Raw genomic sequence first — 69,948 nt, forward strand, 5'->3', positions numbered from 1 at the left:
TTCACTCCCTAGTTGAAGTTATTTTAGACATAGGGTCTCCACTCCCTAGTTGAAGTTATTTTAGACATAGGGTCTTCACTCCCTAGTCTCCTTTCCAACATAGGGTCTCCACTCCCTAGTTGATGATTTTCCAACATAGGGTCTCCATTCCCTAGTTAATGATATTTTAGACATAGGGTCTCCACTCCCTAGTCTCTTTTTATTTTAGACATAGGGTCTCCACTCCATAATATCTTTCTATTTTAGACATAAGGTCTCCACTCCCTAGTCTCTTTTCCAACATAGGGTCTCCACTCCCTAGTTGATGTTTTTAGACATAGGGTCTCCACTCTCTAGTCTGCTTTTCTTACATAGGGTCTCCACTCCCTAGTTGATATTTTTAGACATAGGGTCTCCACTCCCTAGTATGCTTTTCCAACATAGGGTCTCCACTCCCTAGTTGATGATTATTTTAGACATAGGGTCTCCACTCCCTAGTCGCTTTTCCAACATAAGGTCTCCACACCCTAGTTGATTATTATTTTAGACATAGGGTCTCCACTCCCTAGTCGTTTTTTCAACATAGGGTCTCCATTCCCTAGTTGATATTTTTAGACATAGGGTCTCCACTCCCTAGTCTGCTTTTCCAACATATGGTCTTCACTCCCTAGTTGATTTTATTATAGACATAGGGTCTCCACTCCCTAGTCTCGTTTCCAACATAGGGTCTCCACTCCCTAGTTAATTTTTATTTTTTTAGACATAGTGTCTCCACTCCCTAGTCACTTTTCCAACATAGGGTCTCCACTCCCTAGTTAATTTTATTTTAGACATAGGGTCTCCACTCCCTAGTCGCCTTTTCCAACATAGGGTCTGCACTCCCTAGTTAATTTTATTTTAGACATATGGCATCCACTCCCTAGTCTCTTTTCCAATATAGAGTCTCTACTCCCTAGTTGATTTTATTTCAGACATAGGGTCTCTACTCCCTAGTTTCTTTCCCAACATAGGGTCTCCACTCCCTAGTTGATGTTTCCAACATAAGGTCTCCACTCCCTAGTTGATTTTATTTTAGACATAGGGTCTCCACTTCCTAGTCTCTTTTCCAACATAGGGTCTCCACTCCCTAGTCTATTTTTCCAACATAGGGTCTCTACTCCCTAGTTGATTTGATCTTAAATGCAGGGTACACCACTCCCCGATATCTTTGCCAATATTTGGTATCCCATTCCCTGGCCATATGTTTCCAACATAAGGTACATCAGTCCTTAGTTGGGACATCCTTTTGACAATAAAAAAATAACATCCCAAAAAAACATGACTTTTTCAGGGTACACCACTCCCGACCTTTTATTGCTTTCAATAAAGAAGTAGTTTAGAATTTTGTTACAATAACTCACGAAATTGTCCTAGTGCAAATTGGGGCAAAAACAATTCGTTCGTTTGTTTGTTTTGGTGTCTGAGTAGGTTTTACCTCGAGGCACAGGGTTCGAGATGACCAAAAGAAGAAGTCTCAATTCAGAATAAAATAAAATAAAAAATAAGTGAATCCAAAATGCAAAAGCAATTGAAAAGATGTGGAATGCTCAAGACATGACTGAAGCCACGAGCATTGGAGTCCCGTTTTGATTAGAAGAAGCTATAGAATAATGAACTAGAATCTACAGCTAGCGAGCATCAAGGTTTAGATCAGAGTCTGCATGAAAAACCAGTCAAGACTGAAGATCAAGTTTCTGAAGATTCATAGATAAGAATCTTGTAACTCATAACTGATAGGCTTGTTTAGTTTCTTTTTTATTTTGATACAATAGTAAGACAGCGGACCGGAGCCTCGACGGAACCTCACCCGACTCCTCAACTCATCATTCCATTATTCTCCTTGAACTACACGCGACCTGATTCCCCTATAACCCGGGATATGTAGGGTGTCCAAAACCAGGACTCGGTTGCACCCTATCTTTTATTTCTTTTCCTTTTGAATAATGGTTTGGTAAAAATTAGTCACATGGCACACCTAGTATTTGCCTAAAAACTCTACATGTTTCCAAGCAAAGAGGGGCAGTTGTGAGCACCTAATTTTTGACTATATTTGAATTTTTATCACCTTCTACTATGTAAATATTTTCAGAAATTTAATATATATATTTTTTAGCTTTGTTACATTTTCTTATATAGGGTAAAAATTAATAATAATTTAAAATATCAATTATTACTATTAGTATTATTTTTATTTTTATCTTTATCTTTATTTTTAAATAAAATAAATTAAAAAACCGAAAATAAATAAAACATTAATTATTATTATTTTATTTTTTTAAAATTGTGGATGGGAATTGAAAAAATAGTGAAAGTAGAAATATAAAATTAAAAAGTAAAAGTAGGTAGAAATTGTTTAATAAAAAAAAGGAAAAGAAAGTGAAAAATTAAAAACATAAAAGTAAAAGAATGTGAAAATTTTAAAAAAATGAAAAGTAAAATAAATTTAGAATTAAAAAATAAAAGTAAAGGTACCTGAATTTTTTAAATAAAAGTAAAAGTAAGTGGAAATTTTTTTAAAAAAAAGTAAAATAAGTGGAAAATAAAAAAAGAAAAGTAAAAAAAGTGAGATTTTAAATATATTAAAAGTTTAAAAAAAAGTGAGAAATTAAAAAATAAAAGTAAAGGAAAGTAGGGAATTATTGTTTTTAAAAAATAAGATAAATGGGAAGTGGAAATTCTTTTTAATTAAAAAATAATAAAAAATAAAAAATAAAAATCTGAAAATTCCGAATTTTTTTCTATAAATAGAAGAAAAATGTGAGGGAAAAAAGAGGGGAGAGAGGGGGAAAAATTAGGAGAGAATTGAGAGAAATTTATTTTCTTCTTTTAGGATAAGGAAATTTCTACTTGTGTCATTCTTTTTTCATCTTTCTTTCGAAAAAACCAGCAGCTTCACCACCCAAAAATAACCTTTAAACCTCCATAGAAAAGCCTTTTTAATACCATAAACTACCATCCAAACCCAGTCGAAACAGTGAGATTTTTAGTTGAGGCCGTCGGCGAGTTTCGATGCTCCGTTTAAGGTCTTGCGTGCGGTCTGAGTGAGTTTAAGATTCAAAGTTGTAAAACCGTAAAGTTTCAGATTCAACTTTTGAGGTCCACTTCTTATCTTGTTTTGATTAATGATATGAGTTGCTTTTTTTTCTTTTGGTGTTCTTTTATATCTTGAATGAATGAAATTATTCTCTGTTAAACATGCCAATTTTTTAGCTTCCTCTTTGTATATTTATTTAGTTCATTAGCATGTTCTTTTAAAAAGGGGTCCATCCATGAATGGTTTAATGAAATTTTCTAATTGATAAGTGAGTTGTGATTGTTTATAATAAAAATAATAATTTCTTATTGAAATGGAAGCTCAAGCAATGTTATGTCTCTATTTGGTTATTTAGTCATTCATGTGTTAATAAATGAGCTTTAGCAGTTCCATCTTTGTTTTAAATTAAGCTGTCAATTGTCTAAAGTATATAGTTAAGTTGTTAAATAAGTTTAATTAGAATTATATCACTGGTGAAGATCTAATGTTTGGGCCTAGACACATGGGTTGTTGAAGGAAGTGGAGTTGTGAGGTTACTATAAGCTAATGAAGAAAGTTATTTTATTTTTGGGCCAAAACTTGAAATCTGCTAGGCCCATTAATCTCATACAATGGCCCCCTTTAGTAATTCTTGAATAATTAATTTAATCTATTTCATACTTTTCTACAATGACATACTCTTATGGCTTTACAAATCTCAAATTAGTTTAAGACAAATAATTCATAAACTTCGTAGCTTGCTTTAGGCGCGATTAATAAATTATCGTGGTCATGGGTACGGTTCCCGTAGCCATGGTCACGATACGTAAATTCCAATTCGAGTGCGCGTTTCACGCGACTTGACCATAACTTCAACTAATAATAATAAACATGTTGTAAATCGCAGGTGCGTTTCACGTGGCGCGGTTTGCAATGTGTACCAAACGACAAGTGTACGACATCGTAACTTGTTCAAGAAATAACTCCATAAATACTAAAAATCGATTTAAATACATAATTAAAAACGGTCAAAGGTAAAATGCACAATAGGTTTAAAACATGTAATAAAGCAGATAATTAAAAGGTAAAAAAAAAATATTAAAAAAATCAGATAATTAAGCCAAGTATTAATTGTTAAGCGACCGTGCTAAAACCACGAAACTCAGGAGTGCCTCACACCTTCTCCCGGGTTAACAGAATTTTTTACCCGATCTTCTGTGTTCGCGGACCATAAATAGAGTCAATTTTCTTGATTTGGGATTTTAAAACAAATCGGTGACTTGGGACACCATAAATTATTCCAAGTGGCGACTCTGAATAAATAAATAATCTCATTTCGAATAATGTCACTTAAATTGGAAAAACTCCCTGCCCCTACCCCCTCGGAAAAAAGGAGGTGTGACAGTAGTGGTGGTTGTGATTGATGAAGGTAATGATGGGTGGTGGTAATTTATAATGGTAGACGGTGACGGCTATGGTTATTGATGGTGATGAGATGGTTAGTTGTGGTAGTTGAGGTGGGTGCATGTGTGGTTATGATTGATGATGATGTTGGTGGGGGTAGTGGATGGTGGAGGTGGTTGCGGCTATGGTTGAGGATAGTGGTGGTGAAGATAGTTGATAATGGTAGGCGAAGACGACGGTTAATTAGAAATTTTTGTGGATGATAGCATCTTAATCAAATTAAGTCTTAGTTATAGATCTTAATCAAACATATCTATTCAGACTCATTAAGTGGTTGTGAAGTAAATAAAAATAAATATATTTAATGATTAAGATTTAAATGTTTAAAATTCAGACTTTAAAATCAAATATACTTAGTGTCTAAGATATGAATGATTAAAATTCAAACTTTCATCGAAAACAAACGAGGCCTAAGACTTTCTGCGACACAAAATTAGTCTACTTGTTTCCTAATCTACTGTAGTTTATTATAAATCATATCACTGCTACAATAAGATTGACAACAAAGAAGTGTCCAAAACAAACGAAAACAAAGTAATTAATATTCCCTCAATTTCAAATTATATGAGGTACTTTCTTATTTATTTTGTTCTAAAATAAATGACATATTTTTAAATTTAAAAATAATTTAACTTTAAACTCTTCATTTTACTCATCTTATCCTCAATGAGAAGTTTTGATAACCACACAAATGTCATGGTTTACCCATTAAGCTTTTAAAACCACAAATTTTAAAAGTTTTTTTTTTTAAATTAAATTTCGTGCCAAGTCAAACTATTGAAATCGGAGGAAATACTATTTTAATGTAAAGATTTGGTGATAGTCGGGTGTACTTGTCTTTTTGCTTGACGTACAAATGTGATATCAGCGTAGAATAAGTGGGGGCCTAAAAGAGAGGCAAAAAGGTTAATAAAGCAGATAACCTTTTTTTCTGCGATTATTAATAATTTAATATCACAAGTCATTGTCCGTTCCTTAAAGTGGCTGATTAAGTACTCCAATTGCCTTATCTTCAAGTATAGGAATTTTCTTAAACTATAGTACTTTCCAATAATTAAGTATTTTTAATTACTAATATACCATCTTCATAGTACTTTGTTTAATATTAGTATTATATTCGTTAATTAAACCATGAGATACTCTCCTCCACTTTTTAATCTTATCCTTTGTTGTGGATGACATGTGTCATCTTTTCTGGACTGCCATTTAACAGTCTGAAGATCATCATATCATATTATATATGCCTATATGGACAAGACACCAAATCTAAATAAGATACCTTTACCCTTTTTGATTTAGTTGAGGTCTTATTATAGACGAAAGTGGTTATAAGTTCGGAATAGAATTATGTCACGAGTTCGAACTGTAAAATCAATTATTGATGTTTATATTGGAGTAAGTTGCTTATATTACATCTTTTAGAATGCGATCCTTTTCCGGACTTTGCGTGAACGCAGAATACTTGGTAAACTAGACTGACTCTTTTTATACTTCTCACACATGCACATATATAGAGTTCGAGTCCAAAGTCCTTTTACTTTGTGTAGTTTTAATTTGTATTGATATTGAATAAACATATCAAACAAATGTGAGGAGTTTAAGTCCTTTTCCGGCTTAGAAAAAATAGCAAACTTTAGAAGCTAAGACTTTGTTCATAAGTAGACACAAATACTATATGTTCTCAACAAAAATTCGTTGGAGAGATTGAACGACAATAAGATAATAAATCGAGGATCAATCTAAGATAACATTGAGCGTTGATTGAGAATAGGGACTCACGGAGTTTAAGTTGGAGAAGTACAAAAAGGGAATTAATAAAATTTTGGATACATTTTAATTCCATTAAAGCGTGGCATTGTTGATTATGCAAAAGACGTGAAAACAAGTGAACTTCTAGAATTGCTTATATATTAAAATGCTTTACAATTTTATGAGAACAAATTCTGAAACTAATAACATTAATATATAAGATCATATGCTAAAATAAACTTAAAAATAATTCGAAATTTAGAGGAAGAAATAGTAAAGATTTTATCAAAAGAACTTGGTAAAGATATTCTTAATTAGAGGCACAAACAGATCTATAGCAAATTCGATGAATTTAACCGACTCTATTACTTTCAGCTCTGACATATGTGTGTATATATATATATATATATATATATATATATATATATATATATATATAGTTCATAAAGTAGTCTATAGTGTCATTTATTAGAGAATCATATAGCAATCATATTTTAAATTACAATATTAAGATTTCGAATTCAAATGACAACTATTTGTAAAAATAGCACGGGATAGGCAGTTTTCGGATTGATAATTCAAAAATAGTTATCGTTTGCAAAGTCATTGAAAAATAGCACTATTTTATTACAATACGGACCGGTCCAGCATAATATACTGGAGATTGGTGCACCTGTGTATGAACTTCTAGCATATTATGCTGGAACTCCAACACGCGGAAAGTTCCAGCATAATATACTGGAGATTGAAGCACCTGTGTATGAACTTCCAGCATATTATGCTGGACCGGTATATTATACTGGAACTCCAGTATATTATGCTGGAATATTTTCCGAATTTTGAATAGTGTTTTTGTTCAGATTTATCTTTACATGAAAAATGGCTAAATTTCGATTACTTTTAAAATTGTAGCTATTTTTTAATTATAACTTGTAAATCTAACTATTTTTGAATTTCTTCCAATTTTTCCGTCTTTACCTTATTTTTTAAATGATCCAACTAAACAGCGGTCCTATATTAACTAATCCTATGTGAAAAAAATCATAAGGGGAAGTACGCTAATTCCAATTAGGGTTAATTAAACAATTTGCTTTAGGTCACACATGTTTGGTCTAACGATTTTCACTGGGATTTCCGTGTCGTTAACTATTACTTCTACTTAATAGTAGTATTATTCGATGTATCAGAAACAACCTCCCCAAAAAAACCCTTTCTTTCTTTTTGTTTTTCGCTTGGTGTCTTGGTATGTTTGGGTGTCGAATTATTAAAAAACAAAATGATTTCTATCAAGAATTTTGGACTTCTTTTAAGTTTTTCGTATATTTATCTTTATATATTTTGACACCTTTTAATAAAAATCCTAACTCCGCCACAATTCTTGATGATCTCTCTAAGGATATCTAGACTTTACCTACCGTTTTATTCCTCATCACAAACTCTAAATTACATTTCAAAATTCCTAATTAACTTGTTTTCTAATCAATAATGTACAATATATATCTTTTTTGTTTCTTCTCCAGGCAAGATATAATATAGAAAGGAAAGGAGAGTTTGGGTAGGATTAAAATACAACTAAAAGAAAAATTGTTGGCGAGAAAATAAACGAATATCAAACTTTTAAATAAAATAATTATACTAGAACACTAATTGCGACATGCAATAGTTCCTTCATCAACAACAATAACAACAACAAGGTTATTGTAATACCACAAAGTAAAACAATATATAGTAATAAGATTTTGCATATAAGAAAGTATGAGATTAATACTAATGACAAGAAAAAAAAGACACGCTCGATACCTACTAACCTTCTACTATAATTCTTGACATCCACACCCTCCTATCAAGGATTATGTCTTCGCTAAGCTGAAGCAAAACTTTAACTCTTCCTAGTACTTCTTACGCCTACATCTACCTCTTCTCAGACCCACCATGACAAACCGCTCGCACCTCCTTATTCAGGGGCGAAGCTACACTCTTGTAAGGGTGGTCAATTATCATCATTCGTTGAAAAATTACATTGTATATATAGGTATAATATTAGATTTTACGAATATATAATATATATTAAATACTTTTGTTAAAAATTTTTTTAATATCTTTCAAGTTTGAATATATTTAGAGAAATTTCTGACTTTGTCAATGTGTAAAGTGTGCATCTCTTGTGAGAAAAAAGTTTGAATAAGCACTATAACAAAAGAAAGAAATTCATATATATCCTTAAACGTAAATAAAAAGAGAGTAGGGGCCAAACTTTTCCTTTCAGGACCAACATCACACCCCTCCCCGAGGGTCCCACCTACTCCTTCTCTCTCCTGCACTTTTTGACAGCTCACTATATTTAATTATTATCAGCAACTCCACAATTCTCACAGAATACAACACCAAAAACACTTCAAAAACACAAAACTGTAGAGAGAAAGAGAGAGAGAGAGGAAAGGTCTGAACTTTTCTATGTTTTTAGGGTTTTGAGGTGTACCTTTGGTAGCTGCAAACTAAAAAGAGGTTATCTGTACTTTGTTTTCTCGTGTACTGTGTAAATTCTTTTTCTGTCAACTTCACAGTTATTTTAGGTAAAAAGTTAGTTACTTTCTTCATTTTCTTTTACCTTGAAATGGGGTTGCTTTGTTTCTGTTCTTTGATCTGTTTGTGTATTCCTCAAAGTTTGGAACTCCCTCAGCATATAACTGTTCGTTTCAGAATTTTGCTGTTTATCAGTTATTTTGTCCATATTTTTCTATATGTAGGTGTTTTAGTTCTGTTTTTTGTGTAATTTCTTTATTTTCTTAACTTGCTGAAAATATTTTTTTTTTGCTTGAAGTAAAATTTAAGTGATTTCTAGTTGTTTTGGTTAATGTTGAATTTTGTTTAGTTCCAAAATACTTACTAATGATGGATTTATGGATGTCTTGAAAAGAAAAAAAATGGTTTTTGTTGTAGATAATGATGCTAAAAAAAATAGAGCAGTGGCTCTGTGAAAAATTCTCAACTTTTTGTTTGGATTCTTGATTCCCAATTTGTTTGGAGCACCTTTTCCCTTCACTGATTGAAATGGCATCTTTTATCCCTTGCCTTTTCTTTTTTAACTGCTACTGTGTACTGTTTCAGAATAGAATTTGGTTTTACCAAGATCTTAGTTTGGCCTCTTGAATTAAGTGAGAATTTTTTTTATTGTTTGTTTGGATTAGGCATCTCAAGAAATGAAGGATAGACTTGTATTCTTTTTGCATTTGCTTCTCTTTTTTAGTGTCACCTTTAATGATGCAGATTCTTTTTCCTTGTAACAGCTAGTAGCACAAATTCATTTCTGCTCGAGGGTAAGCAATTTCTATTGCTCAAAAGTTTTTAACTTTATCAAAAAGTTATCAACTTTGTGCTGGAGACTTGAAGATTTGTACAGTACTTTTATTTCATCTAAGAAATAACTTATAACTAGTGGAGAAAAGAAGGTGATGGGTTATACATGTGAATTTTGCGGGGAGCAACGATCAATTGTTTATTGCCGGTCAGATGCAGCTTGCTTGTGTTTATCGTGTGATCGACATGTCCATTCTGCAAATGCCCTGTCGCAGCGTCATTCTCGGACACTTGTATGTGAAAGATGTAATTCCCAACCAGCTATTTTTAGATGTGATGAAGACAGGATTTCTCTATGCCAAAATTGTGATTGGATAGGTCATGCTAATTCTAGTTCAGGTTCAACACATAAGAGACAAGCACTTAGTTGTTATACAGGGTGTCCTTCCGCGGTAGAGCTCTCTGTTATTTGGTCATTTCTTCTAGATAACCCTTCAGTAGGAGACTCGACTTGTGAGCAGGGGATGAGTTCAATGAGCATTACTGATTGCCGACCTGGAGATAGCCGAGGTTCTCAAGCAAAGGACAAATCTCAAGATATGTCTGTTGCAGTTGAAGCAAATGATTTGATGGGATCATTGATGCTTAGTCTTGATAGCAAGCTACATAATGTGGAACCGCCTGTTGGATCCACAAATTTAACTTGGTCTAAGGTATTCTAAGTTCTCAGAGATGAATTTTGTTCTGAAGTAAAGAAACTTAGGTTTCCAATTTTACTCACCAAACTGCATTACTATCATGTCCTTTGGTTGTATAGCACTGAATATCAATGATTAAGTTAGTCGCTGTTCTTCTTACTGTTTTGTTGCTGGCTCTGAAGCTAAGGCTTTGCTCCTCACTATTCCGTATAATGCACCAAGAAACTAGTTTTTGGGTTTGCCAGTGCTATATTCCCCTTTTCTCATGCTAAACAGGAGATTAGCGGAGTTCTAAGAGGTTCAAATACCAAAGAGTGAAGATAAAATTAATATTCGATATTTTTATCTGTCTTCAGACAATGATTCCGCATTCTTCATGTTGCATTCAAATGTTCTAGCATGTTGCATTCCCATAAATTGGCGAAGGATGATTTCGTTCTTCTATGAAATCACTAGTTTTGAACTCTCTATTTTTAACTCTCTATTTCTTGTCTATTTCCAACAAAGTAAAAAGGTGCAGTTTCAAAGAAATTTTCATCTCAAATTTAGTGTATTCCTTTCCTTGAGGACTTGCATTCCTCTCTATCATTGGTTATTTGCAATCTAGGACTATTCCTACCGATGATCACTTCTTTTATTGGAATAGTCCCATCTAGGATTATTCTTAACGATGATCACTTCTCTCTTTTTTTCACCTCGGTACATTATTTTTCCAGATCAAGCAACTTTAGCAGATATTGCTTATGTTTTCGTTTTCCAGGAATAGAAGTAGGGGGAGGGGGGATTATAGAGGTTGACTTCTTCCCAAGACCATAAAGATGTCTTTTATCTACTCGAAGCATGGCCTGTTTCTATTTTCCTTACTTTCTTTAGCTCATATTCTTTGTATACGTTCAGGTGAGCAATTCTGCAACAAAAGGCTCAAATATATTTGATGATGATCGTTTTTATGATGATTTCAATATGGATGAAGTGGACTTGAGTATTGAAACCTATGAAGAGCTATTTGGTGTTTCTCTTGATAATCCTGATCAGCTGTTTAAGAATGAAGACATTGATGGCTTATTTGGGATGAAGGATATGGCAGTTGCTGAGTCCAGTTGCCAGGGTGACACTGCTGTCGAGGTGGTTCATACTTTATAGAATTACTGCATTGTGTAAACATTATCTACTTTCTCTGTACTCATTAACACTAAAATAGACTTATTACGGAACTATATTATTAGTTTTTTGAGTGAGGTAGGCAATCATTTACTGTTAGCTTTACCAAGTACAAGTAAATTTGTCTGTTCTTGATGTTTGGTTTCTCTTTTGTTATGAACAAGATAGTGTATTAAAATTTTTAATTGTTGAAGCATGTTTTTATTTTATTTTTTTGATAAGGCAAAGATGCTCATTAAATGAATATAATGTTCTTCTATGGTATTTTTGTGAAGCATGCCCTCTTCTCTAGATTTGGGCCTAATTTAACATGTTTTGTAAAGTTAATTTCTGGACGTTGTAATTGGTCTTGGATAGTAGATTTTGTACGCAACGACAAACTCCTATAATTTTTTGTAGAACTTTTGCCTCTGCATTCCACCCCCTCCCAAACTGGACTTTATCATGGATAAGAGTCGATAGGACAGACTTGTATAAATATTTTGAGATCATCTTATAACTTGTACGCTGTGATCCTTGTTTATATCCCTGTTTATACATAAGCGCGTCTATATGTATATGTGTGTGTGTTTGTTTGCATGTATATATAAAAATATATACTGACTGGGGTGGGGTGGGTAGAGGTTGGAAGCTAACTTGTCACGAAACAGTGAGATTCACTATTTCCTAAGGGTGCATTGAGAGGATTCATATGCGTAGGAATATCATAAATTGATCAACTTTGAGTCTTTGGTATTTATCAAATCAATTACATCAAATATGATGTTTAATAAGATTGTCTGCTTGCAATGATTATAATAGTTCCGACTTCATGATTGGAGGTTGAACAGACTAAAAAGATGTGCACATGCGACTCTTATGATTTTTTTCTACATAATTGTTTCAAAAAATGGATGAACTTACATATATCTTTATTTACCAGGGGTCAGCACTGGGAAGGGTAAATACAGTGCAGCCAGCTTGTAGCAATGCAGCGTCCGCAGAATCCACGATGAGCTGCAAGACAGAACCTACCCTTTGCTTTGCAAGGCAACAGTCCAACCTCTCAGTTTCAAACCTCACTGGAGAGAGCAGCGCCGGAGATTATCAAGACTATGGAGCCTCCTCAATGCTTCTCATGGGAGAGCCACCTTGGTGTTCTCCATGTCCTGAAAGTTCAATGCCATCAACTAGTCGGAGCGATGCTGTTTTACGCTACAAGGAAAAGAAGAAGACACGCCAGTAAGTTTTCTTTTAATAAGTACATCAAAAGTCTATTTTGGTAATTGTGCACTCCCTGGTTTGACATAAAGCACCAGAATTTCTTTTGGCATATTATTCATCCTCAATTTTTCCTCATTTTATTTCAATTCCTTCTATCCAACACTAAAATCGCAATAAACACTGCCCCACCATTGAAATGTCTTGGCAGTGTAGGTTATGTAGACCATGGTTCAATATGATTTGTTTGGGTTGTAGGCTTTTCACTTGTTCTCTTTTCACCTTTTTTTATAACTTCCTTATTACAGATTTGATAAGCGAGTAAGATATGCTTCTCGCAAGGCAAGAGCAGATGTGAGAAGGCGTGTGAAGGGCCGGTTTGTGAAGGCTGGTGATGCCTATGACTACGATCCACTGAGCGAGACCAGAAGCTATTGATTGTGAAAAATTTTACCAATACATATAAGGAGAAAAATGGACAGTTTAAGTGGGGAAATTTGGTTGAGGTTTCAAGCAAATGGATGTAAGGATGGTGTATTTATTGTACTGCAATGTTTCCAATCAAGGAAGCAGGATCCAGAAAGCAGATTTCTCTGCCGCTGGTCCTCTTAACGTCTAACTTCATCATCCAAAAAAGGTGGATGTGCACTCCTTATGTCAACCAAATTAAGAGTGCTGCAAAGAAAGAGCTTAGTCATTTGTAGACTGCACGATCAGCGTTCTTTCCAGAAACCAATCAAGATTTGCTTTCTCAAATGTATTTATGTTGGCATGTCGACAATACTGGGTTTCGTCTAGCTTGCTTCTGTTCTTACAATTCTAACTAGGTGGATTTAACACAGTTTAAGTCCCACAAGTTTAGCAGTTGTTTTAGGTCTAAGGACTGAGATCCCTTGGCTGTTTGTAACTCTGTCATGTATATTATAGCCAGTGTGTAGAAGATACAGAGAACAATGAGCAACACATTTTAAATCCCCACAAATTCATCTGGCCTTTTAGGTTTAAGGACTGAGATTATTCCTTGGCTATTATGTAATACTGTCATGTATATTATTAGCCAGTGTGTAGAAGATAAGAAGTTACAATGAGGTCCCCATATGATAGATGTATGTACCTTGCTTTGTAATTTTTTTCATTTATTGTCCTATGAAATGTGAAGGGGAGCCTTGGCGTAACTGGTAAAGTTGCCGTCATGTGATCAGGAGGTCACGGGTTCGAGCCGTGGAAACAGCCTCTTGCAGAAATGCAGGGTAAGGCTGTGTACGATCGATCCTTGTGGTCCGGCCCTTCCCCGGACCCCGCGCATAGCGGGAGCTTAGTGCACCGGGCTGCACTGTGCATATAATGGAAACCGTTTTCTGGTCATTATGTAATAATCAGTGTGTATCTCCAACCTTATTCTTTCTTGAATATTGTGATGGATTTGCCACGAAATTTAGCTGGTTAAATGTGGTCTGGATATAAAATGTCATGCTCTCTTATTAGATTCCAAAAATAATAAATGATTTAATTTTTCTTAAAACGTAAAATATCTCAAAACAAAGGCAGTTTGTCAAAATGACTAGTAATGACTAAGACCAGAGAGTGTTTATTTTATTTTGATACACAAGGTTCATTCTTAATGTGGTCAGGGACAGTTTTTCAGCTAAACATGTTTAGGTAAAATGATTTTGCCAACAAAAGATGAGGGAAATTTGACAGAGCAGTAGTATCCCAACTTATAAAAGCTAAACTATATTTGGTTAAACGATTCTTGACAATGCTGCTATGCAAAGTGAGTCCACAGACCACACTCCACAGTGCCAAATCGGCCTAGTCGAACCAGTAGTAGAATAACTACACTTCAGTCGCAAACAAGTTGAGATCGGCTATATAAATCCTAACTTCTTCCATGTAAGCTCAACATGTAGTATCCCAGCTTTTTAAAGGCAATATCTTTGGTTACACGATCTTGAAAAACATAAGACAACAAAACGTTATTCCGCATTGCTAAATCAACCTTGTTGAATACTGGGATATTTTACAGACCAGTTATATCCCCACTAGCAGAAAGAATGGATAACAAATGAAGAGAATTCAGAAATAATATCTTAAAAGTCATATCTTAAAGAGGATTGCATAAGCCAGGATAAAACTTCCTCTTTAATTAATATAAATAAATAGCATCAGCCTAACAACAAGAGGATCTCTGTACAGTCGAAGAAAGTTGCTCCAGCATTAATTTGACTTATCCCTAGGCATCCACTTCCCTGCATTGGAGACCTGATTCTCCGTGTTCGACAACCCAGTAAGCTTGAAGCAGATATAGTTGAACATCAAACTTTCAGTGAACTTATTCATCATCAGATGAATCTGCATCAGCTGGCACCCTCAGGTCGTCTGCGACAGTTGTGTCCTGCATGAACATCAGATGACATTGATCATTAGCAAAGAGGGAGACTGAGGTTATATCTCGGTAAATGCAGAATTTTAGTAATTTATCCTTACCGCATTCTTATCCCAGTCTTTTAACTTGGGGTTAGTCAACATGTAATTATCACGTAGAGGAGCCCACGAGGGACCTTCATCATTCGAAGAATTGGATGCACCGTCCTGCATGAAATTAAGCTACACAATAAGAATGTTCTTTTTTCTTTTATTTTATTTTTTGTTTGGATAAGCACTTGAAAAATATCAACTTCCCCATGTTCAAGTTGTTTCTTCCTTCCGTTCGCAAAATAGTTCAGTTTCCTACTATGAAATAATTGTTTCTGTAGAAGCACCACTAACAAATCACATTAGCCCATGTGTTGTTTCCTATATATGAACTCATCAACTATGAAGCAAATTTAACAAGGGAAAAATGAAAAAGAGAAAAAACAACCAGAGGCAACATGAAAATTCTCTCTTTTCTGATATGAGCCAACATGGCTTGTCTCCTTCCCACCCGACTCCAAAAAAAAAAGCAGTAGCCCAAGACGAGATACTAAATGAAAAGATGTTACAAAATAATTAAAGAAATTTTCCCAAATGATCATAATGCTTAGCTGAGAGAGAGAGAGAGAGAGGGTTGACCTTTGACCCAGCAGCAGCTGTTTGTGATGGTGTCTTGCCCAATTCGGAGAAAAAGACTTCTCTTCGGCGCTTCTTTATTACTACACATCAGAAAAAAGAAGTTATTGTACTGGATGCAAAATAAAGTTCTTAAGGTTAATCTTTTCCAAATTGAATTATCAAGAATTATTTACCAATAGCAATTATAAAGATATAAATGGCAGTTCCCCATCATTAACAAAAGTATTTACCTTATCAGGAAAAAAAACATTTACCTTATCAATCAAAAGAAAAATAAGGCAGTTATTCCATTACAAGCTTCTTACTTCTATCATGTAAACAGTAAAACAGGATGTGCAGAGTACCATCGATACTATGTTTTTCCCATAGTTTTAAAGTACAAATGAGAATCTGTAGCCGGCTATATTCCTTATTGCACGAAAAAGAGATAATATTCTTGATGGTTATGTTTCATTAGTGCATGTGAAAAACAAAAAAAAATTGAATAAATGCGAGGTACAAATTTCACCATTCAATCTTTATTATCATGGCCAGATAGTGAAGGAAAATTTAATTTCACTAAGCTAGTATTTGTTCTTTTCCTATCTGCTCTGTAGTTTAAACACCTTTTCACAAAGTACTATAAACACTCTTCAACTGCGTGAAAACCAAAAACAAGTTGATTGCTATTGTTCATTTATATAACTCAACACAGTCCGGCACGTGTAATCTGATTATAGGATTCAGATGTAGACTTATGAGTGTGAGACTGGGCTTGTCAAAAATCAGTTCGGATACCCGGTGAAAGAATATATCCAACCTAAACCTTAACGTAATAGGTGGAGTGACCCAAGACATTTATAGACTTCTTTGATTGCACCTATATAGGGAATCTGGGACTTAGTGTAACTCAGCGAAAGCAACAGAACAACCCCTTATGATCTCACAATGCAAGTTATTTCACTTGGAAACGAGAATTTGAAAGATCCTATTCAAGAGCAGCATGAGCACCGACAGAAGGAATTTGATATCGAACACTGAATACCATACTATAATTTTTCCAATAGAATCTCCAAGTTTTGCACTAAGATCAGATTACCAGTCCAACATGCAGGATTCTGCGATTGGAAGAAGAAAACGCCATTCATAGCCTTGGGGATTATCCTTAGGTCAAACATGGTTGATGAAAATACAACTAACCGACCTAGCAAGGAAAATTTTAAACTTCTCTAATAGAGGAAGATTGAGAGGATGATTAGAGATCAAAGCACACAAAGACAAATCAAATCCGTCTGAATAACATTTCCCTTCCTCTTACCTTGTAAATTGTAATAGAATTAACAGCAGAGGAACAATAGCAACCACCCAAAAAATTAAAGAACCAATCATATCGTCAATGCCTCAGTATTCTATCCTTACCTTTCTCATCTTTTGACCTTGAGGGATTTAAGCCTTTTTGAGCATGTTGTGCTTTGTTAACCTGTATCACATACGCAGATAAATTTGAGCTAGCTGAAAGTAGCACAAAACTTTTTATAAAACAGAAGTATCAACTTCGAAATGTGTACTGCAACTTACAGCATTGAATAACTTGACCACTGATATTCCCACGATGCCCATAAAATAAATAAAGAACCAAGTAAATTAGAAGGTCTGATAGAAAGCTTACTATAATGCATTTGTAATTCTATTATAAATTCCAAAACAAAAGGATAAAGTTGAGTACCTCCCTTTGTTGCAACTCCTATTAGAAACTTTTCATGGGAATCCAAATAATTTGCAGGTTTCACATGTCCCTTTTCTCCTATCTTTTGCACAGATATCAAAGTTAAGAATACGACCATTAATACATTGAACATGGGAGATTAAGTTATTCAAAAAACTTAACAATTAAACGAAACTAGATATATATACCAAGTGTTTCTCCTTTTTTGCTTCCCCCTTAACCTTTCGTTCTACTTCTTCTTCAGCAAGCTTCTCAGCAACAAGCTTCTTGTGTGCTGATAAGACGGGGCCCTGCAGGTTATTTACCATTAGTTTCTCCAAGCAATTCCTATCCTCAGGTAGTATGAGCTTCAAATGCTTTTTAAGTTTTAACCTATGAGTTCATCAGCATCCGGCTAATTTTCTAGTAATCAACAACAACAACAGCCCAGTGAAATCCCACACTCCCACTTGAGGGTAGTGTGTACGCAGACCTTACCCCTACTCCTACTCCGGAGGAGTAGAGAGCCTGTTTCCGATAGAGTTATTTTCTACTAATTGAATGTTTGTATTAAAAGGCGTAGAAAAAGTCTTTTTCTCTGGAAACAAAATGTTTTATTTTCAGCACAGTTGTTTTGTTTCCTCTTCCAAACACATCCGGTTTTGTCCCTCGACCAAATCCGAACACTCACAAAAAAACTAGTTCCTCTAAAACCACATCCAAACACTCATAATATAAAAACAAACCAATTCTTTATTTTATTTTGAGGCCCGAAAAATAAAGAAGCATAACAACATGATGTACACCAATTATGTTTTCCTCCGAAACATGAAATTATAACAAGGCATATGAACAAAAAACTTATGGACAAAGCAAGTTGCTCACCAATATATCATCAGAAGCTGATTTCTTCAATATCTTCTTGAATGCCAATCTGAATGCTCTACAACCATCTATAAACCTAGTAATCCCCGGCTGAATTTCCCCATCTTCGTCTTCGGATACTTCAATTTCCTCATTACCATCCTCTCCTCCATCATCATCCAACCATTCCTCTTCAAAATCATCCTCTTTTTTACCATATGATGGGCGTTTATCTCGATTTACAGGGGCACGCTCCCGAATATCAACATCAATATCATCATTATCATTCTCATTCTCATCATCCTCATTATCAGAGTTATAATCTCTTGCTCTCTTCTCGAAAAGCTTCTTCATTTTTTTGTCTACTTTTACCCTTTTTTCATTAAATGGTACACCCTTTTGCTTCTTCTTTGCCTTACCCCCTTTCGTGTTGTGCCCCATGTTTCTTTTCCTTAAAAATTTCCCAGCTTCCCTAACTGACTGCAATTCTTCCGCCATAATTTTCAAACTTGTTGTTTACACAGCTTAAGCTGCAGCATCAGATACTTGGGTCAATCTTAAGCACACACAAACACAATCAAACTATAATAAAACATAACTATAACCTAGATAGACATAAACATGAATTACCAAAAATAAGAAATTTACCTGTGAAGTGGGTTATTTGCGTGGAGGAAAAGGAGAAAGTAGGGTTTTAGTTTTGCAGCTGCAAAATTATGGGTTTAACGTTTAGATGGATACCGGATACAGGAGCTGAAAAGGCCCGCCCGTCAGCAATTCGGGCTTGGACTGAAGTTTGAAATACTCAAACTTGCTCCAAACTTTTGTTATAATTACGTACATCCCCCTAAATTCCACCTTTTAAAATGGCATCGTATAGCCGTTCTTAAAATAATAGCTGATATATATATATATATATATATATATATATATATTTATATGTATGTATAAAAAATATACAAATTTTATACATTTTTACGGCTACCGAATATAAATAGTTTCGGTCGTGAGCTAAAAGTGATCTTTGCCATCATTTTTTCTTTCGATTTCCCACTATTGGGTCTTGATTAATAAAATTTATTAAAGGAGAAAATTTACAAAGACTTTTCTGATTCCAATACTCAAACTCGTGACTTCTAATTAAGAGTGAAAGGATCTTGTCCATCTCATCACAATTCTGAATCACCTTTTGCCGTCTAAAAGTTCGGTTAAATACTCTTTTGTCCTAAAATAATAGTTTTTTCGCATTTTGTGACGGTTTGAAATGTATAATCTTTATTATTTTGATATGAGGTGTTTGCATTTTGAAGTATTTTTATGTAATTTGTAAGTTTCAATTTAATAATAAACTGATGTAATTTGAGAGTCTTATGATTGAGTTTATATTACCCTTGATCGACACAAAGTTATTGTATAGTAAATTGAGGGGGGAGGAGTATTTGTACGCTGCCTAATTTATCTTTTCTTTTAGTGTATTATTCTTTGGTTTTCACTTTTATTTTGATGCCAACAACTCCTATCAATTTATTCATTGAAATTCCCATAGTGAAGGTTTCTCTTTTTCTCTTGTGTTGTTTAACCTCTCTCCACATTTGGAAATTATGAGCACCTTTTATTTTAATATTGTAATTTCATTGATTAGAGTTGTTTTCAAAATCCTCTAACGTTGTTTGGTAAAAAAAATGTTATGAATATTTTTTATACAAATGTTGATTGAGTCCTCTAACTTTTAATGTTTCGACTCGAAGTCGATTAAGTGATAATTTCTAGCTAATTCAGCCGTAAAGTGATTGCACTCTAGCTTAATCAATAATGAAATGACAATGGTCAATATATATCGTTGCATAATGTATCGTATCATATTATGTTATACTATGCTATATTATTTAATGATTATAACGTCTGAATAGACTGTATTATTTGTCGTTGTTTCATAATGTCACACACCAGTAATACAAAGAATAAATTTAAAATATTACAAAAAAAAGTAGGGTACATGATAAAATTATTATATAAGAAGGTTTGTTAATGGATAAAATAGGATTTTTTTAATAGTAAGGAAGGACAGATGAAAAAAATATATAATATAACGATGCGATCGCACCAAATCAATTGTTACATAAAGTATCACTTTTCGTCATTAAATAACGATAAATTTAATAATACGATATAATAAAATTTAAATAATTATAGAAATAAATACCTTATTTTAAGTAACGATACAATACAATAGCTGAAAATAATCCAAACGGGCTGGACTGGCCCTTAGGAGAAGAAAATTGTCCGCCTTTATGCATCCAACCCAGCTAAAGACTGTTATTTAAGGGGGGAAATAGGTTAAAAAAAATAGCACGAGTTAGCCAGTTTTCGGACTGGTAATTGAAAAATAGTCAGCGTTTGCAAAGTCATTAAAAAATAGTCACTATTTTGCTGCAACACGGAAAGTTCCAGCATAATATACTGGAGATTGGTGCACCTGTGTATGAACTTCCAGCATATTATGCTGGAACTCCAGCACACGAAAAGTTTTAGCATAATATACTGGAGATTGGAGCACATGTGTATCAACTTCCAGCATATTATGCTGGACCAGTATATTATGCTGGAACTCCAGTATATTATGATGGAGTTCCAATATAACTCCATCATAATATACTGGAGTTCCAGTATAATATACTAAAATTATGCTGGAAGTTCACACGTAAAAAATTCGAACTCCAGTATATTATGCTTGAATTTTTTTCGGATTTTGAACAGTGTTTTCGTTCAGATTTATCTCTATATGAAAAGTGGCTAAATTTCGATTACTTTTGAAACTGTGGCTATTTTTCAATTATCACTTGTAAATCTGGCTATTTTTGAATTTCCTATTCACAAGAAATGGTGAAATTCAAAAATAGCCAGATTTACAAGTGGTAATTGAAAAATAGCCACAATTTCAAAAGTAATCGAAATTTAGCCATTTTTCATGTAAAGATAAATGTGAACGAAAAAACTGTTCAAAATCTAGAAAATATTCCAACAGAATATACTGGAATTCGAATTTTTTACATGTGAACTTCCAACATAATATACTAGAGTTGCAGGATAATATATTGGAGTTCGAGTATAATATACTGGAAGTTCATACACAGGTGCTCCAATCTCCAGTATATTTTGCTGGAACTTTCCGTGTGCTGGAGTTCCAGCATAATATGCTGGAAGTTCATACACAGGTGCACCAATCTCCAGTATATTATGCTGAAACTTTCCGTGTTACAGCAAAATAGTGCTATTTTTCAATGACTTTGCAAACACTAGCTATTTTTCACTGACTATTTGCCAACTAATCATTTCTCTTTTCACTTTTTTTTTTGAAGTTTAATATCTGCACTTTTATCCCGGTAGTTTATCCTAGAGTCCAGAACCTAATTGTGGTTCTTTTTGCCAAGTAGAACGAAAATAAGTGTAAATAAAAGAGTGATTTTTCTATGTATAACACTCTTTTAAAGAGCGATATACATTAACGGACGTTAACGTATAGCGCTCTTTAAAAGAGCGCTATACATGTAACGCCTTTAAGAATCTCATTTTATGGATGTATAGCGCTTTTTATAGAGCGATATACCTGTGTTGTGGGCCCACCAATAAGTCTCCTGCATTTAACTGACATCACAATAATTCAAATGGGTATAGCGCCCTTTAAAAGAGTGTTATACCTAAAAAAAAAAATTCAGCCCCTCGAGCTAGGCATTGCCTTATTTAAAGGCGTTAGAATTTTACAAAAATCCATTCAAAAATATTTCTAACTCCCGTTCAATTTTTTCTTCTTGTTAAATTCTCAAGCATTTTTTCATAATGTCTGAAGAGCGAAAAGTAAGGGTTTTATTATATTGGGGGGGGGGGGGGGGGGGGAAAGTTGTGGTGACGAATAACTCTGTGAGCTATAGTTTATCTCCACAGTGTCATGTTAAGTTGCCACTTACAATGGAGTACGATAGATTGATATCGTTGTTATGTAATAAAATGAGTGTGAGAAAACGTTCGGTGAACCTTAAAGTAATCGGAAGATATCCGTATTCCGTCACTCCGCAAGGGGTTGCTTGTTACGCTGAGTTTAACATTGACGATGATGAAACTTTGAGGACTCCGGATGAATACCGAGAATTTTTGTGATAAAAATGTTGGAAATGTACGTCAAGGTCGAAGACGTTCGCAATAATGAGGTTGAGCATAGTAGGGATAAACCTCAGTCGTCGGGTGGTTCTTCTGGAGCAGTTTTTGCCGGACAGTTTCCGGCTGAAAGAGTTTGGCCTGATTTAAACTTATCACCACGGGCGAATGAGGAGCGAGAAAATAATTTCTTTCCTACTTTACATAATCCACAAGACGAGTGGTAAACTTCAATTTTTCTTAGTGTTATGATGTATATTTTTGTTGTATTGAATTTGTATTAACACTCATATATTCCACATGGGGTACCGGCCAGATATGATTTTTACAAGTTATGAACCCACGCCCAGTTGGAATATGCGTAGTTCTGGTGTGTTGGATCATGGTGGTCCATCCGGGAGTCATCACCAACAAGATAATGTCCATCAATGAATGTCAACGCATTACGACTTGTAAGTGAAGTGATACAGCTATATGGAAAGTTTTTATTAATTTGAGTAGCTTATTATTTTATTGTTTGTGCAGTGAAAACGAGCAAGTTGAACCACCTGTCCTGACTCAATTGCCCGAAGACGACATATTAAATCGGGATCTGGCAGATGCACATAGTGAGGAAGAGAACAGTGATTATGATAACAATGCCGATGATTCCAGAGATGACACACCCTTCCCTCGTGAGGATGGTGATGAGGAGGAAGAGAATGAAGGACCCGATTTGACGAGGGAGTATGCTCCACCCCCCATTAGACCAAGAGTGTACGAGTCCCAAGTGTCGTTTCATTCAAGGAAGATTCCCTACCTTGATCATTTTCCAAGTATGCCGGATGTGGATACTCTCACAAGGGATTTTGATGAAATTCGGACATCAATGCGGGATGATTCTAGACCAACGGTACCGGCAAAGGGCATGTTTTTTCCTGATAAAGCGCACCTAAGCAGGGCGACGAAAATGTACAGTGCAAAAGAGTGTTGTGAGATGACGGTATGGGATTCAAGTCCAGATGTATACAAGGTTGTTTGCCGCAGATGGTTTACGGGTTGTCATTGGATGTTGCGTGCGAGCAAGAAGAACTTAAGTCTGTGGAAAGTAAGTAAATATATTCCCACCCACATATGTGAAATGGACACATTCAATGGGAATCACTACAACTTGGATATTGACTTGATTTCTCTTGTCCTTATTCCACACCTTGAAGCGTCCATAAGGTATAAAATCAAAGAGTGCATTACATCAGTCTACCAGGAATATGACCGTACCATTACCAAAAGAAAGGCATTTTTCGGGCACAAACGTGCGTTTGAAATTATTTATGGTAACTGGGATAAGTCATTTGCAGCTCTACCCAGGTACATGGCCGCACTGCAACACTTTAAACCCGGGACGGTTGTTGAATGGAAGCTTGAGCGGAGTCCGGGAAAACCCGAATATATATTCAATTACGTGTTCTGGGCATTTAAACCAACAATTAATGATTTTTCGCATTGTCAGCTGGTAATATCCATAGACGGCACTCGTGTCTATGGAAAGTATGATATCAAGATGTTGATCGCCATTGCAGTAGATGCTAATGGACAAATATTTCCTCTAGCTTTTACTATTTGTGTCAATGAAAGCCAAGAGACGTGGACACTGTTTTTGAACCATTTGAAAAAGCACGTTGTCAAACAACGTTCCGGTATTTGTCTAATATCTGATCGACATGGTGGTATCTTAAGTTCTATACAGAATTTGCCTGCATGGCAAAAACCTTATGCCTACCACCGTTACTGTGTGAGGCACTTGAAGGCCAATTTCCAGAAGGCACGTCCCAATAAGGATCTGCATGATTTGATGTGGATGGCAGCAACATAACACTAAGAGCATAAATTCCGGAGGCACATGGAATCTATCAAGGCAGGAAGACGAGAGAGCCTATGGTTGGTTGATGCAACATGAGCTTGACAAGTGGACTTTGCATGCGGATGGTGGAAGAAGATGGAGAATTCTAACTACAAATGTGTTAGAGTCTTTCAACGGGTTATTGAAGTCGGCAAGAGGATTGCATGTCACTGCCATGGTGCGCATGTCGTTCAAGCTGATGGCGGAGAGGTTTGTTGAAAGGGCTGCAGCTGCAACGTCATTGATGGAAAGGGGTGTTGAATTTATGCCACTGCCGATGAAGAGATTTGAGAAATACAGGCAGCGAGCACATTGACATTCATTTTTTACAGTATGATCACGACATAAATGTTTTTGAAGTTCGCACTGCTATCCATCAAAACCGGGGGAATAATGTACATACCATAAATGAATCTACAAGGTTATGCTCTTGTGTGAAATGGTCCATCTACCACATGCCGTGCTCACATGCCATCGGGTGCTTTCAACATATTGGTTTAGGGCCAACCAACTACGTTAATAAACAATATAGTGTCGCTGCATACTTAAACACCTATAGTGGGCAGTTGCAGCCAGCGGGTGCTGAACATTATTGGCCACCGGAACCATTTAAAATGGGGTATAACAAGGAGTTTTTGCGTTGAATACAGGTGCAGAAGAGAACGCGTATACAGAACCAAATGGATGTTAGCGATACCATTTATGCGCGCAAATGTGGTATATGCTCGCAAACAGGACATGACCATCGAAAATGTCCTTCGGCTGGTTTGGGTAGCGGTGGTAATCCAGCTCCTGGTGGGAGTTCTTCTAATGTGCCCAACTATCAAGGATACACGTAGTAACTGGGTTTCGTAATATAGTTGTAATAAATGTATATACTTGTTTATGTTGCAAGATGTATCAAATAAAATTATATTTCCATTGTTGTTAAATCTTATTGATAATGGTCAATTTTTTAGTTGAGTAAATTAATGAATTTCTCCCTCCCGTTCATGTAATCAAAAATAGTATTGGATTAAAAAACGAAAATATTTTTAGTAGACCTTCGAATTTTACGCTAAAATTATTATTAGAAAACTACACTGTCAGAGGAGGAAATTTTTTGATAAATATGTGAATATATATAGCGCGGTTAAATACTACGTTATGTGTTAGCATAGCGCGGTTAAATACTATGTTATGTATGTTGTCTTGTCGAACTGAAAAGCTGCCCGCCTGCGAAAAAGCTATTTTGTATCCGAAAGAATCTTTAACACGTGTTAGCATAGCGCGGTTAAATACTACGTTATGTGTGTTGTCTTGTCGAACTGAAAAGCTGCCCGCCTGCGAAAAAGCTATTTTGTATCCGAAAGAATCTTTAACACGCGAAGCATAGCGCGGTTAAATACTACGTTATGTGTTAGCATAATGCGATTAAATACTACGTTATGTGTGTTGTCTTGCCTATAAATAACGGGCGCATTCTAGTTATTTTCTGCGCTTAACAATAACCAATAGCAAAACTCTCCATAAAAGCAGGGTTTTTTTTTCCGCTTTAACAAATGTCTGAACGCCTTTATGTACCAAGGTGCCAGTGCGGAAAAAAATGTATGATGACGGACTGTTGGGATGAGGGTGAAGTTGGACGCCGATACTGGATGTGTGTGAACAAGTTTTATAGGATTATGACGAACCTTTTTTGCAATTTTGAGGTATGGATTGATGAACCCTGTAAGCAGGAATACTACAAAGAAACTTTGCAGTATATTCATGATTTGAACAAAAGATACGAACGTGATAAGGTTATGTATAAATGAGAAATTGCGGCGTTGAAGGAGAAATAAAAAGAGGTGGAAGAAGAAAAAAAATAAGTTGTTGGATCAATTTGAGAGGTTGAAGAAGAGAATAGTTGACTAAACAAACCAATGTATGTGTTGAGTGTTGTATTTTATCTTTATACTTTCCATGTCATATATTTTCATTATGTGTGCCGAATTTAAATTATGTTAAGTTGTTGTGTTTGTGTTTGTGTTGCAGTATTAAAATAACGAAGAACTCGGGAAATATATACATAATGCGCATATAATGAAAACAATAAAAATTGTTGCTATTATTTACATAAAATAATATTTACATCAAATACAAAAAAATAAAAATAAAAAAATCAATGTGTTCCACAACCTGTGTGCTTCAATGCAGCCGTTGGTCTGAGGCGCATCCCATCCCGCCCGGCTACGCTATCAGGATCATCCTCATCACGTCGCCTCTTTATAGCAAGATGCGCTGCAGCATGATCATCAGTAGTGCTGGCAGGATCGGTAGAAGGGGTCATCAGTCCAGTAGTAACCTACAGAAGAATAAGTCAGCTCAGTATAGGAAAAAATATATTAAGTCACAACAATTTAAATTGTCTTACCACGATCTTGTCGGGCTCCTGAATATAATTATCCGTCGCAGCCAGGTCAGCATCACATAAAGCGGCCTCCGTGACGGGCGAGGATGAAGCCTTAATAAGAAAATTAATAAAGTTATTTATGGAAAATAAATGAGAAAAGAAAAAACAAATTTAAAGTAAATACTAATAAAAACATACATGCGCATGTGAAAGATCCCCGGTACCCCTCGATGATGAGCCATAACTCAGCCGGCGCCCACTATCCACATCTCGGGTCGGCCAATCCTCAACAGCGGTTGATGGGACTGGGAAGTATGCATCCCAATCCTCTCCGGTAATGTCCGTGCCCGTGGTCAATAATGGACCCGACGGGGTCACCTGCGAAGTCATTGGAGTGAGCTGCAGCTCAAGGCTGTATGACGACATGCTGTTGGGATACTCGTCCGGCTCATGAAGGTCACCCGGCAGATCAACATCAACATCATCAACAGGGGCCTCAACGCCCCCTTGCTGGGGACCACCTCTTCGTCGCCCACCACGACCCCGTGGGGCAGCCCTGCCTCGTGGGGCACCCCTACCTCGTGGGACACCCTTACCTCACTGGTACTGCTCTGGCGCCACATAAGCAGGGTCGTGCCCTAAGCGCTGATCCTCTCGGGCTCGCTGCAGTGTCCGGGTAGCCACCTCTACAACCTGCCGGCCATAATCGTGTAAAGCGGCCGCTTCCTCGCCGGCATGCTGCTGCATCTGCAATCCCATCTGGTAGACTATATGTAGGCTAATAGCCTGCACAACGTATAAAATATAAACTACAGAACACTATGTTACAGTTATATACGTAATAATACCAGAAAACATACTAGGGCCTCGTGTCGCCTGGCGTATGGAACGTACCGACCGCCAGCTCGATGAATGGGATTCCCGACGAAAAGTCAGGTAACGCGGCGGTACCAGGGCATATACTCATGAATAGTATCCGCCCGGCTCTATGAAGGGGGGCTGAATTAGGTCAGCTCGCCGGTCCCAAGTATCGACCTGCGCTTCTAGCCATGCCACATGTGCGTCGTCTACCCTAGAACGATCATCCCGCTGATAATGTGTGGGCTCCCATGTGGGCCCTCTCGGTACAAGCTGCGGATGGCCAAACTAGCGAAGTACCCGCTCCGTGGCATGGTGCTCTACAATATCGAGGCACATCAGTGGGACGAAAGTGCTCTCAATCAGTTAGCCGGCTGAGCAATAATCGGGCGGGCCACCTATCAGGTCGTCGTTGTATGGCATCTAGATGAACTATTAATAACAACATAAAACGTAAGTATGTGCAACACATGTGAAGCTATACCAAGTAAACTTAGGTATATATTTACGTGTGCGCCCTCCAGCATATCCAACAAATCCCTGCAAAGGTAGAGATTATGTCGAGCCTCGTAGATATGTACGTATCCCCGCCGGAGAACCCACCTCCTAGCTAGAGGGAGAAACGGAGGTGGTACATCCGGAGGTAATGATGGTAGAGGTGGCTGCAACTGCAGGAACCGCTCCCAGGCCCAAACCTAACATACAAAGTTGACGTAAATTTTAAGATTAATTTTTAATAGATATGTTATAGTGAATAGAGTATTCGAATATGTTGTCACCTGTAGCAGCGGCAAAAATCCACATACGTCATGTTGGGTGCCCATGCTTGCCCGGCATATCTGCCTGTACAAGTAGGCAAGAACAGCAACATCCCAGCTGTACTGGGGTAAATCATCTAGCCGCTGAAGATGATGAAGAAATCTCAAGCTGATTAGGTTCCCCGAAGTGTTCGGGAACAAGACCCCTCCAAACATAAGAAACAACAACAGCCTCGTATACCGGTGAATACGCAGATCATCTGTCTCGCCAGTGATGTCGGGGTGCAATATCTCCAAATGCTGTCGAATAGCTGTCAAACTCATGCGACTGGCCCCTGAGTGTGCAGTCTCATCCTGTGGCCTGAAACCAGTGAGCTGCTGCAGCATGTCCAAATACTGCCCACATGTCATCTCTCTTATGGCCTGAGGCAGTGCAACGAGCAGCCCATATAAAACCTCCACGTCCTGCATCGTGATGGTGGCCTCGCTAATGGGCAGGTAGAATGTGTGCGTCTCCGGTTGCCACCGCTCTATCAGGGCCGTGACCAAAGACCAGTCGAGCTGCAGCCGCCCGATCTCTAAAATTCTGTAGAAGCCCGTAACCCATAGGCGCTGGACTACACGAGGATGGAGATCTCTATCCTTCATAAAATCCCACATGTCGTCCACTCTCCTGGCGCGGAGAGTCTGGGCCAGTAACTCTCCCTCCCATACGTGGGCGGACCTATGATCGCCCTGTAACACTAATAGCTCATCGGAGAAAGGCCTGGGATGCATAAGCGGCACGCCCATGTCGTCTACTGTAAATTAAACAACATTAATTGTATGTTTGATCTGTAAATTAAATAATTAATTTTTAAAGTTATACAATATTTAATTGGACAGAGTATATATCTATGGGTTCCAAGCTCGATATTTGAGGCTCAGTAGCACCAAGCTATCCTGAATTCTTGTATGTGTCAATTTTATTATTTTACATGTTAGTTTCATAATTTTGTATGTTTGTTTTGTAAATTAAATAATTATTTTTTATAATTATACAATATTTAATTAGACAAAGTATTCACATATGGGTTCCAAGCTCGATATTTGAGGCCCAGTAGTACCAAGCTATCCTGATTTCTTATGTGTGTCAATTTTATTATTTTACATGTTTGTTTCATAATTTTATATGTTTGTTTATAAATTAAATAATTAATTTTTGTAATTACACAATATTTAATTGGACAGAGTATTAACATATGGGTTCCAGGCTCGATATTTCAGGCCCAGTAGTACCAAGTTATCATGAATTCTTGTATGTGTTAATTTTATTATTTTATATTTTAGTTTCATAATTTTGTATGTTTGTTTTGTAAATTAAATAATTATTTTTTATAATTATACAATATTTAATTGGACGAAGTATTCATATATGGGTTCTGGGCTCGATATTTGAGGCCCAGTAGCACCAAGCTATCATGAATTCTTATGTGTGTCAATTTTATTATTTTACATGTTAGTTTCATAATTTTATATGTTTGTTTGTAAATTAAATAATTAATTTTTGTATATTGGACAGAGTTTGTGTTTGATCTATCGGTATAAGATATACTTAAACAACAGGGATACTACGCTAAAAGGCTCTACATTTTACTAAGCTAAAAGGGCACTATATTACTAGTCTTTAAACAAATAAATAATCTAAACTAGATAAAATCAACAAATACATTTTAATCACAAAACATTCACGAAAATACATATAAAACAGTAAAAGTAATTTATTAACATTTTTATTAACAAATAATAATGATTTCTCAATTTTTACATATTTTTTTAGAATACTAGTATCTTAGTCCAGATAAAAATAACATACCAGTTTAAACGCAAAAACAATACAAAACAATATGGAACACATTCAAAACACCTAATATGCATTATTTATACGAGTTTCGACATAAACTAAATCGGAATATCTCGATTTATTTTTTCGAAAAGTTAAAAAATTGAATATTTGAGTCCGAAACAAGCAAACCACAACAATAGGAATGGATGACTAGGATGTGGGACCAACAATCTTGTCTTTTTATGGGACAGGTGGGGTCCACTCGAATAGTAACGACTGGTTTTAATCGTGGGGAAGAAGGGAAGGGGACCGTTTTTATCTATGTATAGCGCGGTATATAACAGCGCTATACCTATAGCGCTTTTATATACCGCGCTATGCATGGCTGTCTTATAAGCCTAGGCATAACACGGTTCATAAGGGCGTTATATATTTTAACGCTCTTTTAAAGAGCGTTATACTGTAACGTCCAAAACGTCCGTTAAGATATAACCCTCTTTAAAAGAGTATTATACATAGTTAGGTACCTCTTTTTTTTTTACACGTATTTTCATTCTTTTTGTCAAAAAGAACCACAAATGGGTTCTGAACTCGTTTATCCTACAGATCCCCTTTTCCCATTTTCCTTTTCTTCACCTATAAAACCTCACATTCCCATTTCCTTTTCTTCACCTAAAAAACCTCACACTTCTTTTTAAAATTCCTCTTGTTACTTTTTGTAATAGAAATTATTTTATACATAGAACATTACAATTCACCGGCAAAAATGCTGAAATAACAAAAATGAATTGTAAAGTTCCTAAAAGGTCACAGGTTACTCTTATTATTTAGTTTACTATCAAAGCCAATGGTTGGCTAATTAAGAAAGTAAGAATTGTATGGTAAACGCATGTGAATATCAATGTCAAGAACGTGAGACTTTTTGTCTTCCATTGGTTTGTGCATGTGAACATCATAAATGGTAGTAGTATGGTTTTTTTTTTACACAATTAGCTAGTAGTATCCACCAAACTCGGTTCATAGAATTTGGGCCAAGTTTTTGGGCAGGGCTTACGCTTACCTCCTGCTCTTAAGGATAAATTACGAGATGGATTGGTAGGTTAAGCTGAGCGAACTTGACCTGTTTCTTCTTTAGTTTAGGGCTATAGAGTTTACTTGCTTTTCCTTAACGGCAGAATCCTAGGTTTCATCATCCAACTCTAAATCAAATTAAAACTCGGCTATAGGATAACAATCCTTCTTCACTTCGGAAGGGTAGGTTCCTAGTTGATAAAGGGGACAATCGAGACATAGATACAAAATTGATCCAAAGTATCATTTGAAGGGGAGCCTTGGCGTAACTGGTAAAGTTGCTGCCATGTGATCAGGAGGTCACGGGTTCGAGCCGTAAAAACAGCCTCTTACAGAAATTTAGGGTAAGGTTGCGTACGATAGACCCTTGAGGTCCTGATTGGAACCATTAAAGGAAAATTGAAAACAACAGATGTGTGTGGAAGTTTGAGAAAAAGGAAAAAGATAAATTTATGTATGAGCGATAGAGACAGACTAGTATATGTATAGTCAGAGGCGGATTCGTGATTTAAACTCTATGTATTCAACTTATAAGGAATAACACTTTCGGAACAAAATACAACATTATTTTATCTCGTGTTTGATTATGAGTATTAATTAGTCCTGGAAACTATTTTATACTAAAATAATGGGATTAGATACCACATATAGAAGGTGTGATAATTAATCTCATGGGATATCCTATTGGTAACCAAACAACCATTTAGTATTAAACCCATTATATTTTTATCATTATGGGTTCATATCTATTTGTTACTACAATTTTAACAAATTTTCGTACCTACATTTAGGCTCTTTTGTCAAAATTATGGGTCAAATTAAACCCGCCCATATATATCCGTCCTTGTATATAATCTTGTGGTGCATGACAGAAGAAGTATCTCTTGTTCTTGCCAATTGGACAAGACGATGGTGAAAGAGGGGGTGGGGGCATCTTGGTGAAAGATAACCCTAATTAACAGGTTGGAGCAAGAAGATCACGTATACGGATCCGACCGAATGCAGTAATTTATTTAAAATAATATATTTATATTAAAAAATTACTAAATATGTAAAAAAAATAAAAATAAAAATTCAATTAATGACATATGATTTCACTATTTGAATCTAGAATCTATAAAATTCAAATCTTGATTACGGAGCCGCTGGTTAATACTATGTGAAAGTTCCTTTTGCAAGTGGACACGTGTCTGGGTCTTTGCATGAGATCAGTAGGATAAGAGCAAGCTGAGGGTGCCCACGCATTGGGCAACAATGAAACGTTCTACAATTTTAGGTATTCTTCTACCTGGGATATATTGACATGAAAAAACTAAAAGTATAGTTTAAGGTTCTAAATTTTGCCAATGGAAAGACTTTAGTTATTGCAATTAATTAAGCTTAATCAAATCTGGGTTCCGAGCTAAACATATGTTAATCTCATTAATTGTTTTTTTCTGGGGGGTCTCCATTTAATCTCTCTTTGATGGTACGTATTTGTAATTTGTGTTACCATCTGCAAGAAAAATATATATTCAAACTATTGATAATTTCTTATGAAGTAATCTATAAATGATAAGAAGTCCTAAATCTGATGATTTCCTGTTTGGAAAATTCAGTTCAACTTTACTTGTAGCTAGCAGCTAGGTCGAGAACAAAAATTGGGATTCCGTGTATAATTAATTCATATAAGTTCTAAGAAAATTCTGATTTCCTCTTTCTTCTCTTGTTTTTTTTTTCTTCTTTTTTTAAAAAAATAAATAATAATTATGTTTAAAATTCTCGACTGACTGGATAAGCTTATTATATCTTTCTTTCCTTTCATTTGTTCGGATCTTTATGCTATTTTATACTAGTATTACACTGTGAAGTCAAAACCAAATTAAAAAAAAAATCATTCTCATATATCGTCGTTATCATACTGTGCTACTTGAATTACTTTTCTATGCATTTCCTGAATAAAATGAAAAACACAAATAAATAGGGACCTCAAATATTATAAAAAAATTAATAGTACAGAGGAGAAAATCTTCATATTTCTCAAGAGGGAATTAATTATGATGTTGCATATTTTTTCTTTTTCTAATCCTTTAGCTACTACTCCCAAAATCAAGTCTCGTTTTCAATGAGAGGAAAATACGAACTTGTAATTGCAATATCATGTGATAATCCCTTCTTTTATTGGTTCACAAACTTCTTTTTTGGACATATTATAAGGGGTTTGGCCAAGAATTGTATGGTAAAGACACACGTGAATATCATATGAAAAGAACGTGGGATTTTATCTTTCATTCTTTTTGGGCACGTGAATAACATATGGTTGTACTAATCAACTTGCTAAGTTTCAACCAAAACTCAGTTCATACAACTTGGGCGATGTTTTAAGGCAAGGTTTCTATCCAGTTACGTTTTGCTAAAAAAAAAAAAAGGATACACATATGTCAAGAATGATTTTCTCAAATTTTGTGTGCAACTTAATTTTGTATATGACACTGAAAACTTGGAACCTCTAGGAGCTATATAGAGGCGAAGGTGGGGAAACCTCCCTTTATAGAATTTTCTTGTACCAATTTTTTTTTTTTTTTTTTTTTTTTTTCGGTAGAAGAACAACTTTGAACATGTAGGACATGTTTGGTACGAAGGAAAATATTAATTAAGTAATTTTTTTACTTATTTTTTTGTGTTTGATTAGATGGCAGAAAATATTTTTTAAAAAATATATAATTTAGGCAATATTATGAAAGACGAAATAGGTAGGGGCGGGAGAGGGTGGTAGATCGGAGTACTCTAGGGGAGGTGGGTAGGGTAGGGGTGAGGGTGGGGGAGTTGGGGTTGGGTAGGGAATAGGGTGGGGAAAATTAAAAAAGAATTTTGAAAATTAAAAAATGTGAGTTGCTCTAATGGTAAGCGTCCTCCACTTCCAACCTAGAGGTTGTGAGTTCGAGTCACCCCAAGAGAAAGGTGGGAGTTCTTGGAGGGAAGGATGCCGAGGGTCTATTGGAAACAGTCTCTCTACCCCAGAGTAGGGGTAAGGTCTGCGTACACACTACCTCCCCAGACCCCACTAGTGGGATTAGACCCTACTAGTGGGATTATACTCCCAGGGTAGGGGTAAGGTCTGCGTACACACTACCCTCCCCAGACCCCACTAGTGGGATTAGACCCTACTAGTGGGATTATACTGGGTTGTTGTTGTTGTTGTTGTTGTTATTGGTGGTGGTGGTAGCTAGAGAAGTCATTTTCCTATAATTAGAGGAAAATGAATTTATGAGAATATTTTTTTTACAAAAACATTTAAATCAACAAAACATGAAAAAATTTTGAAAATTCATACCAAACGCATCCGTACGGTTTAAATTCTATACCTTGATTGGAGAAATTTTTATACTATCAAATTATCTAAAAAGATAATAAGTAGTTTTTCAGATAAGAAGGGAACGCCATATAATCGATTAAATGACATCAAATAGTGTAAGATTATTTACTGTCACTGCATATAATAAATTTACTTCTTTGAAATTGAGTTTCAATATACTCGCTTGGCTTTTTTAATCAAGATATTTTGTTGGACCACATTCAACACTTAGTTTTTTCCGCTGTACATATTTACTGGGATATTTTTGCTCCCTTAATTTGGGTAACAACACTAATTTTTTAACGTACCTTTTCAGTATTTCTTTTCCTAATTAATTCGTCCAAAAACATATTCATCTAATTGTACTTTATTGTACCACTAAAGTATGTAGCGAGATGAATAAGATTCTATCTTCATTATTAATCAAAAGGGTTTCAAGTTCGAGGTTGGAGAATTCCGATAAAGAATTTTCCTATTAAAAAAGTTCTACACAATACGAATCTTGATTAATCGAGCCAGTTCTTTCACGATATCAGATGATTATAAAAAGTGTCACACCTTCTTTTTCCCCGGGGGAGGGAATAGGGGAGTTTTTTCAATTAAAGTGACAATATTCGAAATGAGATTATTTATTTGATCAGAGTCGCCACTTGGAATAACTTATGGTGTCCCAAGTCACCGATTTATTTTAAATCCCAAATCAAGGAAATTTGACTCTATTTATGGTTCGCAAACAGAAGATCGGGTAAGAAATTCTGTTAACCCGAGAGAAGGTGTGAGGCACTCCCGAGTTCCGTGGTTTTAGCACGGTCGCTTAACAATTAATACTTGGCCTAATTATCTGATTTATTACATGTTTGAAACCTATTGTGCATTTTTTTCTTTTGAACCGCATTTAATATTTATGGAATTATTTCTGGAACAAGTCACGATGTCGTACACTTGTCGTTTTGGTATACATTGCAAACCGCGCAACATGGAATGCACCCGCGATTTATGACATGTTTATTTTATTACTATTTGAAGTTATGGTCGAGTCACGTGAAACGCACACTCGAATTGGGATTTGCGTATCGTGACCATGCCACGGGAACCGTACCATGGCCACGATGATTCATTAATCGTGCCTAAAGCAAACTACGATATTCAAGAGTGAATAATTCTTTCTGAGTTTGAGATGAAATGTAAAGGTTCAAGCGTTATCAATAAAATTATGCTTATTCAACTCTCAATTCCATGAACCTCACTAGCAGATTATATAAGTAATATAACGAGCCATACTTCAGATGATTGCAAATTAAATCTTTAACAACATAAGTTAACATAAAAAAAATGAAATATGGGAACTAATCACAGAAACATATAAGGAAACAAACCTAGTAAGGAAAAAAAATGTTATTGAAGGAACAGAACCAAAATCGTACTTGGGTCTTCAAATCCTAAAAGGAATAGAAATAAGTATTCAATCACATGCACAGGATTATAAGAAAACATCAACTAAATACTACAAGCACCTAAAAATAACAACTAACAGATGACATACTAATTAGTAAGAAAGATTGAAATGATAATAGAGATTAAAAGAAACATAGATTGAACCTTTTGTAGAACCAAAGAGAAGAACTTTTTCCCAATATATTAAAAGGATCCAGAAGCGAGTTTTGTACAGCAGTCATGATGCTTCAGCTAACAATACCAAAACCCAACAACCGGGTCGGAATCGAAAACGCGAACAACCTTGAACCAGAATGGAGCTCGACGGCGGCGACAAACTCGACGGAAGGAACTCAATTTTTGGAGCTGCTGTTTTCACGAGAAGGGGACTGTTTTTAGGTGATTTTTCGCAGCTGGGTTTGGGTGAAGAAAGGGGAACTGTTTGATGGAGCTTTAAGGATGGTTTAATGGAGGTTTTATGGACTAATTTTAATGGTGAAAAAGATGAGGCTTTGGTGGTGGATCCGCTATATTGAGGAAGAAGAATCAATCGAGCAAAAAGGGAGAATTCCCAACCTTGCGTTTTGCTCTCTCCCTTTTTCAAGCTGCTGCGTAGCTTTTTCCTTCTTACTCTCGGCTTCTCCTCTATTGCTCTGTTCATTCTTTTTTTACTCTTCTCTATTTCTATCCCCCAATTTTCTCTAGCTCTCTATGTCTCGTGCTCTCACTATCTATCCCCCTTTTGTGTGTTGGGTGAATGGAAAATATATAGGTATAGGTATAAGATTTAATTGGTGGCCAAGTAAAAGAGTGTGTATGTGTATGTCTAGGGTAGGTATTATTTGTAGGAAATTGCTAGGAAAGTGCATGTAAATTAGTTATGAGATGATGATAAGAGAGAATCTTTTGCCATGTGATAATTTTCCATTGGCTCCCTTTTTTTAATCTTTTTTTTAAGGTGATCTAAAATTTAAATTACTACACTAATATTTTAAACTAGATAAAATATAAGAAACTACTAAGAAAAGTTATAAAATTATTAGTCTTACCAAATTAAAAGAAACATATATTTTTGTAAATTTTCTTTTCTTTTTGCAAATAAAACACAACTAATATCTAAAAATGTGACTCTTTTTGTATGATTTCAATTTTATCAAATAAACCTGCTAAAATAAGTGAAATAAAGGTTAAAATATGTAGATTAAACTTAAAATTATTAAAAACTATAAAGTGTTGAAAAATCTCAAATATAGTCAAAAATTAAGTGTTCACAGCTGCCCCTCTTTGCTTGGAAACACGAAGAGTTTTCAGGCAAAGACAAAGTGAGCCGTGTGACTAATTTTTACCATATCGTTATTCAAAAGAGGAAGAAAATAAAAGGAAAAGGTGCAACCGAGTCCTGGTTTTGGACAGCCTACATATCCCGGATTATAAGGGAATCAAGTCGCGTGTAGTTCAAAAGGTAAATGAAGTGATGGAGTGTGTGGAGAGGATGAGAGAGTCGAGTGAGGTACCGTTCCGTCGAGGTTCCGGTCCGCGGTCCTGTTATTACATCAAAATCAAAAATGAAAAAGACTAACTAAGCCTGTCAGCTATGAGTTACAAGATTCCCATCTATAAGTCTTCTGAAGCTTGATCTTGAGTCTTGAATGGTTCTTCATGTAGACTTTTAATTTGAACCTTGATGCTTGCTAGCGGCAGGTGCAGATTCATCTTCTTCAGCTTCTTTGGATCAAGACCGGACATGCAGTGCTCGTGACTTCAGCCATGTCTTGAGTTGTTCACATCTTTCATCGGCTTCTGTATTTTGGATTCACTTCTTTTCTTTTCTTTTCTTTTATTCTGGATTGAGACTTCTTCCTTTGGTCATCTAGGACTGTCAACTCGCATTCTTGAGGCGAGCTTCTACTACTTCTAAGTTGAATTGAATTCTGAAATGACTTCCCTCGTTCTTCAGGTGGGCGCCTGCAACTGACTTAAAACTGAAATGAATTCTCTCGTTCTCCAGGTGGGCGCCTGATACTGACTTGGACTTGAAATGAATTCCCTCGTTCTCCAGGTGGGCGCCTGATGGCTTAAAACTTGAAATAAATTCCCTCGTTCTCCGGGTGGGTGCCTGATGTTGACTTAACACTTGAAATGAATTCCCTCATTCTCCAGGTGGGTGGTTGATGACTTAAAACTTGAAATAAATTCCCTCGTTCTCCAGGTGGGCGCCTGATGACTTAATACTTGCAATAAATTCCCTCATTCTCCAGGTGGGCGCCTGCTACTACAACAAAACGGAAATAAAAGAAACTTTTTCTGCCCCAGTTTACACTAGGAAGATTTGTGAGTTATTAGCAGAACTATAAATTACCTATGCTATTGATGAAGGATGCAATTATGAGAGTAAAATTGAAGACTCGACTAGGATGTGCGTCTCCTAAAGAAATAAAAATCTTAAAAACCCAAAATAGGAAGTGCGTCTCCTAAATTTGAGATTGAGCTTGCGAAAAACTATAAACTAAGCTTGACTAAACTAAAATCTGACCCTATTCTCCAGGCAGGACCCCTGATTTCAAGAAAACTAAAGATTGATAACTTAAGAAAACTAAAAATTGACCTTTGTTTTTTTTTTCAGACTTCCCTTTTTTTTAAAATTTATTATCCTAGGAGAAAATTCATTAGACTAGGTCCTTTTTTTTTGGTATCTTAGGAGAAGGATTCAACAGACTAAGATTTATATCCTAGGAGAAAGTTCATCAGACTAGGTTTTCTATCTTTGGAGAAAGATTTATCAGACTAAGACGTTTATCCTAGGAGAAAATTCATCAAACTAGGTTTTCTATCTTAGGAGAAAGATTCATCAGATTAAGATTTTGATCCTAGGAGAAAGTTCATCAGACTAGGTCCTTTTTGTTATCTTAGGAGAAAGATTCATCAGACTAACACGTTTATCCTAGGAGAAAATTCATCCGACTAGGTTTTCTATCTTAGGAGAATGATTCATCAGACTAAGACTTCGATCCTAGGAAAAAGTTCATCAGACTAGGTCTTTTTTTTTTTAATCTTAGGAGAAAGATTCATCAGACTAAGATATTTTTATCCTAGGAAAAAGATTCATCAGACTAGGTTGCTTATCCTAGGAGAAAATTCATCAGACTAGGTCTTCTATCTTAGGAGAAAGATTCATCAGACTAAGATTTTGATCCTAAGAGAAAATTCATCAGATTAGGTCCTCTTTTTTTGTTATCTTAGGAGAAAGATTTATTAGACTAAGATTTTGATCCTAGGAGAAAATTCATCTAACTAGTTCTCTTTTTTTTGGTATCTTAGGAGAAAGATTCATCAGACTAAGATTTCTATCCTAGGAGAAAGTTCATCAGACTAAGACGTTAATCCTAGGAGAAAATTCATCAGACTAGGTTTTCTATCTTAGAAGAAAATTTATCAGACTAGGTTTTCTATCTTAGGAGAAAGATTCATGAGACTAAGATTTTGATCGGGAAAAAATCCATCAGACTAGGAATTTTTATCCTAGGAGGAAAAATGTGAAGAGCAATGGCAACATTTATGCACACTAGCAAGACAGATAAAGACAAAGATTTGACAAACTTACCTTTGTCGGCTCTTCTCTTCTTTTTTCTTTTTCTTTCTTTTCTTCTCTTTTTTTTTTTGGAAACCCAAATTCCTTGCACTGCTTTGTTCCTGTTTCAAACAAAGAAAATTTTGTTAGTTTTAAAAGTGGTGGTCAGTTTGCGGCCTTGAGTCTTGGGCAGCTTGGCTTTTGCTCAATCAGCTTGAGTCAGTTTCAAGAGACTTTTTGCTTTACATCAACCCTGATCGTTTCACACCCAGTACCATTTGTATTTGTGGCTCAAACAGCCTTATCCCAACTGGAGATCTTTGCTTAGGTGACATTTTTCTATGTCTTGAATGTCTTTATGCTTTTTGAGCAATTTGTTTTGTCAAAGAGAATCGAGAGTCCATGATTAACCTTGAGGTTATCTTTGCTTGCTTTAGCCAAGTAGGCTGACAAGAGTCTTTTGGGGAGAGCCTTTGCATGAATCCCCAAGCCATGTTGACTGTAAAAACCGAGTGTGCTGGCCAAATTTACTTTGTGCAACTGAAAAGCTGGTAGCAGATTTTGAAATCTTTTCTTGCTTGTTTTGACAAGGACTGACTCAGAGTGAAGGACACAATGATGCAAAGAAACAAGTATTAACAAGAAATGCCCATGTCGGAAGGACAGAAAGTTTTCTTCTTCTTTTTCTTTTTATTTTGCGGTAACTAGCCTTAATGATCATGACATGCATTTTGGACTTGACGGTCTGATCTATCAAACTGACGAAATCTTCCCTTTTACCACTCTTATGACTTTGAAGTCGGGCTTGTTCGTGCCAATCCTTTGCATCAGCTTCACGACTCACTATCGACTAGTGGTGCCCCGATGGGTTTTCACCAACAGGTCTCTCTCATTTATTCATCTCTGCTTACCGTCGTCTTACAGTGCCCGTGAGGGTTTTCACTAGTAAGACTCTCTCATTTTTCTTTTATTTTTCTTTTTCTTTTGCTTTTTTGTGTGAGCAACTTGACAGTGTTCTATGTCGCGTGATAACTTTTGCTCATTGCATGCTTCTCTTGGCATTCTTGAAGGCATATCAGGAGATCTTTTTTGGAAGGATTTTTGGATAGGTTTGGAAAGAAAGGTTGACATGAAGGCTCAAAGTAGACTCAAAATGAGGGGTTGTAGATTTACAACTCTTGGAATCGACTCTTTCAAAAGTGAAATAAAATATTTGCCCCAGTTTCAGATATTGGGGATTTTTTGGATTTTTTTTTTATACTCTTATTTGGTTGGACCGAACCGTGTAAGGCTGCCTACGTATCCCTTTTTTAAGGAATCGGGTCTAACGTAGTTCAGACATCTGACCTAACTATTTTTTTTCATCTTTCTTTCTTTTTCTTTTTCTTTCTTTTTTTCTCATTTTTTCCTTCTTTCTTCTCTTTTTTTTTGTTTTCAAAACAAACTGCCCCAGCTTCTATTTTCTAGGGGCATGAACCTACGAATGTTCTTTTTTCTTTTTCTTTTTCACTTGAACTTTCTAAGAGTTGCCCCAGTTTGTACTTTGGGAGCATGGACTTTTTTTTTTTTTGGCTTTTGACTCTAAACTTGATTCCAAAAGAGGGTGATCAAAGAAAATAACACAGGCTCAAAAGGTGTAACAAAGGGTATAAAGTGTTTGGGTAGCAGAACAAGGGCCTCCTAGCCTCTAGAGTGCTAATCATGGTTTCCTTTCGCGACACAGCATTGATGAACATGTTTGTCTTCTTGGTGTGTCGTGGTCGGAAGACACTTTTTACCCATTAATGTCAAACTTTCCAATAAACTTCAATTGATTCTTCCTCAAACCCGACCTTCACAATGATTTGAAGGTAAAGATCATTAACCTCCACAGGTCATTTTATTCGAGCTTAGTTCCAAAGTGTTTCAACTCTTTATTCATCCTCAAAAGTTCCTTTTTCTCATTTATCCAATTCAAGCTTAAATCAGTTTTCTAAGATCTGGCCAAAAATTCCGCATGCATGTCATATCACTAAAACTAGCGGGAAAAGAACTAAGTATGGAATGACACAAAAGGACAAACTGTATTCATTGAGTAAACAACAAGACAAACAACCTAAAATCCGAGTTAAAACCCTAAAATAACCTGGCTAATGAAAATAGCAACAAAACGGACAGACAAGACTCACACAAACAAAATAGAGGGATAGAAGGGTTTGACTCAGTAAAACAAATAAAATCTGGATCACACCCTGGAATAACCCAGATAATAGAAAAAATATCAAAATAAGCTACCAAGATTCCTTCCTAGTGAGGAGGGAATGACTTTTCAATTGCTGAGCTTGACATTTAGCCACAAATTTGCTCATCAGAATCACCATGGCCTTCTCCAATTTCAGTTGGCAAGTTCCCAAGAGGATTCTCATACTCCATGTCACCACACATCATCCCCACAAAGTGTGCATCATCATGTGCATGTAAAGGATTCTGCGTGATATTCTGGGTGTCATTATCTTGGATCACAATCAGTTTTTCCTGGATCATCCTTTCTATTTCACTTTTCAAATCCCGACAACTTTCAACATTGTGCCTCTGGGCATTGGAATGGTATTCACACCTTTTAGAAGGGTCAAAGCTTCTTGCACGTGGGTCCACATGATTTGGAGGAATAGGTGCAATCATGTCATAATGCTTTAATTTTTCAAACACACTTGCATAGGACTCTCCTATTGGTGTAAAATTATCTTTTAACCTTTGTTCCCCTCTATACCCCTGGCTTGGATGTGGGTTATAGGGCACTTAAAAATTTTGTGAAGGCTGGTGGAGATTTTGCGGTGCTGGTGCTCGCCTTCTGGGGTGTCTTGGTGGCTGGACAACATACTGAAGTGGAGCAATAGAGTATTGTGGGTTCTGAGGTGGATAGTAGTGCTCAGGGGAATCGTCGAAAACCTGATGAGGTTTCTCATACCCTCGAGATGTTCTCCTAGGACCTCTTCTCGACCTTATTGTCATTATGGTTTCTTCATCCTTCTCATTCGTGTCACTAAAATTATCATATTCAATTTGGACAGCCTGAGTTGCAGCTTTGAGAACTGCTTGACTTATAATTTTGCCTCTCTTAAGGCCATTCTCAACCATTTTCCCAATTTTGATTGCTTCCGAGAAGGATTTGCCCACTGCGGACATCATATTTTGAAAATAATCTAGCTCTTAAGCCTGAAGGAAGACAGTGATTAGCTCGTGGTCATCCATGGTTGGCTTAACTCTAGCCGCTTGCTCTCTCCATTTAATGGCACATTCCCTGAAACTTTCAGTTGGTTTCTTCTTCAGGTTTGAAAGGGAATTGCGGTCTGGGGCGATATCGATGTTGTATTGGAACTGTTTGACAAAGGCATGGGCCATATCATCTCAGACATGCCAGTGAGAGGTTTCTTGATCCATAAACCATTCAGAGGCTACCCCTGTCAGGCTTTCCCCAAAATAAGCCATTACTAGTTCTTCTTTTCCCTCCACACCTCTTAGCTGATTGCAATACCTTTTCAGGTGGGCTATGGGGTCTACGTGTCCATCATACTTTTCAAATTTGAGAGTCTTGAAACCAAGTGGAAAACGAACACCGGGGAACATACATAGATCCTTGAAGGCAATACTCTTCTGACCTACCGACCCTTACATGTTTTTCAACTTTTGTTCTAAGCTTTTCACTCTTTGGGTCATTTCTTCTTGTGCCATCTTTTGGGCAGGCTTCTCAATCTTTGAAGAAAGATCAAATAGATACGAGTGGTACTCAGGAGAATGGTATTGTTCTTGCTGGGTAGCAAATTGTGACTCATGAGTTTTCTTTTGTACCATTGTCGGCTGTGGGATGGTGAAGACGGGAATAACATTAGTAGTTGTCTGATTGGTTGTCAATGGCACACTTTGGGAGCGTGCCACAGAAGTTCCAGGTGTAGTCATACAGTTGGGATAAAGACTCAACCCAGGTGGATAAGATTGATCATGCAATGAGACCGGAATAGTAGTAGTCGAAATGGATGTGAACTCTGGGAAACCATGAATAGAAAAAGGCGGTCCTTGGCCATTGGCCCATGCTTGACACATTTCAGTCATTTGCTGCTTCAGTACTCTATTTTCCTCAACCACAGTAGACTCTTGTTGAACCCTCTGACCCTGAGTCTCTTGAGCACTTGTAACAACTTCAATGTTAGTTGTCAATGACATTTTTCCTTTGGATTTTGTGTTGCCAGCTTGCCACAAACCGACCACCTCAAACTTTCTTCTATGATTCAAAATAAAAGACACGTTAGAATGGACTCAGTCGGTCCTTATTATCATCATCATTTTTTATTTTTTATTTTTTTCATTTTTATTTCATTTCATTTTTTCGATCGAACCTGATGTGGGTTACCTACGTATCATGTGGGAACATAAATCAGATCGTGCGTAGTTCGGGAAGATCAGAAATAAAGTAAATAAACTAACTCTTTTTGGATTTTAATTTTTTTTAATTTTCGAAAGAAAGACTTATAAAGAAGAAAGAAAATATTTTTGGAATTTGATTTATTTTTTTTTCTAATTTTTTTCGAAATGACTTCTATATAAGAAAGAAAAATATTTTTTGGCTTTTGATGTTTTTTTCTTTTTTGGATTTTTGGGAGAAAGACTTTATAAAAAAATGTAGAAAATATTTTTTTTTTGGGATTTTGATTTCATTTGTTTTCTTTTTCTAATAAAAGACTCCTACAAATAAAATATTTTTTTGGTTTAAAAATTTTCTTATTTTTTAATATTTATTTGGGATTTTCTAAAAAAAAAAAACAGACTCCTAAAGAAGGAATTAAAGAAAATTTTTTTGGATTTTTAAAAAAATGAGGGCCGGAACCGATTAGGTTTGCCTACGTATCTCACATCCGGTGAGAATCAGACTCGCGTAGTTCTGCAATTTTGATGCACAAAAAAAAATATGATTTGTTTTGAAATGATTCTCTCTTCCTCTTTTTTTTTTAAATTTCGACAGAGTAATGGGATTTTTTGAATGCCAAGATTATCAAAACCGGACATTTTTCTATCCTACCTCACTCTTGGTTTTTCTTTTTTTTTTTGATTTTTTTTTCCTTACTCAAGAAGCCGGTCAACATACAAGCCAAGCAAATTAATGCACAAGTAGCACGTAAAGAATGCATCAGGATGGTCCTTTAATTTTGGGTACACCTGTCCTAGACGGACCCAACCCCTGTGTTGAGTCCCCTAAGACAAATGCACGTGATGCAAGTAAACGTACCTACTAGGGATCTGGCATGAGGCTGTGTTATTCTAAGTTTAAATCCTGGGTGTATTGTTCTAGACCTGGCTTACCCGAGAGGACAACTCGAGCCGAGGGGGGCAGCGTACCGGGAATACAGAAGCTTCATTGGCTTTGCAACTTGTCCGAACCTCGTTCTTAAAATTAGGATATGACTCTAACAGAAAAGAAGCCACGCGAAGCGCACGCTCCCCAGAAGATTTAGAAGACTCAGAGAGAAGGAGGGTTTCGTAGCAGTTTATATACAGTTCAAAAAATATCAAAGCGGTAAAAAGCGGCATTTAGCACATTAGGCTCAAACACGTAAAAATCAGATTATAAACAAAACCAAGTATCACAATTATTCTAAGCTCGAATTCTGAATCCTGAACCAGAGATTCTGGGTTCCTTTCCCTAGTAGAGTCGCCAAAGCTGTCACACCTCCTTTTTTTCGGGGGGGGGGGAGGGGGGGTAGGGGGGTAGGGGAGTTTTTTCAATTAAAGTGACAATATTCGAAATAAAATTATTTATTTGATCAAAGTCGCCACTTGGAATAAATTATGGTGTCCCAAGTCACCGGTTTATTTTAAATTCCAAATCGAGAAAATTTGACTCTATTTATGGTTCGCGAACACAGAAGATCGGGTAAGAAATTTTGTTAATCCGGGAGAAGGTGTGAGCCACTCCCGAGTTCTGTGATTTTAGCACAGTCGCTTAATAATTAATACTTGGCCTAATTGTCTGATTTATTACATGTTTGAAACCTAGTGTGTATTTTTTACTTTTGAACCGCATTTAATATTTATGAAATTATTTCTGGAACAAGTCATGATGTCGTACACTTGTCGTTTTGGTACACATTGCAAACCACACCACTTGAAATGCACCCACGATTTATGACATATTTATTTTATTATTATTTGAAGTTATGGTCGAATCACGTGAAACACATATTCGAATTGGGATTTGCGTATCGTGACCATGCCACGGGAACCATACCCATGGCCACGATGATTCATTAATCGTGCCTAAAGCAAACTATGGTATTCAAGAGTGAATAATTCTTTCTGAGTTTGAGATGAAATGTGAAGGTTAAAGTGTTATCAATAAAATTATGCTTATTCAACTCTCAATTCCATAAACCTCACTAGCAGATTATATAAGTAATATATGAGAGCCATACTTCAGATGATTGCAAATTAAATCTTGAACAACATAAGTTAACATAAAAAAAATGAAACATGGGAACTAATCACAGAAACATATATGGAAACAAACCTAGTAAGGAAAAAAAAATATTATTGAAGGAATAGAACCAAAATCGTACTTGGGTCTTTAAATCCTAAAAGGGATAGAAATAAGTATTCAATCACATGCACAAGATTATAAGAAAACATCAACTAAATACTACAAGCACCTAAAAATAACAACGAACAGATGACATACTAATTAGTAAGAAAGATTGAAATGATAATAGAGATTAAAAGAAACATAGATTGAACCTTTTGTAGAACCAAAGAGAAGAACTTTTTCCCAATATATTAACAGGATTGAGAAGCGAGTTTTATATAGCAGTCATGATGCTTCAGCTAACAATACCAAAACCCAGTAACCGGGCCGGAATCGAAAACGCGAACAACCTTGAACCAGAATGGAGCTCGACGGCGGCGACAAACTCGACGGAAGGAACTCAATTTTTGGAGCTGCTGTTTTCACGAGAAGGGGACTGCTTTTAGGTAATTTTTCACAGCTGGGTTTGGGTGAAGAAAGGGGAACTGTTTGATTGAGCTTAAGGGTGGTTTAATGGAGGTTTTATGGACTGATTTTAATGGTGAAAAAGATGAGGCTTTGGTGGCGGATCCGCTATATTGAGAAAGAAGAATCAATCGAGCAAAAAGGGAGAATTCCCAACCTTGCGTTTTCTCTCTCCCTTTTTCAAGCTGCTGCGCAGCTTTTTCCTTCTTACTCTCGGCTTCTCCTCTATTGCTCTGTTCGTTTTTTTTTACTCTTCTCTATTTCTGTCCCCCCCCCCCCCCAATTTACTCTTGCTCTCTATCTCCCGTGCTCTCCCTATCTATCCCCCTTTTGTGTGTTGGGTGAGTGAAAAATATATAGGTGTAGGTATAGGAATTAATTGGTGGCCAAGCAAAAGAGTGTGTATGTGTATGTCTAGGGTAGGTGTTATTTGTAGGAAATTGCTAGGAAAGTGCATGTGAATTAGTTATGAGATGATGATAAGAGAGAATCTTTTGCCATGTGACAATTTTTCATTGGCTCCCTTTTTTTAATCTTTTTTTAAGGCGATCTAAAATTTAAATTACTACACTAATATTTTAAACTAGATAAAATATAAGAAACTATTAAGAAAAGTTATAAAATTATTAGTCTTACCAAATTAAAAGAAACATATATTTTTGTAAATTTTTTTTTCTTTTTGCAAATAAAACACAACTAATATCTAAAAATGTGACTCTTTTTGTATGATTTCAATTTTATCAAATAAACCTGCTAAAATAAGTGAAATAAAGGTTAAAATACATAGATTTAACTTAAAATTATTAACAACTAAAAAGTGTTGAAAAATCTCAAATATAATCAAAAATTAGGTGCTCACAAAAATGGTTAAGTATGTCTCACTTAAGATGTTTTAATTAGTATAGTACACTTGTACTACTTGACCAATTGTACGAACAATAGGAAAACATCTCATTTAGCTTCTAATTAATGTAACCAAACCGCGTTTTGCTGGCAACAAGTGAGCCAATTATAGCAGATCTTATTGGACAATTAGAACATAAAAATCCAACTTAAAAACAATCGTGTTCATAAAATTGCGAGGCTGTTGATGGATTGACCCTCCAAATTAAGGAACAATCTCAATCCAATAAGACTAGTCATTTAGGTTCAAAATCCAACTTATGTTGTTTAATTTGATGTAAACATTTAATATATAAAGCATTGTTTTTAGATTTGATTTCGCTTTTTCTACTGTACTTATACTTATAGCCACGGGAAAACAATAAAATAGTAGATAAAGTATCATAAACTAAAATTCTCCTAATTACCCTTTTTCTATCAAATAAAGCAAAACTCAAGATAAACTTCTTTTAAGATATTGGACAACTTATATTAAAATAGTCGAACAAGGTATGTACCTAATAAATAATAAGGCAACCAACTTTTTCCAGTCACTAATCAGAGCTTGGTCTTTCTAGTAATATGTTCAGGTACCGATCGGTCTTTCTAGTATTTTTAATGCTGGAAAAGGCCCACCAAAGGGTATATAATATATAAATATACCAGTAAGTTTTTTCAGCGCTCACCATTTGAATTATAAATACTTAGTGGAATGAGCTAGGATTCCCATTTATGTACTGTACACAGCATCTTTTGGAACAAATGAATATAAAACATTTATCTAATTGTATTGCTACACCATCCGTTATACCTTGTTGGACCTCATTCTACTTTTTAGATCTATTTCGATGCATGGTGTGTTTGGTGTCTCGAAACAACAATCAAGTTATTTTCTTGTGTCCTATAAGTTACGGGTTCAAAGCTGTATAATCAGTCACTGATGCTTGAATCAGGGTATGTTGGCTACATCACCTCCTTTGGAAGGTGTCATTTTCCGAACCTTACGTAAATACAATATACTTTGTGCATCGCACTGTCCCTTTTTCTATACATGGCGTGTCATGTGTATCTACCTCTATTTTGTGGTCGCGATTTTCCCCCCTTAGGTCCCAATCCGTCAATACAATGGGGTTAGTGTTTCGTCTTGATTGACTCCACTTCTTCGCAAGGTGACGATACCAATAGTTGTGGAGCTAGCGACTAGGTTTACGGGGCAACATCTTGTCAATGAATTTCGTATAGACAACGGATTATAGCATGTTGTTTATTTCGAAGAATATTTCGTTGTTCCTACATGAGTATAAAATCGGAGCAATCCATGGTGGTTGATCATTTTTGCTCCTAGACGATCTATTGTTCAAACTTAACCTTTCTCCTAGCTAGTTGCTCCATCGTTTTCTATTGATTAACCTCATGTTATCGAGCTTCAATCCCATGTGATTCTGTACTTAATTAAGCCTCATAGTTCAACTTTAATTTTAATCATCGAGTCCATATATATACCAACATATATAAAATCCCGAAAACTGATGAGACATTCAAATACCTATGTATGTATGTGTGAATACACACCACAAGTTTTGAAAGAGGTAGAAGCAATTATTATATCTTGTTGCCACTTGGAACAAAGGATGGTGAAGGGAGTGGACTTTGGGGGGGGGGGGGGGGGGGTTCCTCATCGTCCGGTGAAAAGACATTATGTGAGGGGTGAAGGGTTCCTTGTCAAAGTAGACACGTAGTGTGTTTTTGCATGAGAGTAGTAGTACAAGAGAAAAGACACCATTACTTAAATGCTTATAAGGATATATACTTGGTGAGTAAATGGACGTTCGCAAATATACTTATATTTGTATGTTTGTATATGTCACGTCAAGGGCGGACCTAGAATGCCGGGATCGGATTCGGCCGAACCTAATAGCTTTGATTCGAACCTTATATTTATTTTAAAAAATTCATTAAATATGTATTAATTTAAAATCTAATAACTTAAAATGATTAGAATTCAAATTCATAAGCTTAAAATTTTATCTCCGCCTATTTCAAATTTTGGGTCCACTTTTGGTAGTTGTACTCTAACGCCTGCACACGAAAATAGATGTAGTACATTTTAATCTCTAATTTCAAGGATATGTTATAACGATGGTGAGCGTTGAGGAGATAGGTTTTCGACATCCAGCGCAACAACTGTGTTTTTCTATATCTTCATTGTCACCGAATAATTTAGGGTATCCTCTTTTAGAAGAATTAACTCAAATAATCGACCACTCAACTGCTTAAATTAAAAAAATTAGTAATTGTAGAATATATGCATATATAACTTATGTATTAAATATGTATAATTATATATAATCAATATATAAGTTACGTATATGGCTAAAAAAAGTAAATAGTAAAATATGACCAACTATTTGGGTAAATATCCCGCTAAAATAACCGCTACAGTAAAAAGTTGCATGTATGAATATATTTTTTAATACATTTGTAATATTGAAGTGACAATAGTAAGTTGTATCAATGTATAGGAAAGATCAAAAGAAATTACATGGTGCCAAAATTCTCCTTATAATTTTCCATATTCTGTGTATAGTAAGAACGGAGCTCATCCCCCCCCCCCCCCAAACATTTTCCTCATACTTAAACATTTGTTTGTATAAATAAAATTTGAAACAAAAGTAGGACCAATTAGATAATGCAATGGTAATTTAACAGTTCTATTTTCTTTTTTTTTTGTTTAAGCCAAAAGCAAGGTGAAATTTTCTAGGTAGGAAGATCAATCTAAGCACAATTGGAATGAATAGGGAATACGGACAGATTATTTTGGATCAACTTTTAACAAAAAGTTTGCCTATTGGAACTTCATCCACCAAACTTTAATCAGGTTCTCTATAACTTCCTACACATATAAGTTCCCACAGAAATCATGCACACTGCAGTAAATAAATGACAAAAAAAATTTTACGTGAAAAATTTCCAGCTCAACGGGATTAAAAACCACGACATACCCTTGTAGGATTTCAACTTCACTACTCAACAACTTTCAGATTACAACCTATGTAACCTAGGAATTAACCTCTTAATCGTTCACTAACTTGTAACACTCTATTACAAGCCACTTTTGTAATAACTCTATTACAAAGACTTTACAACTCGACTAACTCTAGCCAAGACACAAACACAAGGGTTTATGATTTACAAAGGGTTTCCTACGCAATGCTTCTAAACAAGCTAAGTAGGAATTACAATTAAAGTGCTTTAACAAAGGTGCAACACAACTAAGGATATGTGATGACTCAATACAGGAAGCTGGTCCTTCTTTATATTGTTCTTTGTTCTTGATGCCCTTGAGAATCACTTGCAAGATTGACACAAACTTGAGAGAATGCTTCTTTTATTCTTGAATGTGCAAGTGTTTTATTTTACCTTTGCTTGATGTTAATAACTCATTTGTGACATCACTTGAATGATGTAAGCAAGTTAGGTAAAGGGCTTTCCCCATAAAGTTGACTGCTACACTGTTTTTGCATTATTGCGTGTGCAGGCAGCAACTTTACAGTTGTGAGAAATTTACTTGTACAGTCACCATGGGAACTGGTGGCCATCTGTTCCCTCTATTGTTCCTTTGACTCTAAAGAGTTGAACCACGTCCCCGAGCTGAGACTTGTTGTTCTTTAAGTACTTGAGGATGTGTAATAGGTTCCTTATCTGGTTCTTATCATTAAGTTTGTTAGATCATCAAAATATTACAAGGTGCATATAACCTATCAATTTTCCCCTTTTTGATGATGAAAAATTATAATTGAAGTTCCCACTAAGAACCAAAATGACATACACATAGCCTGTATCCCCCCTGAATCTGTTCCCCAATTTGTTCCCCCTCAATTATTTTTCCCTTTTTGGCATCGTAAAAAGATCAGTAGCAAGCAATAAGCGAAAATAAGTCTAGCTTGGTTAACTCATGCCACATATGTGCACACAATCATGACTAAAAACAGAGCAAAAGAGCAAGACATACACAGTAAAAGGATGAAACTTCTATTAATTTTTGAAAATTAAGCAAGGAACAGTTCCATTGTTACCAAAACATCCACAAAATAAAAATAGCAAAAACAGAAGTACCAGTCATAAACATCATCAGACCTGAAACAAAGGACAGACACTAGAATTTGATACTAGAAAGGAAACACGTTTTAGGGAGCACTGGAAGGGGAATGCTTAGATGAAGAGGCTAGGGTTTTAAGAAGGATGTACATGCGAGCATTAGCTGACATCTGCTCATTGAGCAGTTTCTCCTTCAGGTCCTCAACCTGTTTCCTAAGGTCGACATTGAGACTTTGAACTTCCTCCTCATACACCTTTGAAGCATCACTTGTGAACAAATGTGTCCACTGTTGAAACTCACAAATTTCAACCAGTTGTCTCATACCATCCTCCTCCAAAATGTCAAGGGCAAATGTGCGGCCCCATAGCACCTTTTGATTCCTCAACTTCTCTTTCCCAACATCTTGGGTATCATCAACCTTGGCCTTCTTAGAAGAACCAGGTTCCTCACCGGCATCACCCTTCCTTTTCACTGATTTGCGAGCACTCTTTCCTTTCTCAGCAGATTTCTCAGATACTGTCTTCTCAGACACCTTTTCAACTGATTCTTCTGTCACTTTTTCTCCAGATTCGTCCACTACTTTTTCACCAGAGTTATTACCTTCAACTTTGTTCAGACTCTCCGCACTCACAGAGGATCCCCTTTTTTGTCTTGGAGATAGTATGCTTCTGTAAGAATTTGCGAGTCAAGGAACCAGGTTACTCATCCACTTCATCATCAACATTGACAACATGCACTACTTTCTCATTCACAATCTTCCCATTCTTTAGAAATCTTCTCCTCTTTTGTTATTCTTGGCTTTTCCTAATAACAGACTTAAGAGACTCTTTCTTTTGCAACCTAGTGGTAGGTCTCTTAGGAGTTGGCACTTGAGTAGTGGCATGTCTACCCTAACCTTGATAAAACTAGCAATAGCCACATTATCATAATCATTTGCACTGTCCTCATTCTCCCTTTCAGATAACGATCTCATTTTACGAACAACCATGGACAAAGGCTCAGCGTAGAAGTGAGGAGAGGGAGCAGGATCAGTACTGACCTGGGGTGCTTGAGAGGAACCATGGTTGGCTCCTCTTGGGTGGAAGGATCAGGTCCCTCAGTTGGTGCCCCAATAGTACTGTCTGGTACTGATGTTTCAACAGGTGAGGACACAATGGGGACGACATTTGGAACATCTTGTGTTTCCTGTTATTCAGACATGGTAGAGTGCAGTGAGTTGAAGAAGAGAGAGTTTGGTTTGAAGAAAGAAAAAGAGAAATTTTGTATTTTTTTTTAGTGTGAACAGTGGTGAAAGTGATTGTGAATGGATGTATTTAAGAGGGGTGAGGGACCAGTTAGGAATGGATGGCAATTTGGGCAGGTCGGGTCGCTACATAACGGGCGAGACATTTGGGTTAACAAATCGGGAAAGAAAAGAAACTGACAGTGTGATGACGTGCCACCGTTTCAACCGTTTAAAGTATTGTGCATGAGAGTACAAAGAAACTACTAACCTATGTCGGAGGAACCAGGTTCCCTGATAGATTGTGCAAATATAAGCCTCGTCCTTTCACCAACGTGCAATGCATTAGCTACTTGTATGCTCTGTAATCGTCATGCGTGTCTACCTGTAACGGTATAGAGGTGAGTTAGACTGCGCTAGAAAACACTTTTTAGCTATTTTACCTTTACATTTCTTTCGTAGCCAATCATCAATGGACCAGGTCCTCATCTTGATTTTATCAATCCTAGTGCCATGTGATTCTTTTCAAAGTGCTCTCTACTCAGTGCTTTGGTGAAGATATCTGCAGTTTGATCTTCTATGCTGCAAAACTTCATGTAGATGAGCCCTTTCTCAATATTGTCTCTGAGGAAATGATGTCGCACGTCAATATGCTTTGTTCTCTTGTTGAACTGGATTTTTTGCCATGTTGAGAGCACTAGTGTTGTCACATAGTAAGGGCACGCCATCAGAAAACACACCGAAATCTTCGAGCTGGTGCTTGATCCACAGCAGTTGAGCACAACAAGAGGCAGCTGCCACATACTCAGCTTCAGTAGTTGAAAGGGCCACTGAGTTTAATTTTCTTGTGCCCCATAAGATTAGACACGAACCTAGAAAACGTGCCATACCAAGAGTGCTTTTCCTATCCACCAGATAGTAGAGAACCAGGTCTGTGTGCCTTTGAGATACCTCAGGATTCTTTTGGCAGCCTTAAGATGAGATTCCTTGGGATTAGACTGAAACCCGGCACACAATCCCACACTGAAAATAATATTTGGTCTGCTTGCTGTGAGATACAAAAGGAACCAGGTTCACCCATGTCCAGGCGAGTGGCTGTGGTAATGAAAGTATCAATGATTTTTTATGCTTCCATGTCAAATCTCTTTAACAGCTCTTTAATGTACTTCGGTTGGCTTATCATTGTGCCCCTAGGAGTTTGCTTGACTTGTAGACCCAAGAAGAAATTCAATTCCCACATCATGCTCATCTCGAACTCACTTCCCATGAGTTTTGCAAATTTCTCACACAATGAATCGTTTGTTGCTTCTAAAGATGATGTCATCAACATAGACTTGCACAATGAGCAGGTTCCTCCCTCGTTTCTTCAGAAATAAGGTGTTGTCAATTTTTCTCTTATAAAGCCATTTTCTAGAAGAAAATTGGACAGTCTTTCATACTATGCACGAGGAGCTTGCTTTAGCCCATATAATGCATTGTCAAGTTTGAAAACATGCTCAGGATATTCATGATTCTCAAATCCAGGAGGTTGCTAAGACTTCTTATTTTTAGAAAGCCATTCAGAAATGCACTTTTGACATCCATTTGGAACAATTAGAATTCCATATGAGACGCAAAGGCAATGAGGAATCTGATTGCCTCAATTTGAGAAACTGGAGCAAATGTTTCATCATAGTCAATCCCTTCTTACTGATTGTACCCTTGAACTACCAGTCTTGCCTTGTTTCTGGTTGTGTTTCCAAATTCATCAAGTTTGTTTCTGAATACCCACCTAGTTCTTATAACAGTTCTGTCAACAAGTCGTGGAACCAGGTTCCATACACTGTTCCTCTCAAATTGATGGAGTTTTTCTTGCATAGATGTAATCTAATCAGGATCTTTTAATTGTTTCCTTGATATTCTTGAGCTCAATTTGAGAGAGAAAAGCTGAGAATACAAGCGCGTTTCTTGCTCTTTAATCTGGTTTGAATTCCTTAATCAAGAGGAGTGATCACATTTTCCAGAGGATGTGAACTTTTGTGTTTCCATTTAGACACTTGAACCTTGTTGTGCAAGGGTCCAGGTATTTTTGAATGTGATTCTCTCCCTCCATGTGGGTTCCCTTGATCTGCATCAGCAACTCTGTTTTCAGCTTTAGTTGTTGTGATTGAGGAACCTGTTTCCTCTATGTCAGCTAGAGATTCAGCCGTGCCATTGTCATTTGAATCCTTGATCTGACTCATCATGTCAGTTTTTCCATTTGCCATGTCAATGACTTTACCAGGGACAATTGACTGTTCTCCCTCTTGATCAATCTTATCATGTGAATCCTTCCCACGTGAGTGGTGAGATTTATCAAAGATCACATGTATACTTTCCTCAACACATTGCATCGCACACCTTGTGATCCTTGAAGCTTGAGTTGGGCAGACCACGAACCAGGTCCTTCTTGACCAACTTGTTCAGCAAGGTGAAACTTGTATGACCCAGCCTTTTGTGCCATAGTTCAGCATCATCGTTAAAAACATTTAGACAACTGAGATCACCACTCTTGTTTCCCTTGTCACAGATTTAGGAGATACTTAACAGGTTGTACTTCAACCTATTTACGTAGTACACATTTTCAATTGAGTGAGAAATAGACTTCCCAATTCTTCCAATTCCCAGAATGTATCCCTTTTTTCCGTTTCCAAAAGATACACTCCCTCCTTGCAGGGCTTTGAGTGAAAGGAAATTATTTGTGCTTCCAGTCATGTGCTTCAAACAACCACTATCCATATACCATTCTTGGCTGCTCCCTTTCACTGCTCCCTGCACAAGGAAATCAAGGGTTAGACTTAGGAACCCAAACAAGTTTGGGTCCCTTGTAACGAGGAAAGGGATGAATCAGGATCTTTTTTTTTCCAAGCATGCATCATGCGTCTTTTATATGAGGGACCAGGTTCTCTAACAGTAGTTACCTTTTTAGAAAAAACTTTATTTTTCTGTTGAGACTGAAACTTGGCCTTATAGGTTTCCTTAAAGTGCCCAGGGTTACCACAGTGAGTGCAAAGCCATTTATCAGGTACAGTAACATACTTGCTATGAGGGTTGTAAGGAGTCTTTTCCCTTTAGAACCCTATCCCTTGCCTGTTTCCCCCATTGTTTTTATACAAGGCAGTGATAGCATCAGAGGACTAGGTCTACTTGAGTGATTTTTCAAGGTCACTCATCACTCTTCCTAGTTCTTCATGAAGTTGTTTATTTTTCTCAAGCTCAGTACACAAACTAGACATCACTGAATTTAATTCACTTTCAAGCTTAATGTGTGCCTCACTTGCAACTTCCTTTCCCTGTTGAGAATTTTCAGGCCTACTCTTCATTCTAGGTTCCCCAATTGTTTCCTTCAAGTCCACTACCACCACTAATAGGTCATCTCTCTCAAGCTCAATGTTAGCAACTCTCTCAGCTAAGACTTATTTTTCCTTTCTTACACACTCAAAGGTCTCTTTTAGGTCTATTACAGCGACCATTAGATCATCTCTTTCATGTTCTATATGTGTACTTTTTTCATCTAAGACATCCTTCTCTTTCTTCAGGTTCTCAATTGTTTCCTTTAAATCAACAACAGTGATTACTAAGTCATCTCTAGTTTGTTCTACTTCTCCTAACTCCACAGTTAAAACATCTTTATTATTTATAAGACTGTGATAAGCATCAATCAACACATTTGCCAAAGACATGAGTTTTTTTAGGAGAATAAGATTTTAGATTTCTCTGAACATCCAGAAAATTTACCTCATCATCGTCGTCATCTTCATCATCATTAGACTGAGCCATCAAGGAAAAGATTGAGTCATACTTAGTTGCTTCACTTTCCACTGCCATCATTGAACTATCACCTTGATAATTTTCTTCTTCAGATTTGCTGGAGGAGTCTCCCCATGCAACAAGAGCTTGTTTTACAACATTGCCAGTGACATTCTTTCTTTTCTTCCAATTTGTCATTGCAGGATTTTTGTTCTTACAATATGGTAACGAGTTTTTTTTTCTTTTGCAGCTTTTGTTCCCAACAACAGATTTGAAACGTCCCTATTTAATGCTTGGTCTTGGAGATATTGTAATTCTCAGTATGACACCCTTTTCTGTTAAAACCCATTGCTTTTTCATGACATGGCTATATAAGTGATTTAATGAAACACTTCATCAAGGAGTGCCCTCTCCTAAAGCAAGATCAGTACAAAAACAACTTTGACAAAGCAGCCAAGAGGAACTCAGTTATAACAGAGGTCATAATTTTTTGGCTTGCTAGAACTTCCTCTTTTTGGAATGCCTCCATTCTTGCGAACCATCTTCTGGAATCTTCTTCTCAAGTAAGCCATATCACCATCCTCACCGCTTGAATCATTGTTGTCTGTATTGAGGACCAGGTTCTTCTCCCTTTTGGGTTCTCTTCTTTCATTGTCCTTCTTCTTCTTCTTCTTCTTCTTCTTCTTCTTCTTCTTCTTCTTCTTCTTCTTCTTCTTTATTTCATATGTTTTCAGATTGCCAACAAGTTCATCTATGGTCAGTGTCTGCAAGTCCTTCGCCTCTGTAATGGCGTTCACTTTGCTTTCCCAAGAACTGGGCAGTACACTAAGGATTTTCCTAACAAGCTTGTTTCTTGGAATAGTTTCACCAAGAGAGTGAAGCTCATTAATGATGGAGGTGAACCGAGTATGCATATCTTGGATGGATTCATCATCTTTCATCCTAAAGAGCTCGTATTCAGTTGTGAGCATGTCGATCATCGATTGCTTAACCTGTGTTGTTCCTTCGTGAGCTGTCTGAAGGGCTTCCCACATTTCCTTGGCTGACTGATATGCCGATATCCTATTGTATTCATCAGGACCAATGCCACAAACAAAAATTTTCTTCGCACGAAAATTCTTTTCTATGGCCTTTCGATCATCGTCATTGAATTCCTTCCTCGTCTTGGGAATGGCTATAGCTGGGTCGCCAAGATTCTTGGTAGGAACAAAGGGTCCATCACAGATAACACCCCATAGCTCGAAATCTTCAGCCATGATGAAGTCGTGCATCCTAGTCTTCCACCACCCATAGTACTGGTCATTGAACCTTGGTGGCCTGTAGGTAGACTGACCTTCTTCAAAGTTTGGTGGAGCAGCCATGAGGATCCTTTCTAGGTGTTGATAGAAAGAACCCGGCTCTGATACTAATTGATAGATTTTAAGTGTCCACCAAACTGTATAGAGAACCAGGTTCTCTATAAGTTCCTACAGATATAAGTTCCCACAAAAACCACGCACACTGCATTAAGTAAATGATAAGAGGAATTTTACGTGGAAAATTTCCAGCTCAACGGGATTAAAAACCACGACATACCCTTGTAGGATTTCAACTTCACTACTCAGCAACTTTCAGATTACAACCTATGTAACCTAGGAATTAACCTCTTAATCGTTCACTAACTTGTAACACTCTATTACAAGCCACTTTTGTAATAACTCTATTACAAAGACTTTACAACTCGACTAACTCTAGCCAAGACACAAACACAATGGTTTATAATTTACAAAGGGTTTCCTACGCAATGCTTCTAAACAAGCTAAGTAGGAATTACAATTAAAGTGCTTTAACAAAGGTGCAACACAACTAAGGACATGTGATGACTCAATACAGGAAGCTGGTCCTTCTTTATATTGTTCTTTGTTCTTGATGCCTTTGAGAATCACTTGCAAGATTGACACAAACTTGAGAGAATGCTTCTTTTATTCTTGAATGTGCAAGTGTTTTGTTTTACCTTTGCTTGATGTTAATAACTCATTTGTAACATCACTTGAATGATGTAAGCAAGTTAGGTAAAGAGCTTTCCCTATAAAGTTGACTGCTGCACTGTTTTTGCATTGTTGCGTGTGCAGGCAGCAACTTTACGGCTGTGAGGAGTTGACTTGTACAGTCACCATGGGAACTGGTGGCCATATGTTCCCTTTATTGTTCCTTTGACTCTGAAGAGTTGAACCATGTCCCCGAGCTGAGACTTGTTGTTCTTTAAGTACTTGAGGATGTGTAACAGGTTCCTTATCTGGTTCTTATTATTAAGTTTGTTAGATCATCAAAACATTACAAGGTACATATAACCTATCATCATCTAAATTTAGTAACTTATTTTCACCGCTGAATCCAAAAATAATTAATTGTTCCATAAATTGTTAATCTAGACAAAATAAAAGTATTCCCTCCGCTCACTTTTAGTTGTAAAGTATTCTAAAAATAAATTTTTATTTTTACTTGTCACTTTTCGTATATCAAGAGAAAAAAAAATTATTTTTCCTGTTTTACCCTTAGCATTAATTACTCATTTCAAATTATTTTTCAAATCCATTAAGACTATATACCAATTGAGATAGATATCATGGTAAATTACATATTTTATTTATTGCTCCCTCCGTTCACTTTTACTTGGCACGTTTTGACTTTTCACGCCCCTTAAGAAATAATAAATGAAGTGCATAATTTATCATGATACCCATATTAATTGATGCATATTTTATTGGATTTGAGAAAATGATTTGAATGGGTAATAAATACTTTGGGTATAACAGGATGATTTTTTTTGTTTTCTCTTGATATGCGTAAAGTGACAAGTAAAAATGAAAATCTATTTTTAGTATATATGCAAAGTAAAAGTGAACAAAGGAAGTATTTCTTAAAAGATATACAAAGTATATAAGTAAAAGTGATCGAAGTGAGTATTTATTAAACTCGACCTAAGATGAAAATATTTGCTTTTTGTCCGACATTGGCTAATAATTATATCCATTTCCCAGGATAATAAGTGAGAACGTGTACGCACTATTGTAATTGCGAATACTACATTTGGTAATGGTCTCGTCATTTGTCAACTTGATATGCGAGATGTTAAATAGTTGGGACTTTTTAAGACGAGAAATTAGAGCAACAATTAAATTTATCGGAAAATGTAGTTGAACCAGCTAATCATAAAAAAATGTAGTTGAACCAGCTAATCATAAAACCCGGAATCAAAATGTGATATTTTTTGACTCAAACGATCGAAATGCGTGGAAAAAAAAGATAGTGACCAAAATATGTAGAACGCCCTTTTAAAGGGCGTTATACATTAACAGTCGTTTACCCGTTAAGGTATAGCGCCCTTTAAAAGGGCGTTATATGTGAACTTGAAAAGAGCGGGAAGGTATAACGCCGTTTATTAAGGCGTTATAGTATAGCGCCTTAATAAACGGCGCTATATCTACATAAAGAAACCGGCCCCTTCCCTTCCCTACCAAACCAGAACTCCCTCTCCATTAAAACTTAAACAATACCAGTGGTCCCCCCATTAACAACCAAAAAAGCTTGAGTGGAGCCCTCTCGTCTCACAAAAAGTAAAGATTCTTGGTCCCACATCCTAACTAAGGCGTTATCTCGTTGTGGGTTGCTCGTTTCGGCTCCAAATCACCAAATCTTCAACTTTCCAAAAACCTTAAATCGAGGTATTCCGACTTAGTTTTTGTTAAAACTCGTATAAAAATGCATATTAGTTGTTTTTAATGTGTTTTGTGATTGTTTTGCGATTTAACTAATTTATTATTTTTATCCAGACTATGATATTAGTGTGCTAAAAGAATTAGTAAAAATAGAGAAATTATTATTAGTTGTTAAAAAAAAATGTTAATAGTTACTTTTTACTGTGGTATATGTATTTTTGTAAATGTTTTGTGATTAAATTTATTTATTATTTTTATCCGATTTAGATTATTTATTTGCTTAAAGACTAGTAAAATAGATAAATTGTTACTTTAGTTCCCTCTAGTGGTATCTTGTGGCCTAATGTAGTGTTTGTATTTGTAATATAGTGCCCTTTTAGCATAGTAAAATGCAGTGCCCTTTAGCGTAATATCCTTGTAGTTATTAAAATTAATCATTTAAGTATCTATTATACCCAAAAATACGTCAAAAAAGCTGATAGTTCAAACACAAATTCTGTCCAATTCTAGTCAAAAATCGTAAGAAAATAACATGAGAAAACAATAATATTTCCTGAACTAAGTATGAGAAAGCAACAATAATTAAGGATAACCTGGTGCTACTAGGCCTCAAATATCGAGCCTGAAACCCATATGTGAATATTTAATAATTAAATCTTGTATAATTATGAAAATGAATTATTTAATTTTATTATAGTAAAAAATAAGTGAGTAATAAACAAAAATATATAATAATAAAACTAACATATAAAATAATAAAACTAACATATACAATATTAAACTAACATATAAATAATAAACTAATATTTAAAATAACAGACATGTTGAGTGATAAATTGAGATAATTTTCTCATCATGAACACAAGAATTCAGGATATCTTGGTGCTACTGGACCTCAAATATCGAGCCCGGAACCCATATGTGAATATTTAATAATTAAACCTTGTATAATTATAAAAATTAATTATTTAATTTTATTATAGTAAAAAATAAGTGAGTCATAAACAAAATTATATAATAATAATAATAATAAAACTAACATATAAAATAATAAAACTAACATATAAATTAATAAAACCAACATATACAATATTAAACTAACATATAAATAATAAACTAACATTTAAAATAACAGACATGTTAAGTGATAAATGAAAATAATTTTCTCATCATGAACACAAGAATTCAGGATATCTTGGTGCTACTGGGCCTCAAATATCGAGCCCGGAACCCATATGTGAATATTTAATAATAAAACCTTGTATAATTATGAAAATTAATTATTTAATTTACAAACAAACATATAAAATAATAAAACTAACATGTAAAATAATAAAACTAACATATTAAAGTAAAATAATGTAATTAATATTGTTTAATTTACAGTAGACGACATAGAGGTTCCGCCTTTGCATCCCGGACCTGCCAGTCTGGAGCTACTGTTGTTACAGGGCGATCATATGTCGTCGCACATATGGGAGGCACAGTTACTAGCCCAGACGTTCCGTGCCAGGAGAGTAGACGGTATGTGGGGCTTTCTCAGGGACCACCCTCTCCATCCCCGTATAGTCAGACGCCACCAGGATACGGGCTTTTATAGGATTGTGGAGATCGATCGACTGCAGCTGGATTGGTCGTTGATCACGGCCCTGATAGAGCGGTGGCGACCGGAGATGCACACATTCCATTTGTCCATTGGCGGGGCCACTATCACGCTTCAGGACGTGGAGGTCATGTATGGGCTGCCCGTTGATGGACACCCTATTGCTTTGCCGAATGCCATCAGAGAGTATACGGGTTTGCAGTACATGGAGATGCTGCAATGGCTCACCGATTTCCAGCCACCGGATAACTGCACTGGTTGGGGCCAGTCGTCTGCAGTTGACGCCCGTCCAGCAGCATTTGGAGGCATTGCACACTAACATCACATGTGATACACCGGAGCTTCATATCCGCTGGTACACGAGGTTGTTGCTGCTCCTTATGTTTGGAGGGGTTTTGTTCCCGAACACTTTGGGGAACCTAGTCAACTTGAGATTTCTTCATCATCTTGAGCAGCTAGATGATTTATATCAGTACATCTGAGGTGCTGCTGTTCTCGGTTACTTGTACATGCAGATGTGTCGGGCGAGTATGGGCACCCAGCATGACGTTGCTGGACTTTTGCCGCTGCTACAGGTGAAAACATAGTCGAATACTCTATTCATTATAACATACCCAGTAAAAATATACCTTAAATTTTACGTCCACTTTGTATATTAGGTTTGGGCCTGGGAGCGGTTCATGCAGTTGCAGCCACCTCTACCACCCTTAGCTCCGGGTGCACCACCTCCATTTCTCCTCTTAGCTAGGATGTGAGTTGATAGGTGAGGATATGGAGGAGAGTACGAGGCTCGACATAATCTCCCCTTGTGCAGGGATTTGTTGGATTTCCTGGAGGGCGCACATGTAAATGTATACCTAAGTTTACTTGTCCTGGCTTCATATATATTGCGTATACTCACGTTTTCTGTTGTTACTTAATAGTTCATTTGGAGGTCATACAACGATGAGCTAATAACTGGTTTGCCCGATTATTGTTCGGTCGGCCAAATTATGTAGAGTTCTTCCGTCCCATTGATGTGCCTTGATATTGTGGAGCATTATGCCACCGAGCGAGTACTTCGCCTGTTTGGCCGCCCGCAGCTTGTACCGCCACCGCCCTCCTAGCATATCACACATTACCAGCGGGATGATCGTTCCAGGATGGACCAGACATATATGGCATGGCTAGAGGCGCATATCGATACTTGGGACCAATGACATGACCTGATTCCGCCCCCTCCACCTGACCGGATGGAGACTGAGCATGATTATATGGGCTGGTACTGCATCGTTACCCGACTTTTCGTTGAAAATCCCATTTATTGCGCTGGCGATCGGTACATTCCATACGTCGGGAGGCACGAGGCACTGGTATGTTATTTGGTATATTTACTTATAACGTTAACCTAGCGTTCTGTAATTTATATTTTACATGTTGTACAGGCTATTGGCCTATATCTGTTCCACCAGTTGGGACTACAGATGCAGCAGCATACCGGCTAGGGAGCCGCCGCTTTGCACGAGTATGGCCGGCAGGTTACCGATCTGGCTTCCCGGACATTGAGGCGAGCCCGAGATGATGAGCGATTAGGATACGAGGCTGAGTATGTGGCGCGAGAGCAATACCATCATGGTCCAACAGTGGGGCCGGAACATGGTCGATGTGGCAGGCGTGCCCATGAGGTAGGGGTGTCCCACGAGTCGTGGGGGTTGGCGAGAAGGTGGTCCCCAGCAAGGGGGCATTGAGGCACTTGTTGAGGATGTTAGAGTTGATCAGCTAGGTGACCTCTATGAGCCAGACCACTCTCACAACATCATGCCGTCATTCAGCCTTCAGCTTCAGCTCACTCCAGGGACTTCGCAGGTGACCCTGTCCGCTCCATTGTTGATTGCGGGCACGACCATTATGCGAGAGGATTGGGATTACTATTTTACTGATCTTCCAGGCCCATCGATCGTTGCTGATGATCGGCCGACACGAGATGTGGATAGTGGGCGCCGACTGAATTTTGGCTCGTCATCGAGGGATGCTGGGGATCTTTCACAGGCGCAGGTATGTTTGTATTACCATTAAATTTAAATTTATTTTTATCTCATTGATTAGCCATAAATATCTTTATGTTATTTTTTTTATTAAGGCTTCATCCTCGCCCGTCACGGAGGCCACTTTGTGTGATACTGACCTGGCTGCAATGGATGATTATATTCAGGAGCCCGACGAGACCATGGTAAGACAATTTAAATTTTTGTGACTTAACACGTACATTACTAATATATATTTCATATACTAAAATATCTTATTATTCTGTAGGTTATTGCTGGACCGACGACCCCTTCTACCGAGCCTGCCAGCCCTACTGACGATCATGCTGCAACGCATTCTCCGATAAAGAGGCGATGTGATGAGGATGATCCTGATAGCGTAATCGGGCGGGATAGGATGCGCCTCAGGCCAACGGCTGCATTAAAGCATACAGGATGTGGGACACATTAATTATTTTTGTATTTTACACATTCGGTAAACAATAGCAACAATTTTTATTGTTTACATTATATGTGCATTATATTTTTACTTCTCCGGTTCTTCGTTATTTTAATACTACAACACAAATACAAACATAGCAACTTAACATAATTTAAATTCCATACAACTAATGAAAATACATGACATGGAAAACATAAAGATAAAATACTACATTCAACACATACATGTATTTGTTTGCCATCAGACCAACACGCCTTCAAAATCGCACGTTTGCCACAATAACACCTTGGTTGGTCATTGCGTCAAGACATTTGTTAATGCAAGAAAAATGAAAAATTTATGAAAAGTTTTGCTATTTGTTTTTGTTAAGCGTAGATAATAAATAGAATGCGCTAGTTATTTATAGGCAAGACAACCCGCATAACGTAGTATTTCACCGCGCTATGCTTCGCGTGTTAAAGATTCTTTCAGGTACAAAACAACTTTTCCAGAAGATAGCATTTGCAGGCGAGCAACTTTTCAGGTCGACAAAACAACACACATAACGTAGTTGGACACCGCGCTATGCTTCGTGTGTTAAAGATTCTTTCGGGTACAATACAGCTTTTTCAGAAGATAGGTTTTGCAGGAGAGCAGCTTTTTCAGGTTGATAAGACAATTGATTTTTTTTTAAAAATGGGTTTATGTTAGATTGTTGTACTGAAGTATTAATGTTAAATATCAATAAGATTTAACAACAATGGAAACATAATTTTATTTCATACATTCTACAAGATAAACAAGTACATACATTTATTACAACCATATTACGGAAATAAAACACTACGTGTATCCTTGATAGTTGAGCACATTAGATGAACTTCCACCAGGAGCTAGATTACCACCACCACCAAAACCAACTGAAGGACATTTACGACAGTCGTGTCCTGTTTGCGAGCATATGCCACATTTGTGCACATAAACGGTATCACCAATATCCATTTGGTTCCGTATACGCGTTCTTTTTTGCACCTGTCGTTGACGTACATAGTCCTTGTTACACACCATTTTAAATGGTTTCGGCGGCCAATAATGCTCAGCAGCCACTGGCTGCAACTGCCCACTATAGGTGTTTAAGTATGCAGCAACACTATATTTTTTATCAACGTAGTTGTTTGCCCCTAAACCTGTATGTTGAAAGCACTTGATGGCATGCGAGTACGGCATGTGGTAGATAAACCATTTCCCATAAGAGCATAACCTTCTGGCTTCATTTACAGTGTGTGTATTATTCCCCCGGTTGTGATGGATAGCGGTACGAACTTCAAAAATATTTCGCTCGTTGCAATACTACAAAAATGAATGCCAATGTGCTCGCTTCCTATATTTCTCAAATCTATTCATTGGTATTGGCATAAATTCAACACCCCTTTCCATCAATGATGATGCACCTCTAACCCTTTCAACAAACCTCTCTACCATCTGCTTGAATGACTTCCGCACTATGGCAGTGACAATCAATCCTCGTGCAGGCTTCAATAACCCGTTGAAAGACTCTGACACATTTGTAGTCAGAATTCCCCATCTTCTGCCACCATCCGCATGCAAAGTCCACTTGTTAAGCTCATGTCGCATCAACCAACGATAGGCTCCCTCGTCTTCCTGCCTGATATATTACATGCGCCTCTTGAATTTACACTCTTGGTGATCTGTTACAACCATTCACATTAAATCATGCAAATTCTTGTTGGGATATGCCTTATAGAAATTGGCCTTCAGGTGCCTCACACAGTAAATGGTAGTAGGCATACGGTTCCTGCCATACACGCAAATTCTATACAAAACTTAAAATACCACCATGCCGATAAGATATTAGACAAACACCTGAACACTATTTGATAACGTGCTCTTTCAAGTGGTTCAAAAATAGTGTCCACGTCTCTTGGCTTTCATTGGCACAAATAGAAAAAGCTAAGGGAAATATACCTCCATTAGCATCTACTGCAACGACAATCAACAACTTAATATCATATTTTCCATAGACATGAGTGCCGTCTATGGATATTACCGGCCGGCAATGCAAAAAACCATCAATTGCTGGTTTAAATGCCCAGAACACATATTTAAATATATGTTCTGGTATTCCCGGACTCTGCTCAAGCTTCCATTCAACAACAGTCCCGGAGTTAAAGTGTTGCAATGCGACCATGTACCTGGGTAGAGATGCAAATGACTTATCCCAGTTAGCATAAACAATTTCAAACGCACGTTTGTGCCCGAGAAATGCCTTTCTTTTGGTAATGGTGCACCCATATTCCTGGTGGACGGATGTAATACACTCTTTGATCTTGTACCTTATGAACGCTTCAATGTGTGGAATCAAGACAAGAGAAATCAAGTTAACATCCAAGTTGAAGTGATTCCCACTGGATGTGTCCATTTCACAATTGTGGGTGACAATGTATTTACCCACATCCGACATATTTGTTTTCTTCTTCTTCGCACGCAACATCCAATTACAACCCGTAAACCATCTACGACAAACAACCTTGTATACATCCGGAGTTGACTCTCATTCCGTCATCTCACGACACTCTTTTATGCTGTACATTTTTGCCGCCCTGCTTATACGCGTTTTATCAGAAAAAAATATGCCCTTTGACAGCACCGTTAGTCTAGACTCATCCCATATTGCTGTCCGAATTTCGTAAGTATCCTTTGTGAGGGCATCCACATCTGGCATACTTGAAAAATGATCAAGGTAGAGAATCTCTCTTGAATGAAACGACACGTGGGACTCGTACACTCTTGGTCTAACGGGGGGTGAACCATGCTCCCTCGTCAAATCAGGTCCAGCATTCTCTTCCTCCTCCTCATCACCCTCATCAAGGAAGGATGTGTCATCTCCGGACTCATCGGCATTGTTATCATAATCACTGTTCTCTTCCTGACTCTGTGCATCTGCTAGATCCCGATTAAATATGTCGTCTTTGGGCAATTGAGTCAGAACATGACGTTCAAGTTGCTCGTTTTCACTGCACAACCAACAAAATAATGAGTTACTCAAATTGATAAATACTTTACATATAGCTATATCACTTCACTTACAAATCGTAATGTGTTGACATCCCATGATGGACATTATCCTGTTGGTGATGACTCCCGGATGGACCACCATGATCCAATACACCAAAACTACGCATATTCCAACTGGGCGTTGGTTCATAACTTGTAAAATTCATATCGGGCTGGTACCCACTGTGGAATATATGAGTGTTAATACAAATTCAATACAACAAAAATAAATATCGTAACACAAAGGAAAATTGAAGTTTACCACTCGTCTTGTGGATCATGTAAAGTAGGAGAGAAATTATTTTCTCGCTCTTTATTCGCTCGTGGAGATAAGTTTAGATCAAGCTAAACTCTTTCAGCCGGAACTTGTTCGGCTAAAACTGCTCCAAAATAACCACCCGATGACTGAGGGATATCCCTGCTTTGCGCAACCTCATTATTGCGAACGTCTTCAACCTTGACGTACATTTCCAACATTTTTATAACAAGAAATCTGGTATTCATCCGGAGTCCTCAAAAAATCTCTTAGAGTTTTATCGTCCTCGATGTTAAACTCAGCATAACAAGCAACCTCTTGCGGAGTGATATAATACAGATATCTCCCGGTTACTTTAAGGTTCACCGAACGTTTTCTCACACTCATTTTTTTTACATAACAACGATACCAATGTATCGTACTCCATTGTAAGTGGCAACTTAACATAACACTGTGGAGATAAACTATAGGTTATTAAGTTATTCTCCACCATAACCTCACCCCTCCCAAATATAATGAAACCCTTACTTTTCGCTCTTCAGACATTATGACAAAATGCAAAATAACTTAACGAAGAAATATTTCAGAAGACTTGAGAATATTTATGAATGGATTTTTAGAAAATTCTTAACCTCCTTAAATAGGGCAAAAACCAGTATGTGAGTGTAATTTATTTTACGTATAATGCCTTAAATAAGGGTGTTATACCCATTTGAATTATTGTTATGTTAGTTAAACCTAGAAGAATTATTGGTGGGCCCACAAAATATGTATAACGCCTTAATAAACGACGCTATACCTTCCCGCTCTTTTCAAGTTCACGTATAACGCCCTTTTAAAGGGCGCTATACCTTAACGAGCAAAAGTCCGTTAAGGTATAGCGCCCTTTAAAAGGGCGTTATATATATTTTGGTCACCATCTTTTTTTTTCCACGCATTTCGGTTGTTTGAATAAAAAAAATATCACATTTTGGTTCCGGAATCGCTAATCATACCTTCACACAGTAAAGATATACTCCCTCCGTTCACTTTTACTTGGCACGTTTTGACTTTTCACGCCCCTTAAAAAATAATAAATAAAATACATAATTTACCATAATACCCATATTAATTGATGCATATTTTATTGGATTTGAGAAAATGATTTGAAATGAATAATAAATATTGTGGGTATAACAGAATTTTTTTTTATCTTTCTCTTGATATGCGTAAAGTGACAAGTAAAAATAAAAATCTATTTTTAGTATACATGCCAAGTAAAAGTGAACGGAGGGAGTAAAAGAATTGAATGATAACTCACTATTAAAAATAATTGAGAATAAACCCTTTTGTCAAATATTTTAGTTTTGGTTAAATAACAAATACTTCCTCCGTTTACTTTTACTTGTCCACTATGGACTTTGCACACCTCTTAAGAAAGAATAAATGAAGTGCATAATTTACCATGATACCCATATTAATTGATGCATATTTTTAATAGATTTGAGAAAATTATTTGAAATGAGTAATTAATATTATGAGTATAACATAAAAAAATAAATTGTCTTCTCTTCATGAAAGTGACAAGTAAAAATCTATTTTTAAAATAGTGGACAAGTAAAGGATATAGTACGTGTTTACCTTTCGGGGTGGTCATGTTGGTTGAGTAGGGACTTCTAAAGAGGGGTCTAGTGTTTGAAAATCACTTGCTTACCTTCTTAGTTGAGTCCGTCACAAGAGACTTGCTTAGTGCTGCACTGCATGCACCAGAAGCAGAGGCGGATGTAGCTTGGTGGCTACGGGTTTAACTGAACCCATAACTTTCGACGAGGAGTAAAAATTTGTATGTAAAAATTCATTAAATTACAAAAATAGTAGATATGAACCCATAATTTTAAAAATATAATGGGTTCAATGTTAAAAATCTTAAAATTGAACCCATAAGATTTAAATCCTGGATCCGACTCTGCCCGGAAGGTAATGGCCGCAGATTCCTTTGTTAACAAACAAATACATATTCAAAATTCAAGTTTTATTTGAACAAGCGCAGAAGAAAAGTATTGAGCATCACACTTTTAAAATATAAAACTCAAATTCCATATTTCTCTACGTCTTCGTATTAAATTCGAAAGATGTACTTATTTCTTTTAGCTTATTGAATTATTAATCTATGCTTTATTGAGTATTTTGGTTTTCCCAAAATATCGGGAATACTATTAAATATAAAATTGCTTCTTCCCATTGGTCGCCAAACCTTTAAGTCAGTCATAAGTACAATGATTAGCATTAATTATTAAGCGTCCATGTGATGGATCATGTGGTCAACTAACGTACAAGCAACAACTTAAAACTAAGTTCGCGTTTGGCATAGATTCCCAAATTTGTTTTGAAAATCTGATTTGGGTGAAGTTTGGTTTGAAGATAAAAATGTGTTTGGATATCAGTTTTCAA

General features: G+C 36.5%; 3 protein-coding genes across 7 annotated transcripts; 1 reads left to right on the forward strand and 2 right to left on the reverse strand.

The window, feature by feature from the left end:
• The first annotated feature begins 8,561 nt into the window (after nt 1-8,561).
• LOC107771275 (zinc finger protein CONSTANS-LIKE 9) lies at nt 8,562-13,636 on the forward strand. 4 transcript variants are annotated; one of them, XM_075238389.1, is made up of 5 exons: nt 8,562-8,684; nt 9,532-10,254; nt 11,137-11,364; nt 12,323-12,621; nt 12,909-13,636. In XM_075238389.1, the coding sequence occupies exons 2-5, from the start codon at nt 9,697-9,699 to the stop codon at nt 13,036-13,038; spliced, it is 1,215 nt and encodes a 404-aa protein (XP_075094490.1). In that variant the 5' UTR covers nt 8,562-8,684; nt 9,532-9,696; the 3' UTR covers nt 13,039-13,636. The 4 variants fall into 4 exon arrangements, with proteins under 4 accessions (XP_075094490.1, XP_075094489.1, XP_016446102.2 ...); XM_075238388.1 differs by having other exon boundaries at nt 8,601-8,749; XM_016590616.2 differs by having other exon boundaries at nt 8,606-8,817.
• A 928-nt stretch (nt 13,637-14,564) lies between these two features.
• LOC107771274 (uncharacterized) lies at nt 14,565-18,990 on the reverse strand. 2 transcript variants are annotated; one of them, XM_016590615.2, is made up of 9 exons: nt 18,851-18,990; nt 18,224-18,732; nt 17,548-17,649; nt 17,360-17,441; nt 17,212-17,231; nt 17,053-17,113; nt 15,655-15,734; nt 15,088-15,192; nt 14,565-14,995 (listed from the first exon to the last, which is right to left on the reverse strand). In XM_016590615.2, the coding sequence occupies exons 2-9, from the start codon at nt 18,698-18,700 to the stop codon at nt 14,933-14,935; spliced, it is 990 nt and encodes a 329-aa protein (XP_016446101.2). In that variant the 5' UTR covers nt 18,701-18,732; nt 18,851-18,990; the 3' UTR covers nt 14,565-14,932. The 2 variants fall into 2 exon arrangements, with proteins under 2 accessions (XP_016446101.2, XP_016446100.1); XM_016590614.2 differs by having other exon boundaries at nt 15,088-15,350.
• A 37,831-nt stretch (nt 18,991-56,821) lies between these two features.
• On the reverse strand, nt 56,822-57,697 carry LOC142167908 (uncharacterized). The gene is made up of 2 exons (XM_075228392.1): nt 57,185-57,697; nt 56,822-56,854 (listed from the first exon to the last, which is right to left on the reverse strand). The coding sequence occupies exons 1-2, from the start codon at nt 57,695-57,697 to the stop codon at nt 56,822-56,824; spliced, it is 546 nt and encodes a 181-aa protein (XP_075084493.1).
• Nucleotides 57,698-69,948: the final 12,251 nt, after the last annotated feature.

This window comes from Nicotiana tabacum, chromosome 2 (assembly GCF_000715075.1).
Source record: "Nicotiana tabacum cultivar K326 chromosome 2, ASM71507v2, whole genome shotgun sequence".
Lineage (NCBI taxonomy): Eukaryota > Viridiplantae > Streptophyta > Magnoliopsida > Solanales > Solanaceae > Nicotiana > Nicotiana tabacum.

Excerpts from the sequence above, each read along its gene's own strand:
- LOC107771274 (XM_016590614.2), bottom strand. The coding sequence starts at position 18,700 with ATGGCGGAAGAATTGCAGTCAGTTAGGGAAGCTGGGAAATTTTTAAGG. Across the intron at positions 17,232-17,359 it reads AGGAGTTGCAACAAAGGGAG|TGGTCAAGTTATTCAATGCT; the intron begins GTACTCAACTTT and ends TGGGAATATCAG. Across the intron at positions 15,351-15,654 it reads CAGCTGCTGCTGGGTCAAAG|AAACAATTATTTCATAGTAG; the intron begins GTCAACCCTCTC and ends GTGCTTCTACAG.
- LOC107771275 (XM_075238389.1), top strand. The coding sequence starts at position 9,697 with ATGGGTTATACATGTGAATTTTGCGGGGAGCAACGATCAATTGTTTAT. Across the intron at positions 10,255-11,136 it reads CAAATTTAACTTGGTCTAAG|GTGAGCAATTCTGCAACAAA; the intron begins GTATTCTAAGTT and ends GTATACGTTCAG. Across the intron at positions 12,622-12,908 it reads GAAAAGAAGAAGACACGCCA|ATTTGATAAGCGAGTAAGAT; the intron begins GTAAGTTTTCTT and ends TCCTTATTACAG.
- LOC142167908 (XM_075228392.1), bottom strand. The coding sequence starts at position 57,697 with ATGGCTGAAGATTTCGAGCTATGGGGTGTTATCTGTGATGGACCCTTT. Across the intron at positions 56,855-57,184 it reads CACTGACCATAGATGAACTT|GAGAGGGCACTCCTTGATGA; the intron begins GTTGGCAATCTG and ends ATCTTGCTTTAG.